This window comes from Pecten maximus, chromosome 6 (assembly GCF_902652985.1).
Source record: "Pecten maximus chromosome 6, xPecMax1.1, whole genome shotgun sequence".
NCBI classification, from domain to species: Eukaryota; Metazoa; Mollusca; class Bivalvia; order Pectinida; family Pectinidae; genus Pecten; species Pecten maximus.
In genome coordinates, this window is record NC_047020.1 from 28,366,741 (window position 1) to 28,438,829 (window position 72,089).

A 72,089-nucleotide genomic window follows, 5' to 3' on the forward strand; every position below is an offset into this window, starting at 1 on the left:
ATTTGTATCTTTCTACATTTCGCGGACTGTTGTGTATCAATACCATTAAGGTCATCGTTACTCTAGTTCGTTTTGCAATGCGCCAGTTATATCAATCGAAGGAGCAAACGTAATACAAGTTAGTTACAATCAATGGATTAGCCTGATTTGCGCTGTGCTTAGCTTATATAAGGATATGTATGATTTGGTCAGTTTTCTGTTGTTTTTACTGGAAAGACAGTTGTTCAGTAATAAGCGCTGTATTTAAACCATGTCTCTTGAAGCACGACTTAAACATAAATGTATTGTAACAAGAGGCCAAAGGCCACTCGGCTATCAGTTGGAAATAAGTTTTTTGTCATTTATTCGTTTAGTATGTTTGCAGGTAATAATCATTTATATAGCAGTTTTTAATTGTTTTTAATTTGGGCTGGATTTCAAAATTCTACATGTTATAGATATACCAGGAAAGCTGGCCCCCCGAAATATAGCCGCTATAATACACAGTATAATACGTAAAATATTTAATACATAATTGTTTGTATTAAAACATATATTTGACATAATTAGCATTAGTAAAATTTGGTCACTGTGACCTACTTCTTTGACTCTTGATTACTTTTTCAATTGCTTTTTTTCAACATAACAATGCATCATGGTTATGAATAAAGTTTCCATGAATATCAGCAAGTTTCGTCAAAAATCGGCCAATTGGGAAATTGACTTTCCACTCTACCCATTCATAACTCGAAATGATCTCTGACCTGACTTTAATTTCTTGTCATATCATGACCACCTAAACATGAAGGTATATATACATGAATACAAAAAATATAGATTATCGGCGATAGTCACCAGAGGGCCCAAATTGGCACGCATTCTTAGACCAAACATTTGTAAGTTGTTAAATGACATTATAACAAAATCAATAAGAAAGTCTTCTTCAACGATTAGAAATCAATTTGCCAGAGACCTACGAGGCCATTGGCCTCTTGCTTCTGCTCTCCGCTAAAGAGAGTTCTCTCCGAAAATTGTATTCATAAGCAGCCCAATAGAGAGAGACGTTACACTGTACTAAGGCATGTAATCCTGTCTATGTGTGTGTTATAATACTTATAGTTTTCGTTTGGACTGTAAGCATGTAAAAAAAATTAGCCTACATTCCCCATTATTATCTGTTATCAAAGAGAAAATAATGTCAAAAAATAATGTGTTATCTGAATGACTACAGTGTATAATCTGACCTGTACTCGAAAAATTGTTTTTATTGTTGATTACCATTCCACAAATCAGCCGATTCCTCAATATTATGATTATTGAGCGCATTGACACCTTTCTACATCAAATGAAACAAATTCTCCAACAAGCAAGGTTGTATGAGCAAACGGCTCGGAACATAATAAAGAGCATAACCTTTGACCTTTGAACCAGTAAAAAAATCCGGTGCAAGCCATTTTTGTAGGAAAAGGATAGTCTATATACATCTACATACATCTCAGTTTACTTTCATAATTTCAAACGCCTGTGGTATGTCATATTATGAATGTTGAACCGACTTAATACATCTGATATGCTTACCTCGACAGATACAAAATATGTACTTCTATATTGAGGTGCCGGTGTCTTTAGCTATAATGAAGGGTTCTTCTTCAGTCTTGCAATAGAAAAAAATACACAAAAATTAATGACGTCAATGATGACAATCGTGAGGTCATCGATATTATGCTCCGATAGTTGTGCGAGTGATCTGCATGAAGTGCTGGTTATTCGTCCCATGTCATTTAATCTATAGAGATAGGGTACACTTGTTCATCTTTATGTAGGAGCACTTCATTATGTGTCGTGGTATTTTAGTAATTATTTACATGTTAATTATTACTCAGTTTCATTTCACTAGGTCATAGCTTTTACTACGTAATATTAAAAACATAGGTGAGACATGTGTTGTTATGGAAGTGTGAATACATCTTTCCTTTATGTTCCTTTACGTTACCAGATATAAAATCATGTAAATAGATAATACTCTGCTTGCGGTGTCTCCTCTATACATATATTTGATGTTTCTGGTGGTTTGGATAAATAAATAAATGATGATGACAAGACAGACCTACTGTATGTTTTGACAAATGACCCTGACCGGGTTCCTTGACGCCAGGGATAAAGGGACTTAGTTTCAGTAGTTTCAGAGGTATTTGATGACACCCTAACTCATGCTTAGATGTACATGTATGTACGCTCCTGCTAATTCATATGGACATCTCATGGTATGTGGGTTTTTTTTGAAAATTATGTGATCTATAGATGTGATGATATTATCCTTGATCGATATTAATATTATTTGAAATAGGAATAGTATATAATGAAACAAATATTAGAATCTGTTCAGTTAGAAGCAGCCAGAATCATTACAGGACTCAGATCAGGAACATCACACAATAAATTATATGAAGAAATTAGCTGGGAATCTCTATCAGATAGAAGAAATAAACACAAACACATAATGATGTACAAAATAGTTCATGGACTATCACCACAATACTTGCAAGATATCCTTATTCCTTTTATTAACAACCAAAATGATAACCCGTATTCCCTAAGACAATCACGACTATTCAAACCTCCTCTATGCAGAACTAACTATTACTTTGACAGTTTCTTCCCCCAAATGTGCCGCACAACTAACGATGCTAATCCTGACCTCTTCAACTCTTCTTCTCTAGCAAACTTAATAATAATATTAATGCTGAATGCGAATCACTGCACATTTTCAAATTTGAAGGAAATAGAAAGGCTAATATCATTATTTGTCAGCTTAGAAATTCATGTAGCAATTTAAATTTTGATTTATTCAATGATCATTTATTAAACTCTCCCACCTGTGCCTGTGATATTGAAAATGAAACTGCTTCACATTATTTCTTTGATTGTCCTAGGTATAATGCTATGAGACATTCTCTGTTTACCTCAGTAGATAGTTATGCAAATCATAATCATTCTAACATTATCACTTTCTTACAAGGTTGCCCTGACTGTGATAAGTTTGTAAATATACAAATACTAAATGATGTTCAATTGTTCATTGGGAAATCGAGACGCTTTAATCTCTATATGCTTTAAATATATAAGCCATGATATTACATATTACATATCATATATTATTATATTATATTGTATTGTACTGTGTTATATTATTTATACCTTATATTTAAATGAATATGGAGTATGTATGATATATATAAGTATAATATAGTTATTTATACATTCTTTTTTTGTTAAAATGTATAAGTATACATGTCCTGAAAGATCGCTTCATCTTCATTGGTTACATGTGTCATCAGTTGAATATGCTAAGTCTTGTATATATGTGAAGTATAGCGTCTGCTAAACATTTTGAGTGATAGTAATTTTTCTGACAATTTATTATATAATATTTTACATTTATATATATTATTTTCGCTTAATTATTGACAGGCACGACCTGTGCATACATGCACATGGACTTTTGGTCAATGCCTGTCAATGAATTATTCTTATAGATAAAGTTCATATTAAATATTATCAAATATTATGTATACATGTATATATAAGCAAAATGTACGAATGATGTGTAAATGTTTATGTTTGAGTTATCTCCCTTAAATGTTAGTTTACATTCAATTTTTTCATTTCATAGTAAATTTATATATTAATTTTATATTTATACATTCCAATTGCCACCATAGGAGAAAATTTATATAGGCTTGGCCTGTTATTTAATCCTTTTGACAAATAACATCAAATGTCAATAAAATTTGTTGAAATGAAAAAAAAATATATATATATATACATATAATGAGAAATATCAAAATCGACCAGATTCGGGTATTGTTAAAGGCGACTCAGTAAAACTGAGGCTGCGAGTTGCGAGATATGTGCTTCCTTTAACACTAGAAAACGACAATATATATATATAAGTGTCTTTTAGGCCTGAAAATATTCGTTCAGATGAAGGATGTCACGTGAATAAAAGCTTTTAGATGTGTCATATCGCGGTCTACATCAACTGTATGATATCTCAAAAATCCCTGATGGAAAATAACGATATTGGAATGTACCGTGTACCTATAATTCAACGATGATCCTCCTTCCTGAAACGATTAAATGGAAATTTAGAGACGTGTGATATTAGCCGAATCGAAAATCACATCCCTAGAGGAGTAAGATATGACATGTTCTATAAGACACATGAAATCACCGGAAAAAACTTAATGATGTATTTATCTCTTTATATAAACTATAGGAGAAAACGCTAAAATTGCGATGATTAGTCCTTTGAAAATAGCGCCGTCTAGTTGACGTTCCGGTAACGTCACAAAGAGATGACGTCATGATTATGTTACCGATTCCCGCGCTTTTTACTCCACTGAGCATTTTTTCACTGCGTTTACACTAATTTTAACGCAGTCTGGAAACTGACAAAAAGGGTATTGTAATAATCAGAATAATAGAGACACTAGAAAATACATCTGTTCTTTATTAGATTCATCAGGTTATTATAAATATCATCTGGAATTGGATCATGGATCCATGACGACCGTTCGCTATTCAACGAGGGCACAATAAGATCGACATCTTTCCAAAGAATAACTTTTTTCTTCTAAATAAAGCTTCCGTGAGACCGCACTGCAGTACGAATTAGCACAGGTGAGAACTTACAGAAAGAACAATAAAACGTAAACCAACAATAAAACCATCAATAACGAAGACAGATTGAGGTCACCTAATTTACAAACGCTAAGAACTTATTACGAGGAATTATGATAGAAATGTACAAATTAATGTAAATTTGCTTTTATTTCATTTCAAGCATATTGATACAAAATGACGAAATAGGAACAAGTGTCACAGACGCTTAAGTCATCTTACTAAAGTTACTAAACTGTAACTTATAACTTCAGTACATGATAACACCACGATAACACAATTCATCCACCCACAAACACTCACTCGCACACGCGTTTACCAATAATTAATGGAAACAATACTAGTTTTGAAAGTAAAGAGTTTTTGGTGAAATATACGTACAAACTGACACATGGATACTATGAAACTGTACATCTTATGTTTTAATGCATTTTAATTTACATTACTTCCTATATAAATCATTAAATGATTAAGCAGTGTCGTGACTTGGCTACTCTCCTAGATAAAATGTTACGTTGAACATCTGAGGGAAATGGGTTGATATAAGCATAAACCTTGTTTCCAGATCCTTTTGCGAATTATGAACTGCTAATTTTGTATTTTTGTATGAAATGTCTTTGGACTAAATTAAATACTGTTTAAAATAAACCTTATTCATTTTACAACAGGAACAAATTATATAAACTTTTATTCATCATTGATCACTCTTGATGGCTCGGATGGACGCACGCGAGGGGTCATAGGGGTCTTTGTGTGGGATGAAACCCGAGTACGCGAGAGAACACCCACGTGGTCAGCAGCTGGTGACCCATATATTTCACGTCCGATCAGGGAATCGAACATCGGTGAAGGCAAGTGTGTTACCAGTGTGTGACCCAACCACCAATGAAATCATAACGCACGAACAATAAGCCACGGTCTCCAAACCGAAAATGAAAAACGTGATTTTAAGTCTATTTCTAAATCGTAGTGGTCATCCATTGTAGATTCAGGTCAAATGACGACATTACTTCACCGAGATTGGAATCGTTTGAATTAAGACCGGAAATGCACTATTGGAACAACTGAGGTATTATTGTACCATGGTCATCACTAAATTGTATCCATTTCCTGTCATGACGTCAGTTTTGAGCACTATGGTACAAAGAACGTCATATCCGGAAACACATGCGCATTTAGAGACAAACTGTGTCTTGTACTATTATATCATCTTTGGAATTTCATTGTTCTTTTATTGTAGCATGAACTTTTTTTAAAAGTCGATTGAAGACAAAAATATTGCGAATTGTGCCATTTCTGTGTAACGTGTTATCGCTACACTGCACCAAATGGTAAACTTTTACTATTCAAGGGACATAACTCGTTAAGTCGTGAATATCCAATGATTAATAATTACAAGACCACGTATTTGCCCATGAACCAATTTGACAGAAATCAAACAACTTTACAGGTACGTTGCGTTATAACAGAAAATAAAATGACGAGGTGTACGACAGGTTGATCAATCGGTGTACGGCAGGGTGATCAATCGGTGTACGACAAGTTGATCAATCGGTGTACAGCAGGGTGATCAATCGGTGTACAGCAAGGTGATCAATCGGTGTACGGCAGGGTGATCAATCGGTGTACGACAGGTTGATCAATCGGTGTACGACAGGTTGATCAATCGGTGTACGGCAGGGTGATCAATCGGTGTACGACAAGTTGATCAATCGGTGTACGACAAGTTGATCAATCGGTGTACGACAAGTTGATCAATCGGTGTACGGCAGGGTGATCAATCGGTGTACGACAGGGTGATCAATCGGTGTACGGCAGGGTGATCAATCGGTGTACAGCAGGGTGATCAATCGGTGTACGGCAGGGTGATCAATCGGTGTACGACAGGGTGATCAATCGGTGTACGACAGGTTGATCAATCGGTGTACGGCAGGGTGATCAATCGGTGTACAGCAGGATGATCAATCGGTGTACGACAAGTTGATCAATCGGTGTACGACAAGTTGATCAATCGGTGTACGGCAGGGTGATCAATCGGTGTAGGACAGGTTGATCAATCGGTGTACGACAAGTTGATCAATCGGTGTACGGCAGGGTGATCAATCGGTGTACGGCAGGGTGATCAATCGGTGTACGACAGGTTGATCAATCGGTGTACGACAGGTTGATCAATCGGTGTACGGCAGGGTGATCAATCGGTGTACGACAAGTTGATCAATCGGTGTACGGCAGGGTGATCAATCGGTGTACGACAGGGTGATCAATCGGTGTACGGCAGGGTGATCAATCGGTGTACAGCAGGGTGATCAATCGGTGTACGGCAGGGTGATCAATCGGTGTACGACAGGGTGATCAATCGGTGTACGACAGGTTGATCAATCGGTGTACGGCAGGGTGATCAATCGGTGTACAGCAGGATGATCAATCGGTGTACGACAAGTTGATCAATCGGTGTACGACAAGTTGATCAATCGGTGTACGGCAGGGTGATCAATCGGTGTAGGACAGGTTGATCAATCGGTGTACGACAAGTTGATCAATCGGTGTACGGCAGGGTGATCAATCGGTGTACGACAGGTTGATCAATCGGTGTACAGCAGGGTGATCAATCGGTGTACAGCAGGGTGATCAATCGGTGTACGGCAGGGTGATCAATCGGTGTACGACAAGTTGATCAATCGGTGTATGGCAGGGTGATCAATCGGTGTACAGCAGGATGATCAATCGGTGTACGACAAGTTGACCAATCGGTGTACGACAAGTTGATCAATCGGTGTACGGCAGGGTGATCAATCGGTGTAGGACAGGTTGATCAATCGGTGTACGACAAGTTGATCAATCGGTGTACGGCAGGGTGATCAATCGGTGTAGGACAGGTTGATCAATCGGTGTACGACAAGTTGATCAATCGGTGTACGGCAAATTGATCAATCGGTGTACGACATGTTGATCAATCGGTGTACGACAAGTTGATCAATCGGTGTACAGCAGGGTGATCAATCGGTGTACGACAGGTTGATCAATCGGTGTACGACAAGTTGATCAATCGGTGTACGACAGGTTGATCAATCGGTGTACGACAAGTTGATCAATCGGTGTACGGCAGGGTGATCAATCGGTGTACGACAGGTTGATCAATCGGTGTACAGCAGGGTGATCAATCGGTGTACAGCAGGGTGATCAATCGGTGTACGGCAGGGTGATCAATCGGTGTACGACAAGTTGATCAATCGGTGTACGACAAGTTGATCAATCGGTGTACAGCAGGGTGATCAATCGGTGTACGGCAGGTTGATCAATCGGTGTACGGCAGGGTGATCAATCGGTGTAGGACAGGTTGATCAATCGGTGTACAGCAGGGTGATCAATCGGTGTACAGCAGGGTGATCAATCGGTGTACAGCAGGGTGATCAATCGGTGTACAAGTTGATCAATCGGTGTACGCCAGGGTGATCAATCGGTGTACGACAGGGTGATCAATCGGTGTACGGTAGGGTGATCAATCGGTGTACGGCAGGGTGATCAATCGGTGTACGACAGGGTGATCAATCGGTGTACAGCAGGGTGATCAATCGGTGTACGACAAGTTGATCAATCGGTGTACGACAGGTTGATCAATCGGTGTACGACAGGGTGATCAATCGGTGTACAACAGGTTGATCAATCGGTGTACGGCAGGGTGATCAATCGGTGTACGACAGGTTGATCAACCGGTGTACAGCAGGGTGATCAATCGGTGTACAAGTTGATCAATCGGTGTACAGCAGGGTGATCAATCGGTGTACGGCAGGGTGATCAATCGGTGTACGACAAGTTGATCAATCGGTGTACGACAAGTTACCAACCTGACGCACATCTGGTCATTTTATTTTCTGTCATAACGCAAGGAATCTGTGGTAGTTAGAGAGGATAATTGTTCCCATTCTACTTTAATAAGATGAAAACTTCAACAAAACCTCATTCGAATAGAGTCCATTGTATTACCATCTAGTCGAATTCGTCTAGGCCAGCATACCACTTCTAATATATAATGGTGTGCGGATAATTCTTTGAAGTAACTGTTGTAGAATTATCAGTATACTGGTAAATCAAATCCTATACTAGAGTATGGCTCTGCTCTCAAAAGGAAATTTTACAATTTTTTTTTGAAACAATTAGGTACATCCTCATTCACTCGCACTTTCATTCGGTTGACGCCATTCACCACTTCCTTATTATCAAAATTATAACATGGACAGGACCCAAATCTATCGACCGATCAGATCACTTTAATGCGGCCATTTCTTATTGATGTTTTGCAAAGTAATGTGTTTTTGTTTTGTTTTTTGTTTTGTTTTTTGTTTTGCATTATTATATTTAAAAGTAGTATTCAACTGCCTCCTTAAAGCCGATGATAGAACACAAATCGTGGGCGAAGAAAATATCAAACATCACTGCTATGGACGAAGTGAAAAGAAGCATCCTTAGTTTATACTGAACGTTTTAACTTGACATTCACATAATATTCCTCATAACAGCCTGTCACTTCACGTCCAGTTTCCTTATAACGACCCAAATTGATTTTGACTTGGTTCGGATGTCCCCAAAACAATCGAAAACTATTGTTATATAATTTTCTGAGATTAATAATCCTTTTTCTGTCATCTTTAGTTGGGTTGACACCTTTGTGAAATTCAAAATATAACTGTCTAATATTTTTCAAAACTCCTGAGGGTATGAAACTGTCCATGGCCGACCATTCACTTCCTTCAATGTCCATTTTAACAATGTCAATAATTCTCTGAAAAAACAACATGGTAATATTATAATTATGGTAACGAGGGAATATTGCGGTGTATTTAATGTACTATCTTGTTTAGAGATGTAATATCAAAATCACGCCAAATCTCCTACATCACATACGGAAACTCGATGAAATTATCCACCATATTCAATAAAATGTTATTCTGAAACATAAACACATTTGTAACAGGTATCAGTCTATAATTATTCTGGGAGTCACAATCACGCAAGTTTAATCAATACGCTCTTACATTACACTCTTAACAATAAACTCCTATAACAAAGACACACAATCACAACTCCATACAACAAACAATCTTATCATACACGACTCCTAGACAAAACTAAGTCATCTTAAATCACAACATCCTTACAGTCACACAACTCCTTATACACGCAACACATCTATACATCACACACAGCATCTTACACACACACAGCCTCTAACAACACTCCTCTAACCACACCAACCTCCTATATCCATACAACGGCTCTATACATCACACACCTTAATATAAAACTCCAACCAACACGTCCTATACACCACATCACAACTTCCTATACACAACACGCTCCTTAGACATACACAACTCGCATACATCACACACAACCTCCTATACACCACACACAACCTCATATACACCACACACAGCCTCCTATACACCACACACAACCCCCTATACACCACACACAACCTCCTATACACCACACACAACCCCCTATACATCACACACAACCTCCTATACACCACACACAGCCCCTATACATCACACACAGCCCCCTATATATCACACACAACCTCCTATACATCACACACAACCCCCTATACATTACACACATCCTCCTATACATCACACACAGCCCCCTATACATCACACACAACCCCCTATACATCACACACAACCCCCTATACATCACACACAACCTCCTATACACCACACACAACCCCCTATACACCACACACAGCCCCCTATACATCACACACAACCTCCTATACATCACACACATCCCCCTATACATCACACACACAGCCCCTATACACCACACACAGCCCCCTATACATCACACCACAACCTCCTATACACCACACACAACCTCCTATACACACAACACAACATCGCCCTACCATCACACACAACCCCTATACATCACACACAACCCCCTATACACCACACACAACCTCCTATACATCACACACAACCTCCTATACATCACACACAACCTCCTATACATCACACACAACCTCCTATACACCACACACAACCTCCTATACACCACACACAACCTCCTATACACCACACACAACCTCCTATACATCACACACAACCCCCTATACATCACACACAACCCCCTATACATCACACACAGCCCCCTATACATCACACACAACCTCCTATACATCACACACAACCCCTATACACCACACACAACCTCCTATACATCACACACAACCTCCTATACACCACACACAACCTCCTATACACCACACACAACCTCCTATACATCACACACACACACCCTATACATCACACCAACCACCCCTATACCACCACCAACACAACCTCCTATACATCACACACACCAACCCCTATACACACACCCCAACAACACCAACCTCCTATTACACCACACACAACCTCCTATGACATCATCACACAACCGCTATCATCACACCCAACCTCCTATACAGTACATACACACACCTCCTATACCCACACACAACCTCCTATACATCAAACCACAACCTCCTATACTCACACCAAACCTCCTATACACCACCCCCCACCTCCTATACATCACACACAACCTCCTATACACCACACACCACCTCCTATACATCACAACACAACTCCTATAGCACCACACACAACCCCTCATACACCACACACAGCCCCCTATACACCCACACACAGTCCCCTATACATCACACACAACCTACTATAACATCACACACAGCCCCCCTATACATCACACACAGCCCCCTATACATCACACACAGTCCCCTATACATCACACACAACCTCCTATACACCACACACAGCCCCCTATACATCACACACAGTCCCCTATACATCACACACAACCTCCTATACATCACACACAACCTCCTATACATCACACACAAACCCCTTTACATCACACACAGCCTCCTATAATCATACACAGCCCCCTATACATCACACACAGCCCCCTATACATTACACACAGACCCCTATACATCACACACAGCCCCCTATACATCACACACATCCCCCTATACATCACACACAGCCCCCTATACATCACACACAACCTCCTATACATCACACACAGCCCCCTATACATCACACACAGCCCCCTATACATCGCACACAACCTCCTATACACCACACACAACCTCCTATACACCACACACAGACCCCTATACATCACACACAGTCCCATATACATCACACACAGCCCCCTATACATCACACACAGCCTCCTATACACCACACACAACCTCCTATACATCACACACAGTCTCCTATACATCACACACAGCCCCCTATACATCACACACAGCCCCCTATACATCACACACAGCCCCCTATACATCACACACAGCCCCCTATACATTACACACAGCCCCCTATACATCATACACAGCCCCCTATACATTACACGTACATACGTAACACTACACCATCTTACCTTGTCATGACCAAGAGAATGTATGATGGATTGAAGATTCATTCCTTTCCAGTGTCCATTCATTTTTCCATTTTTATCAGACAATCCCAAATTGTGAAAGGTGATCTTGTCCGATCGCTTATGATCATTTACTCCCATACTGTAATGTAAGAGGTACCGATCTTAATAATGATAAAACATATTAACCATATTCAGTCGATGAATAATTGGCACGTTTTGCAGAGAACAAAGAAATGTGGATTTCTTATAGTTTCATATCGTTTGGCATTTTTTCCATCCTTATAGCAGATCAAGATTCTTGTGTAGGTAAATAGACTAGCTATCGATTATTTCGAATCCAAGGTAAAGCTTGTTACGTGACCGAGTCAAAACTTGTGGACAAGTAAAGATTAGTAGTCGCTATGGCAGCAGTCTGGCTGTACCGATTATCGTTAATGGGGCATTGTACAGTTTAGTAGTCGCTAAGTCAACAGTCTGGCTGTACCGATTATCGTTAATGGGGCATTGTACAGTTTAACCTCTTTTGTGTGTAATACGAACAAAGACATAGCATACACGTGTAGATCACAAGTTTTTGTGTCTGTAATAGAATTTTACAGAAAAAAAACACTTCGTTTCGTAACCATTTAGTTGGAAAAGGATCCGTCCGGAATGCGAACCATTATCTCGACAACGTCGTATGTGATAGGTTTGGCATGTGTGGAAAAAGGGAACAAGAAAAAAAGGGGAGAGGGAAAAAAAAGAAAATATATAACAACAAAAAGTACAAGAGAAAGTACCAATTCCACTCTTATGAAATTGTACTGTGCTTGAGGGTCGAAGTAAAGGAGAGCAGCTGGCAGCTAGTGCTATATAGATATAAAATGGTAGGAGATAAGAAGAAAGTTTTTTGTGAAAATGTGCATTCCTGGATGTTTTACTGATGATTATCCTATATCATTTTAAGAAATGTCATTTACATTAAAAAGACTGTGGTTGTGTTAACGTTCTTCTGAAAGATACATAATTACTTTTTTAAAGATCACTTGAATTGGCATACTATCATTAAGTTTAATTATTAGATCTATTTATCCGTGATGTCCGCCATGTAACCACTGCGCAATTCCCTATGTATCAGATTCCAGTGAATAACTGTCCCAGTATATTTTAGTTCCGAAGTTTTTTAAAGTCGTGCATTCAATTTACTGCTTCTTTCTCACCATATATCAACTGATCTATATCACGACTAGATGTAGAAATGTATTGTTTGTCATCGATGTCGCTTCAACTGGGGTGTGTACGAGTTACCTCCCCTCGCACAAACCAGGCAGCAATCGTAATGTCTGACTTTAACTTTTTTCTAGAATTCATTTATCATGGGATTATCAGATGTCTTCAAACATGTAAAAGCATGAATCTTATTACTTAATTGCCAAAAATAAATAAATAAATAAATAAATAAATACTTTGCGGAAGGAGATAATTTGTTGTTAGGTTGTTTTGGAAAGAAACTATTCCGTCACATCCTGCGAGTGATAAAGGCCCTTTAGACATTTTGTGACTTTATAACTTACCTTGGATCAAAAGAGTGGACTTCGCATCCATAGTCAGACGAAATGGCGTCGTCAAATCCCCAGTCATTATTGATACTAAGATAAAAAAAAAAAAAGAAGACAAAATGCTCATTTAACAAGTACATTTAACACAAATCTTGTACTGTTAATGAACTTAAATCCAGGTATCGGCTGACAAGGTGTTTGTGAATGATGGAACACATGTTATAGTAGTTACAAACTACTGTAAACGCGGAAATATATGCGAGGGGGAAAGGCCATTCGGCCGCGAAAATGTCCGTCTCGCGTATTATTTTGTGATGTATGTGGTACATGTATTTATAACAGGTACAAAATAAAGATATTTAGACAAGTGAGGAAATTATACTAGAAGTGGTTTGGAACTATACTATCCCTAGAGATATGGCCTGTTGCTCAATATCAAATGTTTTGTTTCAATAAAATATTTTGTGCATGTTGTACATGTACCGTGCCTGACGTAAGTTGTTTTTATACACTCGAAATCCACTAAAGGTCAACACTATTTTGATATAAGATGTTGAAAATTTTAAGATGATTTATTTTCAATAAAAATAAACTGGACTAATAGAACATAAAACATAGAATATAAAATCAGATTTTTAGACACGACCAGGTATTCATGCTACTTTTTTAAGTATACTTTTAAAAGTGCAGGTATGTCCGATGTACCTGTATATTTCACACCTTGACATTTCCCCTCTGTACCCTACCTACCCGAAGGAGTAGACTAGACAGTTTTGTGATGGTCGATATTCTGTAGCGTTACACATGTTCCAGCCTCCGTCGCCCGTCTGGCCCACACGAACCACATCTCTGCAGTGTTCCTGTGATGAATGCATGTACCTGTCGATAATACAAGGTCGTTTCTCATATAGCAATATGTCCACAGCTTAGTTACATGGAAAGCCTCGACTCTTACCGTGGTATTTTATTGCACGGAATACATAAACTCGATTTAGCGTGATTAATATAAGTTGATATAACTTGTTTCGCAATGTTGTAAAATAAAAGTTGTAAAAATAAGTTTACAAATTTGATTTTTTTTTTAATTGTTTAGCTTTCATGTAAATATGAAATACATAATTTCGAATATTTGTTGTCAGCGAGTGATGTATACACAGACAGATATATAGGGCATGCAACGTGCGGAACCCGAACATCTTAAAACGTACGAAATATTCATAGTTCATGAATAATTAACAACATGTAATAAAGTGCCCCCTGTCGGACAGAGACAAGTGTCTAACATCTATAGCGCTTATAGATAGAATTTAATGAGCCCGTAAGGAATAGACGAGAGTCGTTTGAAGACAATACTTTATAAATTACGGACGTGTAAAGGCGCGTGTTTTGTTTATTTAACAACTTACGAATGGTAAAGCTCTCCTAAATGTGACAGAGACATTTGCTTTAGATCTTCAACTGGCTGGATAACAATAGGTGGGATAGTAGGTAGGTCCCGCATCTGTAGAGAAATACAATTAATGGAGAAATTAAGTCTTGATCCATATTAATGAGATTTGGGTAAACAATTATGGTGAGCACATTCAGAAACGTAGAAGGACATTCATCTCGAAGAAAACTTCTTTATTTGACACACTCACATTTAAGCGCATTTCCAAATTTCCAGATCAGAACATTCCTGAACTTGCGCGCCCATAGAAATAGTGTATAGAAAGTAGAGGATAAGCGCAGTCATAACTTAGCGCAATGCTCCCAACGTGCAAAGATCCAGACTATAAAGATAAACAGCATTTCCTACAGAGTTCATACCATTATCTAATGCGACCATAGCATCTCCTATAGAGAAATATCATTTACTATAGAGACCATAGCATTTACTATAGAGACCACAGCATTTACTATAGAGACCATAGCATTTACTATAGAGACCATAGCATTTACTATAGAGACTATATCATTTACTATAGCGACCATGTCATTTACTATAGCGACCATATCATTTACTATAGCGACCATATAATTTACTATAGAAACCATAGCATTTACTGTAGAGACCATATCATTTCCTATACCGACCATGTCATTTACTATAGCGACCATGTCATTTACTATAGCGACCATGTCATTTACTATAGCGACCATAGCATTTACTATAGAGACCATATAATTTACTATAGAAACCATAGCATTTACTATAGAAACCATAGCATTTACTATAAAGACCATAGCATTTACTATAGAAACCATAGCATTTACTATAAAGACCATAGCATTTACTATAGAGACCATAGCATCTCCTATAGAGAAATATCATTTCCGTTACCGACCATGTCATTTCCTATAGAGACAATATAATTTCATATAGCGACAATATCATTTACTATAGAGACCATATCATTTACTATAGAGACCATAGCATTTACTATAGAGACCATATCATTTACTATAGAGACCATAGCATTTACTATAGAGACCATATCATTTACTATAGAGACCATAGCATTTACTATAGAGATCATAGCATTTACTATAGAGACCATATCATTTACCATAGAGACCATAGCATTTACTAGAGACCATATCATTTACTATAGAGACCATATCATTTACTATAGAGACCATATCATTTACTATAGCGACCATATCATTTACTATAGAGACCATATCATTTACTATAGAGACCATATCATTTACTATAGAGACCATATCATTTACTATAGAGACTATATCATTTACTATAGAGACCATATCATTTACTGTAGAGACCATATCATTTACTATAGAGACCATATCATTTCATAGTGACCATAGTGTTTCCCCATAACCTCACCTATTCGCATCAGCTTAAAAATAAATACATATTTCAAAAATTGTGATATTCAGAGCAAATTCATCATTTTATATATTAATTAAACAGACAAGGACACAGACTGAAATATCTTAATCGTCAGTGTGTTCAGACCCAGGTTATATCTAAATCGTCATTGTGTTCAGATCGATATTATATCTAAATCGTAAGTGTGTTCAGATCGAAGTGATATCTAAATCACCAGTGTTGTCAGATCGAGGTTATATCTAAATCGTCAGTGTGTTCAGATCGAGGTTACATGTATATCTAAATCGTCACTGTGTTCAGATCGAGGTTATATCTAAATCGTAAGTGTATTCAAATCGAGGTTATATCTAAATCGCCAGTGTGTTCAGATCGAGGCTATATCTAAATCGTCAGTGTGTTCGGATCGAGGTTATATTTAAATCGTCAGTGTGTTCGGATCGAGGTTATATTTAAATCGTCAGTCTGTTCAGATCGAGGTGATATCTAAACAATTGATCAATGATTCTCTCTGAATAAGAATAAATATTTTGTACATGAAAATTAAATTAACAAGACGTTTAATAGCGATTTTCATTATATAAATATATCGACAATGTGTCAACCAGGATGATGATTTTGTCTTTGTTGACCGTTACATGCCTTTTGAACATGAAAACAAAGATACAGAAATCACTTCAAGCTTAACCTCGTTTATTTGTAATGTAATTCACAGGGAAAGCTTACTTTCAGGGAGAGCTTACTTACAGGGACAGCCTACTTACAGTGACAGCTTACTTACAGGGACAGCCTACTTACAGGAACAGTTTACTTACAGGGACAGTCTATTTACAGGGACAGTCTACTTACAGGGACAGCCTACTTACAGTGACAGCTTACTTACAGGGACAGATTACTTACAGTGACAGCTTACTTACAGGGACAGATTACTTACAGTGACAGCTTACTTACAGGGACAGCTTACTTACAGGGACAGCCTACTTACAGTGACAGCTTACTTACAGGAACAGTTTACTTACAGGGACAGCTTACTTATAGGGACAGCTTACTTACAGGGACAGATTACTTACAGTGACAGCTTACTTACAGGGACAGCCTACTTACAGGGACAGCCTACTTACAGTGACAGCTTACTTACAGGGACAGATTACTTACAGTGACAGCTTACTTACCGGGACAGCTTACTTACTGAGACAGCATACTTACCGGGACAGCTTACTTACAGGGACAGATTACTTACAGTGACAGCTTACTTACAGGGACAGCTTACTTACAGGGACAGCCTACTTACAGTGACAGCTTACTTACAGGGACAGCTTACTTACAGGGACAGCCTACTTACAGTGACAGCTTACTTACAGGAACAGTTTACTTACAGGGACAGCTTACTTATAGGGACAGCCTACTTACAGGGACAGCCTACTTACAGTGACAGCTTACTTACAGGGACAGATTACTTACAGTGACAGCTTACTTACCGGGACAGCTTACTTACAGGGACAGCATACTTACAGGGACAGCTTACTTATAGGGACAGCTTACTTACAGGGACAGCTTACTTACAGGGACAGCTTACTTACAGGGACAGCCTACTTACAGGGACAGCTTACTTACAGGGACAGCTTACTTACAGGGACAGCTTACTTACAGGGACAGCTTACTTACAGGGACAACTTACTTACAGGGACAGCTTACTTACAGGGACAGCTTACTTACAGGGACAGATTACTTACAGTGACAGCTTACTTACAGGGACAGATTACTTACAGTGACAGCCTACTTACAGTGACAGCTTACTTACAAGGACAGCTTACTTATAGGGACAGCTTATTTATAGGGACAGCTTATTTATAGGGACAGCTTACTTATAGGGACAGCTTACTTACAGGGACAGCTTACTTACAGGGACAGCTTATTTATAGGGACAGCTTACTTACAGGGACAGCTTACTTACAGAGACAGCATACTTACAGGGACAGCATACTTACAGGGACAGCATACTTACATGGACAGCTTACTTAATGAGACAGCATACTTACAGAGACAGCATTCTTACATGGACAGCTTACTTATAGGGACAGCTTATTTATAGGGACAGCTTACTTATAGGGACAGCTTACTTACAGGGACAGCTTACTTACAGGGACAGCTTACTTACAGGGACAGCTTATTTATAGGGACAGCTTACTTACAGGGACAGCTTACTTACAGGGACAGCTTACTTACAGGGACAGCTTACTTACAGGAACAGCTTACTTACAGGAACAGCTTACTTACATGGACAACTTACTTACATGGACAAATTACTTACAGGGACAACTTACTTACAGGGACAAATTACTTACATGGACAGCTTAACTACATGGACAGCTTACTTACACGGACAGCTTACTTACAGGGACAGCTTACTTACAGGGACAACTTACTTACAGGGACAGATTACTTACAGTGACAGCTTACTTACAGGGACAGCTTACTTACAGGGACAGCCTACTTACAGTGACAGCTTACTTACAGGAACAGTTTACTTACAGGGACAGCTTACTTATAGGGACAGCTTACTTACAGGGACAGATTACTTACAGTGACAGCTTACTTACAGGGACAGCCTACTTACAGGGACAGCCTACTTACAGTGACAGCTTACTTACAGGGACAGATTACTTACAGTGACAGCTTACTTACCGGGACAGCTTACTTACTGAGACAGCATACTTACCGGGACAGCTTACTTACAGGGACAGATTACTTACAGTGACAGCTTACTTACAGGGACAGCTTACTTACAGGGACAGCCTACTTACAGTGACAGCTTACTTACAGGGACAGCTTACTTACAGGGACAGCCTACTTACAGTGACAGCTTACTTACAGGAACAGTTTACTTACAGGGACAGCTTACTTATAGGGACAGCCTACTTACAGGGACAGCCTACTTACAGGGACAGCTTACTTACAGGGACAGATTACTTACAGTGACAGCTTACTTACAGGGACAGCTTACTTACAGGGACAGCATACTTACAGGGACAGCTTACTTATAGGGACAGCTTACTTACAGGGACAGCTTACTTACAGGGACAGCTTACTTACAGGGACAGCCTACTTACAGTGACAGCTTACTTACAGGAACAGTTTACTTACAGGGACAGCTTACTTACAGGGACAGCTTACTTACAGGGACAACTTACTTACAGGGACAGCTTACTTACAGGGACAGCTTACTTACAGGGACAGCTTACTTACAGTGACAGCTTACTTACAGGGACAGATTACTTACAGTGACAGCCTACTTACAGTGACAGCTTACTTACAAGGACAGCTTACTTATAGGGACAGCTTATTTATAGGGACAGCTTATTTATAGGGACAGCTTACTTATAGGGACAGCTTACTTACAGGGACAGCTTACTTACAGGGACAGCTTATTTATAGGGACAGCTTACTTACAGGGACAGCTTACTTACAGAGACAGCATACTTACAGGGACAGCATACTTACAAGGACAGCATACTTACATGGACAGCTTACTTAATGAGACAGCATACTTACAGAGACAGCATTCTTACATGGACAGCTTACTTATAGGGACAGCTTATTTATAGGGACAGCTTACTTATAGGGACAGCTTACTTACAGGGACAGCTTACTTACAGGGACAGCTTACTTACAGGGACAGCTTACTTACAGGGACAGCTTACTTACAGGGACAGCTTACTTACAGGGACAGCTTACTTACAGGGACAGCTTACTTACAGGGACAGCTTACTTACAGGAACAGCTTACTTACAGGAACAGCTTACTTACATGGACAACTTACTTACATGGACAAATTACTTACAGGGACAACTTACTTACAGGGACAAATTACTTACATGGACAGCTTAACTACATGGACAGCTTACTTACACGGACAGCTTACTTACAGGGACAGCTTACTTACAGGGACAACTTACTTACAGGGACAGCTTACTTACCGGGACAGCTTACTTACAGGGACAAATTACTTACATGGACAGCTTAACTACATGGACAGCTTACTTACACGGACAGCTTACTTACAGGGACAGCTTACTTACAGGGACAACTTACTTACAGGGACAGCTTACTTACCGGGACAGCTTACTTACAGGGACAGCTTACTTATAGGGACAGCTTACTTATAGGGACAGCTTACTTACAGAGACAGCTTACTTACAGGGACAGCTTACTTACAGGGACAGCTTACTTATAGGGACAGCATACTTATAGGGACAGCTTACTTACAGAGACAGCTTACTTACAGGGACAGCTTACTTACAGGAACAGCTTACTTACAGGGAAAGCTTACTTATAGGGACAGCTTACTTATAGGGACAGCTTACTTACAGGGACAGCTTACTTACAGGGACAGCATACTTATAGGGACAGCTTACTTACAGGGACAACTTACTTACAGGGACAGTTTATCGCATATTTTAATGATTATCCTAATGATTGGAGATTGAAGAAGACTATGTGGAACTGTTTTGATCACTGTCATGGTAACATCTGACACTATGTCACTTCTTTGTGAGATATGAACTTCCGAGAATCTGTTGCCAATTGGTACGCGTCCAGTTTGGATAGCATTTTTCCGGTTCCCATTTGGAAAAAGCAGTATTACTTTGATTTGACTTAAACTGCATAAGAATAGAAAAATAAATGTTGTATTACATAATCCATCCATGTGATGTGGAGTATCGAACATGTACATTGTTTGCCAACCGTTACAGTGTTGATATACCATTACAAAAAATCATCCTAAAAGTTTGTCATAAATAACGCTCGGATGGCCCAGCGGTACCACAGTCGCATTTCACCTAAGTCACGTGGGTTTTCCCGGGTACTCCCGGGATTTCCTCCCAACCAAAGTACCCTAACATCTTGGCCAACAGGCGTAATTAATATATGACGATATAACTTTTTTTTTCGCAATTGTTGTAAAATAGATAAAGTTTATATTTGTATGACAACCTACCATGTAGAGTGTATATCGACCTTTGGATATCCACTTTCTGAGATCAAAGTTGTAATAAAGTTGAGGGTTGAGGAGATAGTGGAAGGTACGGAAACCCTTGACCGTACAGGGCTTTGAGGACAGTGAGGTGTTGTATATGGTCTGACTGGCTGCTCTTGTCGTCTATACCGTGGAATGTAACAAATAGCTGCTGAACATTCCTCAACAGTTTCTTCTGTATCATCCAGGCTACCAATGTGTCCTCATTCCCGTTTAGAGAAATGGCCATGAAATAGATTTGCTGTTATAACATTATTATAATAGTTGTTTTTGGACATTTTGTTTAATAAAAATCATTGATTCAATATCAAAAATGGCATCATCTTTTAAAGAAAATCTCAACATAAAGATATTTGTGATATTTATGTATTGTACATGGTAAATGTTTTTTTTGAAATATTTGTATAAAATGGTATTCATTGTGACCAGAATACTATTTCTCAATTTATATAATATATTGTGGAGACGGCCTTAGTGATGTTTTAATGACTTGTGATTAATCCTTTATGCTTTTGAAGCAAATAAAATACGTTTTAATAAAATGCCTTCTATAAGCTTTAAACATGTTTTGCTTGTAAGCAGGGATTAATATTTCAAATAATAATTAGACTTTTGTCCTGTTTCTCTTACTCTGTTAGCGTTCTTTTCCGTCGTACGTTTTACAGCAGATTTCAATGGTTTTAAAGTTTCTTCTTTATCCATTCCTCTGGAAAAGCATAGTTCAAATCATTAACAAAATTATTTAGTTTAAACAGTATTTTAGTTTACAATTTCCATTGAACGATATATATACTGCATATCAATATAATTATACAAAAAGGAATCAGAACCAAGTGTGAAGACACTTATATAAATCTGACACCTATATATATAGGTTAACATTACATAACAGTATAGACATGATAAAACACCACGTCGTATCATTATGACAATAGAGTCTAAGGTGAAAACATCAGTTGGAATTGACCAAATAATCAAATACGTTGTAGTTAATAAAAAGGGAGATCAACGTGAATGTGGGATTGCCAGCTTCTATCTGGCTGTAGATATATATCTAGATATGGTATTGACCTAAAATGATACACGCACAAAACATGTACATGCTACGTTAGCAAGGAAAATCTGTTGGATTTTACCGTGAAATTTTGCAAAACAAGGAATACCCTCGTGTTATCCTCGATGGAAAGAAAAACATCTCTAGACACTTATCAACTCACAGTTAAAGTTATTGCCGTTTTGTAAGATTTAACAAATGCTAATCCTGACTATTACATATATTTCATCATCAAAAAGGTGTCGTCATGTTTCATTAGTTAGAAACGCCATAAAAGACGCCCATCATTGTTGTTTCAATATCCAATGGTAACACAGCATCACTATAGTCCCTAATAGGGGAACATTCTACACAGAGACAGTCACTCCCTAATAAGGTAGACATTCTACACAGAGACAGTCACTCCCTAATAATGTAGACATTCTACACAGAGACAATGGCTCCCTAATAAGGTAGACATTCTACACAGAGACAGTCACTCACTAATAAGGTAGACATTCTACACAGAGACAATGGCTCCCTAATAAGGTAGACATTCTACACAGAGACAGTCACTCCCTAATAAGGTAGACATTCTACACAGAGACAATGGCTCCCTAATAAGGTAGACATTCTACACAGAGACAGTGGCTCCCTAATAAGGTAGACATTCTACACAGAGACAGTCACTCCCTAATAAGGTAGACATTCTACACAGAGACAGTCACTCCCTAATAAGGTAGACGTTCTACACAGAGACAGTGGCTCCCTAATAAGGTAGACATTCTACAGAGACAGTCACTCCCTAATAAGGTAGACATTCTACACAGAGACAGTGGCTCCCTAATAAGGTAGACATTCTACACAGAGACAGTGGCTCCCTAATAAGGTAGACATTCTACACAGAGACAGTGGCTCCCTAATAAGGTAGACATTCTACACAGAGACAGTGGCTCCCTAATAAGGTAGACATTCTACACAGAGACAGTCGCTCCCTAATAAGGTAGACATTCTACACAGAGACAATGGCTCCCTAATAAGGTAGACATTCTACACAGAGACAGTGGCTCCCTAATAAGGTAGACATTCTACACAGAGACAGTGGCTCCCTAATAAGGTAGACATTCTACACAGAGACAGTGGCTCCCTAATAAGGTAGACATTCTACAGAGACAGTCACTCCCTAATAAGGTAGACATTCTACACAGAGACAGTCACTCCCTAATAAGGTAGACATTCTACACAGAGACAGTCGCTCCCTAATAAGGTAGACATTCTACACAGAGACAGTCACTCCCTAATAAGGTAGACATTCTACACAGAGACAGTCACTCCCTAATAAGGTAGACATTCTACACAGAGACAGTCACTCCCTAATAAGGTAGACATTCTACACAGAGACAGAGGCTCCCTAATAAGGTAGACATTCTACACAGAGACAGTCACTCCCTAATAAGGTAGACATTCTACACAGAGACAGTCACTCCCTAATAAGGTAGACATTCTACACAGAGACAGTCACTCCCTAATAAGGTAGACATTCTACACAGAGACAGTCACTCCCTAATAAGGTAGACATTCTACACAGAGACAGTCACCCCCTAATAAGGTAGACATTCTACACAGATAAGTTGCTCCCTAATAAGGTAGACATTCTACACAGAGACAGTGGCTCCCTAATAAGGTAGACATTCAACACGGAGACAGTGGCTCCCTAATAAGGTAGACATTCTACACAGAGACAGTGGCTCCCTAATAAGGTAGACATTCTACACAGAGACAGTCACTCCCTAATAAGGTAGACATTCTACACAGAGACAGTCACTCCCTAATAAGGTAGACATTCCACACAGAGACAGTCACTCCCTAATAAGGTAGACATTCTACACAGAGACAGTCACTCCCTAATAAGGTAGACATTCTACACAGAGACAATGGCTCCCTAATAAGGTAGACATTCTACACAGAGACAATGGCTCCCTAATAACGTAGACATTCTACACAGAGACAGTCACTCCCTAATAAGGTAGACATTCTACACAGAGACAGTGGCTCCCTAATAAGGTAGACATTCTACACAGAGACAGTCACTCCCTAATAAGGTAGACATTCTACACAGAGACAGTCACTCCCTAATAAGGTAGACATTCTACACAGAGACAGTGGCTCCCTAATAAGGTAGACATTCTACACAGAGACAATGCCTCCCTAATAAGGTAGACATTCTACACAGAGACAATGGCTCCCTAATAATGTAGACATTCTACACAGAGACAGTCACTCCCTAATAAGGTAGACATTCTACACAGAGACAGTCACTCCCTAATAAGGTAGACATTCTACACAGAGACAGTCACTCCCTAATAAGGTAGACATTCTACACAGAGACAGTGGCTCCCTAATAATGTAGACATTCTACACAGAGACAGTCGCTCCCTAATAAGGTAGACATTCTAAACAGAGACAGTGGCTCCCTAATAAGGTAGACATTCTACACAGAGACAGTGGCTCCCTAATAAGGTAGACATTCTACACAGAGACAGTGGCTCCCTAATAAGGTAGACATTCTACACAGAGACAGTGCCTCCCTAATAAGGTAGACATTCTACACAGAGAAAATGGCTCCCTAATAAGGTAGACATTCTAAACAGAGACAGTGGCTCCCTAATAAGGTAGACATTCTACACAGAGACAGTGGCTCCCTAATAAGGTAGACATTCTACACAGAGACAGTCGCTCCCTAATAAGGTAGACATTCTAAACAGAGACAGTGGCTCCCTAATAAGGTAGACATTCTACACAGAGACAATGGCTCCCTAATAATGTAGACATTCTACACAGAGACAGTCACTCCCTAATAAGGTAGACATTCTACACAGAGACACTCACTCCCTAATAAGGTAGACATTCTACACAGAGACAGTCACTCCCTAATAAGGTAGACATTCTACACAGAGACAGTCACTCCCTAATAAGGTAGACATTCTAAACAGAGACAGTGGCTCCCTAATAAGGTAGACATTCTACACAGAGACAGTCACTCCCTAATAAGGTAGACATTCTACACAGAGACAGTCACTCCCTAATAAGGTAGACATTCTACACAGAGACAGTCACTCCCTAATAAGATAGACATTCTACACAGAGACAGTGGCTCCCTAATAAGGTAGACATTCTACACAGAGACAGTGGCTCCCTAATAAGGTAGACATTCTATACAGAGACAGTCACTCCCTAATAAGGTAGACATTCTACACAGAGACAGTCACTCCCTAATCAGGTAGACATTCTACACAGAGACAGTCACTCCCTAATAAGGTAGACATTCTACACAGAGACAGTGGCTCCCTAATAAGGTAGACATTCTACACAGAGACAGTCACTCCCTAATAATGTAGACATTCCACACAGAGACAGTCACTCCCTAATAAGGTAGACATTCTACACAGAGACAGTGGCTCCCTAATAAGGTAGACATTCTACACAGAGACAGTCACTCCCTAATAAGGTAGACATTCTACACAGAGACAGTCGCTCCCTAATAAGGTAGACATTCTACACAGAGACAGTGTCTCCCTAATAAGGTAGACATTCTACACAGAGACAGTCACTCCCTAATAAGGTAGACATTCTACACAGAGACAGTCGCTCCCTAATAAGGTAGACATTCTACACAGAGACAGTCACTCCCTAATAAGGTAGACATTCTACACAGAGACAGTCACTCCCTAATAAGGTAGACATTCTACACAGAGACAGTCACTCCCTAATAAGGTAGACATTCTACACAGAGACAGTGGCTCCCTAATAAGGTAGACATTCTACACAGAGACAGTCGCTCCCTAATAAGGTTGCAGTAACTAACGGACAACATTCGTATCCAAGGTATTTACTTACCTTTTCAAAAATATATGTTTCCTGCATCCATAATCGATGTCCACTTCGTAGAAGAAAGACTTGCTTTCTGGCGTTTCACCATTTCTATTTTACGATACAAAAATAAAACCATGATATACTAAACTCTAATGTGGGATAGCACTCGAAGGATTTATCTGAGGAGACGTTAAATGTCAAAGCGTGAATGTCGGGATAGCATGTCGCTACTTCACACGGTATGATCATACAAAGCATTAATTGTGTCGTTAATGGGTCTTCTTTTTGTTTCCTAATTTGTTACGAAGATATATTAAAGAAACCAAAGTACCTGTATAAAAATTTTGGATTAAAAACATTCATTCTTGTCTCTCTTAGAATTTCTCTGACTTAAACATTCTTCTATCATCCTTTCATTCTTTCATTCTTACAATCGTCTGACTTACAACACAATATAGGATGGTACAATCGTTAGATTTACAACTTAATATAGACAACACGGTAGAAACCTTTTATTTACAACACAACAAAGGCGTCATGGTATAAATGTCTTACTTACAATACAACAAAGGCGTCACGGTATAAATGTCCTAGTTACAATACAACAAAGGCGTCACGGTATAAATGTCCTAGTTACAATACAACAGAGGCGTCACGGTATAAACGTCCTACTTACAATACAACAAATGCGTCACGGTATAAACGTCCTACTTACAATACAACAAATGCGTCACGGTATAAACGTCCTACTTACAATACAACAAAGGCGTCACGGTATAAACGTCCTACTTACAAAACAACAAATGCGTCACGGTATAAATGGCTGACATACAACAAAACAAAGGCGTCACGTATAAACGTCCTACTTACAACACAACAAAGGCGTCACGTAAAAACGTCCTACTTACAGCACAACAAAGGCGTCACGTATAAACGTCCTACTTACAACACAACAAAGGCGTCACGTATAAACGTCCTACTTACAACACAACAAAGGCGTCACGGCATAAATGTCCTACTTAATACACAACAATGGCGTCACGTATAAACGTCCTACTTACAACACAACAAAGGCGTCACGTATAAACGTCCTACTTAATACACAAGAATGGCGTCACGTATAAACGTCCTACTTACAACACAACAAAGGCGTCACGGCATAAATGTCCTACTTACAACGTCCTACTTACAATACAACAAAGGCGTCACGTATAAACGTCCTACTTACAACACAACAAAGCCGTCACGTATAAACGTCCTACTTACAACACAACAAAGCCGTCACGTATAAACGTCCTACTTACAACACAACGAAGGCGTCACTGTATAAATGGCTTACATACAACACAACAAAGGCGTCACGTATAAACGTCCTACTTACAACACAACAAAGGCGTCACCTATAAACGTCCTACTTACAATACAACAAAGGCGTCACGTATGAACGTCCTACTTACAACACAACAAAGGCGTCACGTATAAATGTCCTACTTACAACGTCCTACTTACAATACAACAAAGGCGTCACGGTATAACGTCTTACTTACAACACAACAAAGGCGTCACGTATAAACGTCCTACTTACAACACAACAAAGGCGTCACGTATAAACGTCCTACTTACAACACAACAAAGCCGTCACGTATAAACGTCCTACTTACAACACAACAAAGGCGTCACTGTATAAATGGCTTACATACAACACAACAAAGGCGTCACGTATAAACGTCCTACTTACAACACAACAAAGGCGTCACCTATAAACGTCCTACTTACAATACAACAAAGGTGTCACTCATGAACGTCCTACTGACAACACAGCAAAGGCGTCACGTATAAACGTCCTACTTACAACGTCCTACTTACAATACAACAAAGGCGTCACGTATAAATGTCCTACTTACAACGTCCTACTTACAATACAACAAAGGCGTCACGGTATAAATGTCTTACTTACAACACAACAAAGGCGTCACGGTATAAATGTCCGACTTACAACACAACAAAGGCGTCACGGTATAAAAGTCCTACTTACAATACAACAAAGGCGTCACGGTATAAACGTCCTACTTACAATACAACAAAGGCGTCACGGTATAAATGTCTTACTTACAACACAACAAAGGCGTCACGGTATAAACGTCCTACTTACAATACAACAAATGCGTCACGGTATAAACGTCCTACTTACAATACAACAAATGCGTCACGGTATAAACGTCCTACTTACAATACAACAAAGGCGTCACGGTATAAACGTCCTACTTACAAAACAACAAATGCGTCACGGTATAAATGGCTGACATACAACAAAACAAAGGCGTCACGTATAAACGTCCTACTTACAACACAACAAAGGCGTCACGTAAAAACGTCCTACTTACAGCACAACAAAGGCGTCACGTATAAACGTCCTACTTACAACACAACAAAGGCGTCACGTATAAACGTCCTACTTACAACACAACAAAGGCGTCACGGCATAAATGTCCTACTTAATACACAACAATGGCGTCACGTATAAACGTCCTACTTACAACACAACAAAGGCGTCACGTATAAACGTCCTACTTAATACACAAGAATGGCGTCACGTATAAACGTCCTACTTACAACACAACAAAGGCGTCACGGCATAAATGTCCTACTTACAACGTCCTACTTACAATACAACAAAGGCGTCACGTATAAACGTCCTACTTACAACACAACAAAGCCGTCACGTATAAACGTCCTACTTACAACACAACAAAGCCGTCACGTATAAACGTCCTACTTACAACACAACGAAGGCGTCACTGTATAAATGGCTTACATACAACACAACAAAGGCGTCACGTATAAACGTCCTACTTACAACACAACAAAGGCGTCACCTATAAACGTCCTACTTACAATACAACAAAGGCGTCACGTATGAACGTCCTACTTACAACACAACAAAGGCGTCACGTATAAATGTCCTACTTACAACGTCCTACTTACAATACAACAAAGGCGTCACGTATAAACGTCCTACTTACAACACAACAAAGGCGTCACGTATAAACGTCCTACTTACAACACAACAAAGCCGTCACGTATAAACGTCCTACTTACAACACAACAAAGGCGTCACTGTATAAATGGCTTACATACAACACAACAAAGGCGTCACGTATAAACGTCCTACTTACAACACAACAAAGGCGTCACCTATAAACGTCCTACTTGCAATACAACAAAGGTGTCACTCATGAACGTCCTACTGACAACACAGCAAAGGCGTCACGTATAAACGTCCTACTTACAACGTCCTACTTACAATACAACAAAGGCGTCACGTATAAATGTCCTACTTACAACGTCCTACTTACAATACAACAAAGGCGTCACGGTATAAATGTCTTACTTACAACACAACAAAGGCGTCACGGTATAAATGTCCGACTTACAACACAACAAAGGCGTCACGGTATAAAAGTCCTACTTACAATACAACAAAGGCGTCACGGTATAAACGTCCTACTTACAATACAACAAAGGCGTCACGGTATAAATGTCTTACTTACAACACAACAAAGGCGTCACGGTATAAATGTCCGACTTACAACACAACAAAGGCGTCACGGTATAAAAGTCCTACTTACAATACAACAAAGGCGTCACGGTATAAACGTCCTACTTACAATACAACAAAGGTGTCACGGTATAAATGTCCGACTTACAACACAACAAAAGCGTCACGGTATAAATGTCTTACATACAACTCAACAAAGTCGTCACGGTATAAATGTCTTACTTACAATACAACAAAGGCGTCACGGTATAAATGTCTCACTTACAACACAAGAAAGGCGTCACGGTATAAACGTCTTACTTACAACACAACAAAGGCGTTATGATACAAACGTCCTTCTTACAACACAACATAGACGTTATGATACACTCGTCCTACTTACAACACAACATAGGCGTTATGATACAATCGTCCTACTTACAACACAACATAGACGTTATGATACAATCGTCCTACTTGCAACACAACATAGGCGTTATGATACAATCGTCCTACTTACAACACAACAAAGGCGTCACAGTACATTCGTCCGACTAACAACACAACATAGGCGTTATGATACACTCGTCCTACTTACAACACAACAAAGGCGTCACAATACAAACGTCCTACTTACAACACAACATAGGCGTTATGAAACAATCGTCCTACTTACAACACAACATAGTCGTTATGATACAAACGTCCTACTTACAACACAACATAGACGTTATGATACAATCGTCCTACTTACAACACAACAAAGGCGTCACAATGCGGCGGATTGTCGCCTCTCTTTAAATCACAAGTATACCATCCATGTCCTACACCACCATATATTGTTTTCCTCGGACAATGTATCTGTAGATTCTCCATGTGTCTGAAATTAAAATAAGGAACGAGGGAAGAATATCAAACATGGCGTCCTACCCATCTTTAACAGTAACATACATTAACAAAGAGTTTTATATACGACTGAATCCAAATGATTTTTTTTTTAAACATTTCATATATACATATTAAAACCCTGTTATTTTAATGCACTCTGACTTACATCCAATATACTCATCACATGTATGTGATTTTATTCTAAAATGTTTATACAAAGCATTCAGAATTAATCTATATAGCTGGTTAATGGTATGCGTTCTTGTAACAAGCTAGCGACATAGAATGATTAATTTGCGAACCGTGTTTATCTTTAAATTGCGATATTGTAATTGTGTGGTGTCCTGCTTACCTCTGTTTTAATCTGTTCAAATCACCGACGCTCATCTGACTGAGGACTTCAGGGCCAGGGATGAACACCTATCAAAACAGAAAACCCTTAATATACAGAGTATACTTAACATAAACTATGAAGGTTCCATAGGCATTTCAACAAATGGGTACTTAAAGAATAAAATTGACAGCAACGCAAAATAGTTTAAGTTTCATAATTTACATAAAACAAAAACAAATATAGGCTTATTTTATATTCTCATCAATCCTCATTGAGATAGAAACATTCGTCATGTTTAATATTGATGTAATATTGTTCAGAATGAAGTGACCGGGTTGAACAGTCTTATAATCAAGCGAAACGACATTAGAATGTCAAGTATTATGATACTTTTCTGTCATGTACATCTCTATGGAATGTAATAGCTATTGAATTAGTGAGCTACGTCATCTCCACATCAAGGTTTTGACAGTTCCGTTCGACCTATGTAGGTTTCCTTGGTAGCCTCATTTGTATCACCATTTTAGACCGTCAGTTCCACTGTTGAGACCTTTAAGGACGCCACAGATGACGCGTTTGTTAATGTACTTATCACACTCTCTTGGTGTACGTCTTGTGACATTTAACAGGTTAATCAACTAAATCTTTTAACAAAGGATTCTAAGGAATAATAACAGTTTTTATATGGAAAAGATATTTACACTAGGTGGAGGCGAGGTGGCCTCGGGAGGCTTGCTGATCGGAGAAACATGGGGGACTCTTCTGACTAGATCCGGGATGTTCCGAAAGGATCGCCGATGGAAGGTTAACAATACACACACAGCAGCTCCAACAATCAAGCAAATGATCTTCTTCCGGACGACACCCTGCATGTCCTCCCAAAAGATCCTACACCAAAATAAATATTGACGCTGTTATTGAAAAGGATGAACGATGAAATTATTGCTCACAACCTGAAATAATTTCAACTGCATGACAATCTGACGTAGTTTGAACAGACAGGATGACATAGGTTTAACTAACAGTATATACAGCATGTAGTCAAATGATTTATGCCGCGTATCGCATGAGACACGCATTCTGCATACAAATGTCAAAATGTAAGAATGTGGTAGCCTAGCGTCGATGATAAATTAACAAACTCAATATTACAGAAACAGGAATGGAATAATAATATGGAAAAATGGTACTGGACACAGACACGACGTATAGGTATAGAGGAGGGGTACTGGACACGGACACGACGTATAGGTATAGAGGAGGGGTACTGGACACGGACACAACGTATAGGTATAGAGGAGGGGTACTGGACACGGACACGACGTATAGGTATAGAGGAGGGGTACTGGACACGGACAAGACGTATAGGTATAGAGGAGGGGTACTGGACACGGACACGACGTATAGGTATAGAGGAGGGGTACTGGACACGGACAAGACGTATAGGTATAGAGGAGGGGTACTGGACACGGACACGACGTGTAGGTATAGAGTAGGGGTACTGGACACGGACACGACGTATAGGTATAGAGGAGGGGTACTGGACACGGACACGACGTATAGGAACTGGTGAGGGGTACTGGACACGGACACGACGTATAGGTATAGAGGAGGGGTACTGGACACGGACACGACGTATAGGTATAGAGGAGGGGTACTGGACACGGACACGACGTATAGGTATAGAGGAGGGGTACTGGACACGGACACGACGTATAGGTACTGGTGAGGGGTACTGGACACGGACGCGACGTGTAGGTATAGAGGAGGGGTACTGGACACGGACACGACGTATAGGTATAGAGGAGGGGTACTGTACACGGACACGACGTATAGGTATAGAGGAGGGGTACTGGACACGGACGCGACGTGTAGGTATAGAGGAGGGGTACTGGACACGGACGCGACGTGTAGGTATAGAGGAGGGGTACTGGACACGGACACGACGTATAGGTATAGAGGTGGGGTACTAGACACGGACGCGACGTATAGGTATAGAGGTGGGGTACTAGACACGGACATGACGTATAGGTATAGAGGAGGGGTACTGGACACGGACACGACGTATAGGTATACAGGAGGGGTACTGGACACGGACACGACGTATAGGTATACAGGAGGGGTACTGGACACGGACACGACGTATAGGTATAGAGGAGGGGTACTGGACACGGACACGACGTGTAGGTATAGAGTAGGGGTACTGGACACGGACACGACGTATAGGTATAGAGGAGGGGTACTGGACACGGACACGACGTATAGGAACTGGTGAGGGGTACTGGACACGGACACGACGTATAGGTATAGAGGAGGGGTACTGGACACGGACACGACGTGTAGGTATAGAGTAGGGGTACTGGACACGGACACGTCGTATAGGTATAGAGGAGGGGTACTGGACACGGACACGACGTATAGGTATAGAGGAGGGGTACTGGACACGGACACGACGTATAGGTATAGAGGAGGGGTACGGGACACGGACACGACGTGTAGGTATAGAGGAGGGGTACTGGACACGGACACGACGTATAGGTATAGAGGAGGGGTACTGGACACGGACACAACGTATAGGTATAGAGGAGGGGTACTGGACACGGACACGACGTATAGGTACTGGTGAGGGGTACTGGACACGGACGCGACGTGTAGGTATAGAGGAGGGGTACTGGACACGGACACGACGTATAGGTATAGAGGAGGGGTACTGTACACGGACACGACGTATAGGTATAGAGGAGGGGTACTGGACACGGACGCGACGTGTAGGTATAGAGGAGGGGTACTGGACACGGACGCGACGTGTAGGTATAGAGGAGGGGTACTGGACACGGACACGACGTATAGGTATAGAGGTGGGGTACTAGACACGGACGCGACGTATAGGTATAGAGGTGGGGTACTAGACACGGACATGACGTATAGGTATAGAGGAGGGGTACTGGACACGGACACGACGTATAGGTATAGAGGAGGGGTACTGGACACGGACGCGACGTGTAGGTATAGAGGAGGGGTACTGGACACGGACACGACGTATAGGTATAGAGGAGGGGTACTGGACACGGACGCGACGTGTAGGTATAGAGGAGGGGTACTGGACACGGACGCGACGTATAGGTATAGAGGTGGGGTATTGGACACGGACACGACGTATAGGTACTGGTGAGGGGTACTGGACACGGACACGACGTGTAGGTATAGAGGAGGGGTACTGGACACAGACACGACGTATAGGTATAGAGGAGGGGTACTGGACACGGACACGACATATAGGTACTGGTGAGGGGTACTGGACACGGACACGACGTGTAGGTATAGAGGAGGGGTACTGGACACAGACACGACGTATAGGTATAGAGGAAGAACGATACCGAGATATCTCAGTCAGAATTACGATTCCGTTATGACGACAGTGAAGCTATCCAAGCGTAAGCTTATTTAAGAAGTTTTGTTTTTCTCAAGAAATGTCTGTTACGTCTCCCAGGGAGATTTATCACATTAAAATATGTCACATAAATCATCAAATAATTGTCCTAGAATAACTTAGCTATTTCTTTTAATTTAGAAAGATTGTACAAAATACACACAATATGTCAACACCTGTCTAAAGGATGTGAAAGCCATAATAAAAATGAATCAAACATCCTAAATCAATTGTTTGTCTTTCTATGACTCGTCAGTGATGTTAGGGACATCACACAGCTGTTTGTCCTTCTAGGACTCGTCAGTGATGTTAGGGACATCATACAGCTGTTTGTCCTTCTAGGACTCGTCAGTGATGTTAGGGACATCATACAGCTGTGTGTCCTTCTAGGACTCGTCAGTGATGTTAGGGACATCATACAGCTGTTTGTCCTTATAGTACTCGTCAGTGATGTTAGGGACATCATACAGCTGTGTGTCCTTCTAGGACTCGTCAGTGATGTTAGGGACATCATACAGCTGTGTGTCCTTCTAGGACTCGTCAGTGATGTTAGGGACACCATACAGCTGTTTGTCCTTCTAGGACTCCTCAGTGATGTTAGGGACATCATACAGCTGTTTGTCCTTCTAGGACTCGTCAGTGATGTTAGGGACATCATCCAGCTGTTTGGTCCTTCTAGGACTCGTCAGTGATGTTAGGGACATCATACAGCTGTTTGTCCTTCTAGGACTCGTCAGTGATGTTAGGGACATCATCCAGCTGTTTGTCCTTCTAGGACTCGTCAGTGATGTTAGGGACATCATACAGCTGTTTGTCCTTCTAGGACTCCTCAGTGATGTTAGGGACATCATACAGCTGTGTGTCCTTCTAGGACTCGTCAGTGATGTTAGGGACATCATACAGCTGTTCGTCCTTCTATGACGCGTCAGTGATGTTAGGGACATCATACAGCTGTTTGTCCTTCTAGGACTCGTCAGTGATGTTAGGGACATCATACAGCTGTTTGTCCTTCTAGGACTCGTCGGTGATGTTAGGGACATCATACAGCTGTGTGTCCTTCTAGGACTCGTCAGTGATGTTAGGGACATCATACAGCTGTTTGTCCTTCTAGGACTCGTCAGTGATGTTAGTGACATCATACCGCTGTTTGTCCTTCTAGGACTCGTCAGTGATGTTAGGGACATCATACAGCTGTTTGTCCTTCTAGGACTCGTCAGTGATGTTAGGGACATCATACAACTGTTTGTCCTTCTAGGACTCGTCAGTGATGTTAGGGACATCATCCAGCTGTTTGTCCTTCTAATACTCGTCAGTGATGTTCGGGACATCATACAGCTGTTTGTCCTTCTAATACTCGTCAGTCATGCTCGGGACATCATCCAGCTGTTTGTCCTTCTAATACTCATCAGTGATGGTAGGGACATCACACAGCTATTTCGTCCTTCTAGGACTTGTAAGTGACGGTAGGGATATCACACATGCAGTTGTTTCGTCCTTCTAGGACTCCCCAGTGATGTTAGGACATCATACAGCTGTTTATCCTTCTAGGACTCCTCGGTGATTTCAGGAACATCGTACAACTGTTTGGTCGTTGTAGGACTCGTCAGTGATGTTAGGAAATCATACAGCTGTTTGTCCTTCTATGATCCTCAGTGATACTAAGGACATTAAACAGCTGTTTGTCCTTCTAGGACGCGTCAGTACTGGTAATGTTGATGAAAGAAGCGACCAAAACAGAAGTCGAAAGGTGAAATACTGGATGTGGAGCTGCAAAACATCCATAATTCAATAGATTCGATAATTTTCAATATATAGAGGATTTCTAACTTTGTCTTCAGTAGTACCAAATATGTTTCACAAGTGTGGCCAATATTTTTTATTTTTCACGAATGCGTTGCACGAGTGAAAAATATCAAAATATTAGCCACACGAGTGCAATATATTTGGTATTGCTGAAGATAAAGCTAGGTATTCCCGGTTATTACATTTTATAGCAAAATATACCGAGGCAGCTCAATCTCTCCGGATTTGATTGTGGTCCCCTCTCACAGCTCATAAATGTTCTCAAATCGTGACGTAGTGAGTTCTATCTTGCATTATGACGTCATATACCATGATGGAGAGCTATAGACAAATCAATAAAATAATTTAAGGAAATAATAGATACGCCAGCTTCCATTGTCCATGGTATCTAATACCGCAGTCGGTCTATTCGACTTTCCTTCTGTTATCAACATCTCGGCCGCGGTGGCAGATTGGTTAAAGTGTCTGGAGTTCGAGTCTTGCGTGGGGCAGTTGCCAGCTACTGACCATAGGCCGGTGGTTTTTTCTCCGGATACTCCGACTTTTCTCCAACCCCAAATCCTGGCACGTCCTTAGATGCCCCTGGCTGTTAATACGACGTTAAACAAAACAAACCAAAACTAAACCAAACCAAATCCACATCTCAGTGATAGCTGACGAGTCCTAACCTATCCGTGTTCTGAGATACAAAAAGCAGATAGAAAGTGGACAGGTTGTATGGTAAAGCCTTGGAGATTTCATTTCACTACCCGCCTCTCATTGTTTGTTATATCGATTTGGTCTTGATTCAAATGACGGATATGGACAGATTTTACCTTACACTTGTTCCATGGTTTTTATCTTATTTTTTTTATCTGCGTTGAAGTTCAAGATACCTCATGTTAAGTTATACGTTTTTGTCAAATACAAAGAAAAATAAACTGAAACAAACTTTTCAATTTCCAATCTGAAACACCTTCTGCCACACATTGTAAAAATATATAAAAAAAAATTAGTTCCATTAAATAAATACATAAGTAAAAGGAGAGGACATAAAATTAACTATATGTAAGCAGAGGGGGGGCGGGCAGCGACATTTTTTTAATTTAAGCGGTTCCCCTTGAAAATGTTTTTGGTGTTCGTAAATTTTTCGATATCCTCATCGGACAGTAAGCAATCAAACATGTAATGTATACACTCTCCTCATCATATACACACTCGATCATTCCTCATTAATTAGCGTTTAATTAATTCTAATTAAGTGTATTTAAAGATATATTTATATTGTTTACATCATTTATGAACCCTAGTCTCTAGTATATCCTAATGTAGCAACATTTATCTTACTTTTATATTTGTCTTTCTTCCAGCCATTCTACTTTGCTTTTCTTTCATTATAATCACTACACGTATACTGTGTCGCTATCACAATCTCTGTAATATATATTTGTGGACAGGACTTTTATAAGTTGTTAAAAACTTGTGCCCAATCCAATTGTATCAAAAAAATAATTAAAAAAAAACATGTTCGTTCAAATACAAATACGTCAGGGCCTTTTCCCTAACGTACCAATCATTAGGCGACTGACTTAGGAATTTATAACTAAGGGTTTTTCTCTGTTTAGTTTTTTCATGGTCTAATGAACTTGATAAATTATCATCCTCGTTTCACTTTAAGATTAAATGTACCTGCTACAAAATGTACCTTATCTTTAGTGTTGGAGTTCAACATACCTTCTTCTTTACCTATATAGCCTAAAATGGTTTATATACATGTCTCTAGAAACACTTCTACTTATATACCATACGCATACACAACTAATACGCCTTGGGCATCTTTGCGTCATGAACTTGTCAAGAAAATAATACATTGATGTATTCCAAGGTGTCTGATCACTGTCGGCAGCACGCTTTGTATTATATACTAAAATGGTTAGTTTAGGTCCTGTTCTCTGTATATATAATGATATTTCTAAGATGTTTCATCAATGTAGGTCGCACGCTTTGTATAACCTTATATTCAGTACGACCCCCTCATTCACCGTTCCACATGAATTATACTGCGTCTTGTAAGACAACACGATGTTTTCCTTAATCTTTTGGATACAAACACCACTAACGCGGCCACGCAGGCTTTATCGATATCTGGTACTTCCTTAAAACAATACAACTCGAAATAAAATTCAACACCAATACACATTTTGTTTTACCTACTTGCTTACTGGCGCAGAATTTCTCTACTCAACGTCGTCCCAACAGGTCGTTCAGGGTACTAACTCGTAGTCGTGACGTCACTCATTAACCTCCGGGACCAGTGATTTACGAGTTGATGACTTGTGGGCGTGGCTTACCATTGTCTGTCTACATCATGCCTTGTCAATGACATACAATGTATCAGTGAATACAATGGATATTTACATAATCAAATTGTATTGTTGTCTCACCAGTGTTATAAGTATATCAGTAATATTAAAAATATGGTAACGTATGTACTTCCATCATGGTTTGTTTGTTTGCTGGGTTTATCGCCACGTGAACAGCCAGTTATTTTGAGGCGAGGTCACCTGGTAGTAGTTGGTAACTACCTCACTAAAACAGACAGGAACGTCGCATGCCATTCAGAGCTATGACACGAAAGTGTCTTGCCAAAGAACACAACTACGACAGCACAGTTTCCGTTTCTCAACTTCCCGAAAAACACAAACCGACATACATGTAGGTAGGAAGAGTGGAATTAAGCACCTCGGATCTAGTCTACCTCCATGATGAAAATCCTTACTAAACAGGATACATAATACAGGCTCCAATGGCTATTACAATATATTCATGTTTTCACAATTTCTAATTGGCTAAAATAGGGTCACGTGATTCCTGATTTAGAGTCATTTTGACCGACAGTGCAAAAAAAAACCTGGTAACAATGCTGATTTACTTAAGAAATAATTAACGATGATTCATGTATTATTGCAGGATATACAACGAGGACGAGGATATTTTGTAATTAAATTAATAACGAAGGCCGCAGGCCTGAGTTATTAATTAAAATTGCAAAATATCCGAGTCCGAGTTGTATATCCTGCAACAATACACGAGTCAAACTTGATTATTTCTATTCTACCATGTACTGTTTAGTTCTGAGATCGACCTCTTTCTAATAGAAAAACAGCAAAGAAACCCCGGGAAAACCTTGTAAATTATTTCTTGAGTATTGCATTATTTGTTGATGAAATATACAGGCAATACAGTACTACGATCAAGAGCATCTATCATATGGCATTGATTTTGAAAAAAAAAAAAAAAAAAAAGGATAAAAAAAAAGAAAAAAAAGGGGGGGGCCTCCGTAGGATTCGAACTCGCGTCGTGATAAAAATATATTGAAAGACTAACCCATTAGCCCACTCGGCTATAGTAAACTTTCATGAAACGGGTGAATATTAGATATTTAAAATTGTAACAGCCGTGACTCACGAGCGTGTATTATTGGCACGAGCGTGGGTTATTGGAAAATAATACATGGTTTTTAACCAATCAAAACTGGCGTTACATAGCAAACATGGTAGAATGGGTGTTTCTAAAAATAATAATCATGAATGGCTCCCTTTGATATTAGCAGTGTATAACTGTCACGCTAGCATGTATATTTGGATATTAGTTGTGTAGTTTTTTGGTAAATATATTATTTTTAACTTAAGCCGGGGTAAGTATCCTTAAACGTAATAGGTACTCTTGGGCGGAAATGCGTCACGGGTAAGTGTGCACGAGCTGGGTTGTTTACAAGGAAAGACATTGTTCCTTTGTTCTGTGTACCCGGTATGGATTTATCGACATTTAACGGCATGTGAACCAGGCACAGACTACAGACTGTGGTAAGTGTACATTATACTTCATTTATGTTCTATTTTAGTGGGTATTATTGTATTGTACCTGATTATTACCAAGTCAAACAATCTAGGTATCTGTGCGCTCCAGTCAGCCGTGACCATTGTTTATCGATTAGGCAGTAATGATTTGTATTTTGATGCTATTTCATGCTAGATTTCATATATTTTGTGTGTATCAGTGTTATACATTACTATATGAATATATTTGATTGTTGTATATGAAATTATTAAGTATATATTGTGGATTTCACACAATTATAAATATATGGAAGCTCAGTTCCACTGTCATAGTGTAAAGTATAGTGTGTTCGCGCGCGGGTGGAAAATGTATGGAAGCCTTGGAGTGTAACTTTGAGTAGTGTGCGAGTTTATAGAATTTGATGTATACTGTGGAGCCGCACATTATTATTTTGTATCTAAAAGATAATCTAGTAGTTTATTATGTAATTATACACCTTAGTTGTATTTATAAAGGGTTATTTGATTATTATTCTGTACTTAGAATAAACTTTGTGGAAGTATGAAAATGTGAGTGATGTGGTTAAATATAGGCATTAATTAATTATTGTAGCTTCACATGACGGGAGTTGAAGCCGTGCGGATTAGTCAGGACCGGGCAGGATGATCCCTCTTATACCATCTCAGCATCAGGACCGACCAGGAACGTGTGTTCAACTTGTTCCATCAGGGTCAAGGTCAGCAAGGGTCTACTGAGGGCTTTTCCATGCGGGAAAAGGTTGGCGACTTCCAAGTGAGCATCACTGGCTTTTGAGGAAATGTAAACCCTAGTGATTGCTGTTGTCTATTAGACACTAGTGACATATCCTCTTGGACATGTGAGCTCTGGATTGAGCTATATATATATATATAATATATATTTCAGTATTTGTATCAATACCCACTGGCTCTGGATTGAGCTGTTTCATACAATATTGGAAAGACTGTTGGCTCTGGATTGAGCTGTTACATACATTATTGGAAAGACTGTTTGGCTCTGGAATTGAGTGTTTGTTTCATCGTGTTGTGATGCTACATAGACATTCTTAGAATACTTTGTTGAGAGTGTGTGAGATAGTGAGAGTGTATGGTTGTATTGTTAATATATACGTTATACATATTGTTTTGCATTGTAAATAAACATAATCATATTTGTGTAATCAATTTGTTCAGTCTTCCTTACCCGTAAAAACAACCGACGCTTGGTCCACGTTAACAATAACAACTTACAAGCTTTTGAAACATGACAGGCAATGGCTTTGATTGTTAGAATATTCAATTATCGTATTGAATGTATTTCTATGGGTTAGTTTACTTTACTTGAATGTGTGGTACAGTTTGTATTTAAAATCTATCATTAATTATATACAAATGCTTCACAAATCAGTCTCTATCACATGTACAAGTGTTACACAAATCAGTCTATATCATTACATGTACAAGTGTTACACAAATCAGTCTCTATCACATGTACAAGTGTTACACAAATCAGTGTCTATCACATGTACAATTGTTACACAAATCAGTCTTTATCACATGTACAAGTGTTACACAAATCAGTGTCTATCATTATATGTACAAGTGTTACATAAATCAGTGTCTATCAGTATATGTACAAGTGTTACACAAATCAGTCTCTATCACATGTACAATTGTTACACAAATCAGTCTTTATCACATGTACAAGTGTTACACAAATCAGTCTCTATCACATGTACAAGTGTTACACAAATCAGTGTCTATCACATGTACAAGTGTTACACAAATCAGTCACTATCACATGTACAAGTGTTACACAAATCAGTCTCTATCACATGTACAAGTGTTACACAAATCAGTGTCTATCACATGTACAAGTGTTACACAAATCAGTATCTATCATTACATGTACAAGTGTTACACAAATCAGTCTTTATCATTACATGTACAAGTGTTACACAAATCAGTCTCAATCACATGTACAAGTGTTACACAAATCAGTCTCTATCATCACATGTACAAGTGTTACACAAATCAGTGTCTATCATCACATGTACAAGTGTTACACAAATCAGTATCTATCATTACATGTACAAGTGTTACACAAATCAGTCTTTATCATTACATGTACAAGTGTTACACAAATCAGTCTCAATCACATGTACAAGTGTTACACAAATCAGTCTCTATCACATGTACAAGTGTTACACAAATCAGTCTCTATCATCACATGTACAAGTGTTACACAAATCAGTGTCTATCATCACATGTACAAGTGTTACACAAATCAGTCTCTATCATCACATGTACAAGTGTTACACAAATCAGTCTTTATCATTACACGTACAAGTGTTACATAAATCAGTCTCTATCACATGTACAAGTGTTACACAAATAAGTATCTATCATTACATGTACAAGTGTTACACAAATCAGTCTCAATCACATGTACAAGTGTTACACAAATCAGTCTCTATCATTACATGTACAAGTGTTACACAAATCAGTCTTTATCATTACACGTACAAGTGTTACATAAATCAGTCTCTATCACATGTACAAGTGTTACACAAATAAGTATCTATCATCACATGTACAAGTGTTACACAAATCAGTCTCTATCACATGTACAAGTGTTACACAAATCAATCTCTATCACATGTACAAGTGTTACACAAATCAGTGTCTATCATTACATGTACAAGTGTTACACAAATCAGTGTCTATCACATGTACAAGTGTTACACAAATCAGTGTCTATCATTACATGTACAAGTGTTACACAAATCAGTGTCTATCATTACATGTACAAGTGTTACACAAATCAGTCTCAATCACATGTACAAGTGTTACACAAATCAGTGTCTATCATTACATGTACAAGTGTTACACAAATCAGTCTCTATCACATGTACAATTGTTACACAAATCAGTGTCTATCATTACATGTACAAGTGTTACACAAATCAGTCTTTATCATTACATGTACAAGTGTTACACAAATCAGTCTCTATCACATGTACAAGTGTTACACTAATAAGTATCTATCATTACATGTACAAGTGTTACACAAATCAGTGTCTATCATTACATGTACAAGTGTTACAGAAATCAGTCTCTATCATTACATGTACAAGTGTTACACAAATCAGTCTCTATCACATGTACAAGTGTTACACAAATCAGTGTCTATCATTATATGTACAAATGTTACACAAATCAGTGTCTATCATTACATGTACAAGTGTTACACAAATCAGTCTCTATCACATGTACAAGTGTTACACAAATCAGTCTTTATCACATGTACAAGTGTTACACAAATCAGTCTCTATCACATGTACAAGTGTTACACAAATCAGTCTCTATCACATGTACAAGTGTTACACAAATCAGTGTCTATTGGTACATGTACAAGTGTTACACAAATCAATCTCTATCACATGTACAAGTGTTACACAAATCAGTCTTTATCACATGTACAAGTGTTACACAAATCAGTGTCTGTCATTATATGTACAAATGTTACACAAATCAGTGTCTATCATGATATGTACAAGTATTACACAAATCAATCTCTATCACATGCACAAGTGTTACACAAATCAGTGTCTATCATTACATGTACAAGTATTACTCAAATCAATCTTAATCACATGTTCAAGTGTTACACAAATCAGTGTCTATCACATGCACAAGTGTTACACAAATCAGTGTCTATCATTACATGTACAAGTATTACTCAAATCAATCTTAATCACATGTACAAGTGTTACACAAATCAGTGTCTATTGGTACATGTACAAGTGTTACACAAATCAGTCACTATCACATGTTCAAGTGTTACACAAATCAGTCTCTATCACATGTACAAGTGTTACACAAATCAGTCTCTATCATTACATGTACAAGTGTTACACAAATCAGTGTCTATCATTACATGTACAAATGTTACACAAATCAGTGTCTATCATTACATGTACAAGTGTTACACAAATCAGTCTCTATCACATGTACAAGTGTTACACAAATCAGTGTCTATCATTACATGTACAAGTATTACTCAAATCAATCTTAATCACATGTACAAGTGTTACACAAATCAGTGTCTATTGGTACATGTACAAGTGTTACACAAATCAGTCACTATCACATGTTCAAGTGTTACACAAATCAGTGTCTATCACATGTACAAGTGTTACACAAATCAGTGTCTATCACATGTAGAAGTGTTACACAAATCAGTCTCTATCACATGTACAAGTGTTACACAAATCAGTCTCTATCATTACATGTACAAATGTTACACAAATCAGTGTCTATCATTACATGTACAAGTGTTACACAAATCAGTCTCTATCACATGTACAAGTGTTACACAAATCAGTCTCTATCACATGTACAAGTGTTACACAAATCAGTGTCTATCATTACATGTACAAGTATTACACAAATCAGTCACTATCACATGTACAAGTGTTACACAAATCAGTGTCTATTGGTACATGTACAAGTATTACACAAATCAGTCACTATCACATGTACAAGTGTTACACAAATCAGTGTCTATCATTATATGTACAAATGTTACACAAATCAGTGTCTATTGGTACATGTACAAGTGTTACACAAACCAGTCACTATCACATGTTCAAGTGTTACACAAATCAGTGTCTATCACATGTACAAGTGTTACACAAATCAGTGTCTATTGGTACATGTACAAGTGTTACACAAATCAATCTCTATCACATGTACAAGTGTTACACAAATCAATCTTAATCACATGTTCAAGTGTTACACAAATCAGTGTCTATTGGTACATGTACAAGTGTTATACAAATCAGTGTCTATCACATATACAAGTGTTACACAAATCAGTCTCTATCACATGTACAAGTGTTACACAAATCAGTGTCTATCACATGTACAAGTGTTACACAAATCAGTGTCTATCACATGTACAAGTGTTACACAAATCAGTCACTATCATTACATGTACAAGTGTTACACAAATAAGTCACTATCACCTGTACAAGTGTTACACAAATCAGTCTCTATCATTACATATACAAGTATTACACAAATCAGTGTCTATCACATGTACAAGTGTTACACAAATCAGTGTCTATCACATGTACAAGTGTTACACAAATCAGTCTCTATCATCACATGTACAAGTGTTACACAAATCAGTCTCTATCATTACATGTACAAGTGTTACACAAATCAGTCTCTATCACATGTACAAGTGTTACACAAATCAGTCTCTATCACATGTACAAGTGTTACACAAATCAGTCTCTATCACATGTACAAGTGTTACACAAATCAGTCTCTATCATCACATGTACAAGTGTTACACAAATCAGTCTCTATCACATGTACAAGTGTTACACTAATCAGTCTCTATCATTACATGTACAAGTGTTACACAAATCAGTCTCTATCACATATACAAGTGTTACACAAATCAGTGTCTATCACATATACAAGTGTTACACAAATCAGTGTCTATCATGATATGTACAAGTATTACACAAATCAGTCTCTATCACATGTTCAAGTGTTACACAAATCAGTGTCTATCACATGTACAAGTGTTACACAAATCAGTCTCTATCATTACATGTACAAGTATTACACAAATCAATCTCTATCATTCCATGTACAAGTGTTACACAAATCAGTGTCTATTGGTGCATGTACAAGTGTTACACAAATCAGTGTCTATCACATGTACAAGTGTTACACAAATCAGTGTCTATCACATGTACAAGTGTTACACAAATCAGTGTCTATCACATGTACAAGTGTTACACAAATCAGTCACTATCACATGTACAAGTGTTACACAAATCAGTCTCTATCATCACATGTACAAGTATTACACAAATCAGTTTCTATCACATGCACAAGTGTTACACAAATCTGTCTCTATCACATGCACAAGTGTTACACAAATCTGTCTCTACCATTACATGTACAAGTGTTACACAAATCAGTCTTTATCATTACATGTACAAGTGTTACACAAATCAGTCTCAATCATATGTACAAGTGTTACACAAATCAGTCTCTATCATCACATGTACAAGTGTTATACAAATCAGTCTCTATCATTACATGTACAAGTGTTACACAAATCAGTGTCTATCATTACATGTACAAGTGTTACACAAATCAGTGTCTATCATTACATGTACAAGTGTTACATAAATCAGTGTCTATTGGTACATGTACAAGTGTTACACAAATCAGTCTCTATCACATGTACAAGTGTTGCACAAATCAGTCTCTATCACATGTACAAGTGTTACACAAATCAGTGTCTATCATTACATGTACAAGTGTTACACAAATCAGTGTCTATCATTACATGTACAAGTGTTGCACAAATCAGTCTCTATCACATGTACAAGTGTTACACAAATCAGTCTCTATCACATGTACAAGTGTTACACAAATCAGTGTCTATCATTACATGTACAAGTGTTACACAAATCAGTGTCTATCATTACATGTACAAGTGTTACACAAATCAGTGTCTATCATTACATGTACAAGTGTTACATAAATCAGTGTCTATTGGTACATGTACAAGTGTTGCACAAATCAGTCTCTATCACATGTACAAGTGTTACACAAATCAGTCTCTATCACATGTACAAGTGTTACACAAATCAGTGTCTATCATTACATGTACAAGTGTTACACAAATGAGTGTCTATTGGTACATGTACCAGTGTTACACAAATCAGTGTCTATCATTACATGTACAAGTGTTACACAAATCAGTGTCTATCATTACATGTACAAGTGTTACACAAATCAGTCTCTATCACATGTACAAGTGTTACACAAATCAGTCTCTATCACATGTACAAGTATTACACAAATCAGTTTCTATCATTACATGTACAAGTGTTACACAAATCAGTCTCTATCACATGTACAAGTGTTACACAAATCAATCTCTATCACATGTACAAGTGTTACACAAATCAATCTCTATCACATGTACAAGTGTTACACAAATCAATCTCTATCACATGTACAAGTGTTACACAAATCAGTCTCTATCACATGTACAAGTGTTACACAAATCAGTCTCTATCATCACATGTACAAGTGTTACACAAATCAGTGTCTATCATTACATATACAAGTATTACACAAATCAGTGTCTATCACATGTACAAGTGTTACACAAATCAGTCTCTATCACATGTACAAGTATTACACAAATCAGTTTCTATCACATGCACAAGTGTTACACAAATCTGTCTCTATCACATGTACAAGTGTTACACAAATCAGTCTTATCATTACATGTACAAGTGTTACACTAATATAATCTTCACCCTATGGGGCGGAGAGCGGGGAATCTCAATCTGGGGATAAAAATTCTTAAGTTGCCAAACACGAGGCTTGCCGAGCTTAATCATCTTACCCGGAGAGTGGAGATTACCCTGTCTCACTTCCATGAGGGTGAATGATTATTTTTTTCTTACCCTGTTTACCCTCTTATATTTACATTCTGTGTTGCATTTGCCTATATGTCGTTAGTAAACCAAATTGTATTCATGAGACTGTATACTACAATTTACAGTGATTCGGTCAGAGTAGGAATACAGCCCCAGGTGTTGCTGGTCAAAACAATGGCCGCCAGTTACTTTCAGCCTGGAGAGATTTCGAATGCTAGCATTTATAATCCACAACACGAAAAATAAAGCAACTTCACAAGTTATGAGAGTAATGTTTTATAATCAAAACAAAATGTAGCCAACACAAAATAACTAAAGCGCCGTTTTTGATCTAAGAATTATCAAATTGTCAATGTCGCCACACTCACAGGGGCTCGTTTCCGAATTTTCAGAAATGTAAGACACGACATCACTAAAAGTCCAGTATTTATAAAATAAAATAAAATAAAATAAAAATCTTGTGAAAAGTCGGGAGCATCGACATGGTTTCCGGTTATGTATGTAAATCAGATTTTAGTTTTTTGGTTATTCACTGATGTTAAAGGCCTACCTTACAAAATCGAGCCCGTGTGAAGTTGAAAGTCGTCTGCTAAGATGCGACTGGTAAACCTAGACATGAATCTGTTTCGAACGAAATATCTTTGGAATTGTTTTCACCTACTGTCAAGACGACTTTCATTTAGAATTTAAGAACTGATATTCTTCTGAAAATAACGTAAATCCAGTCGATAGAAACTTAAGTATTTCCGAGGAATTGAGTCTGTCCTGTGCAATACCCGTTCAAAGCCGCATCACTTCTAAATGTTAATCGTATAGCATTGCGCCGAAAAACGGCTTGGATTTTAAACAATCAGAAATTATGCAATTGTGAATAATTTGACGATATCTACAAACGTATATGAAATAGAAAATAAAGCCAAATTTGTGCAAAACCATTGTATGTGTTTGCTATTAATTACGGCATGAGTGACTATATTAATCCTTCTGGAAGATCGGCTGTTCCGGTATTTGAACCTGATGACGTCAGTGATAGGGGAAGCGGCAAATTTAAACGTGTCTTAAGCTACAGTTAATAACAAAAATATGAATGTAAATATAAGCATTGAACTGTTACCAAATGGTAGTATACAGTCGATATGAATACAATTTGGGTGACAGATAAATAGAATGTCGCCCGTTAGGGCGACATGAAATATTTATCTGTCACCCAAATTGTACTACCATTTGGTAACAGTTCAATGCTTAAATGTATCTGCTATTGACGTTACATCAATGCAAGGAACTGTTGACGTGACGTGATTGAATTGCCGACGTGACGGCATTGTACTGCTGGCGTGACGTCATGGTATTGTTGACGTGACGAAATACAATTGTTGAGAACGTGAGAACGTTGTCTTTTCCCTAGGGTGAGATAAGAAATTCTCCCATACTTAACAGGGTTATCCGGCGGTTGCTAGGGGAAAGATAAATCTATCTTACACAGGGTTGGTAAGGAGAGCCGGCACGCGCTATATGACGCTGCTCACAATAACGTAACGTCGTCATTTTACGTTGAGTAACCAAGTTGTAAATGATGACGTCATACATTTTGACACATTCCAAGGAACAATGAAGACGGCGCGATGAAGAACTTTCATAAACTTACGTTTTGCGGAACAGACCCATGATTGATTATTTTCCTCACATGCATCCAACCAAACGTAAGTTTTTATGAAAGTTTTTCATCGCGCAATCTTCAATGCTCCTTTAAATGTGCGTCAAAATTTATGGCTGACAAAAAACTATAATCTTAATCTAATGAATACATTGGGAAGATCATTTGCCATTTTCTCTCCTCTTGGGCAGCACAAAATAGTCAGCTGTACCAAGAAGACATAGTCATGGATTATACTACTCAAGAAAGGTCCATTTACAGTGCTCCCAGTACTTTGATTTGATTACTGAGCAAAGGAGGCACTCCAGCATGTCAGATATGTGGCGTAAATGTGTACAATATTGTGTAGAACATGTAATCTCGTATCGTGCGTTTGACAATGATTGAAATGTCTCGCAAACTCGTCAATTTGATTCTTTCATCCCCCATTAATTCAGCGGCTGGTTATATATGAGAAGCTTTCGATGATCTTTACTTTGTCTTTCCAGGCATGTTCCGTCGGGCATGGTATGGGAGATAACTCAAGTTATTTTCGATATATTGTATAATACATGTACGTTCCGAATATTGAGTGGATATGATACTGTACAGAGTCTGAGGTCGCCCTTTGAGACTTATGGAACACAAACCTGGTCATCACACCATGTGACGTCATGAATGAGAGATGTGTCGTAGTCTTGTTTGAGACGATGGGATTTGAGATTTTGTCGTCGCCCTTTGAGACTTAGCGATTTTGTCCACCATGTCCTTTAAAGACTCGGTAGTTGAGAATTTACGTGACCCTTACCACAACGCTGAAGGAAACGGCTTACATGTACCACTAGACTAAAGACAACCACCTACATGTACCACTAGACTAAAGAGAACCACCTACATGTACCACTAGACTAAAGGGAACCACCTACATGTACCACTAGACTAAAGGGAACCACCTACATGTACCACTAGACTAAAGAGAACCACCTACATGTACCACTAGACTAAAGAGAACCACCTACATGTACCACTAGACTAAAGGGAACCACCTACATGTACCACTAGACTAAAGGGAACCACCCGGTACACTAGACCTAAAGGGAACCACCTACCCTAGACTAAAGAGAACCACCTACATGTACCACTAGACTAAAGAGAACCACCTACATGTACCACTAGACTAAAGGGAACCACCTACATGTACCACTAGACTAAAGGGAACCACCTACATGTACCACTAGACTAAAGAGAACCACCTACATGTACCACTAGACTAAAGGGGACCACCTACATGTACCACTAGACTAAAGGGAACCACCTACATGTACCACTAGACTAAAGAGAACCACCTACATGTACCACTAGACTAAAGAGAACCACCTACATGTACCACTAGACTAAAGGGAACCACCTACATGTACCACTAGACTAAAGGGAACCACCTACATGTACCACTAGACTAAAGAGAACCACCTACATGTACCACTAGACTAAAGGGGACCACCTACATGTACCACTAGACTAAAGGGAACCACCTACATGTACCACTAGACTAAAGAGAACCACCTACATGTACCACTAGACTAAAGGGGACCACCTACATGTACCACTAGACTAAATGGAACCACCTGCATGTACCACTAGACTAAAGAGAACCACCTACATGTACCACTAGACTATATGGAACCACCTACATGTACCACTAGACTAAAGGGAACCACCTACATGTGCCACTAGACTAAAGGGAACCACCTACATGTACAACTAGACTAAAGGGAACCACCTACATGTATCACTAGACTAAAGGTAACCACCTACATGTACCACTAGACTAAAGAGAGCCACCTACATGTACCACTAGACTAAAGAGAACCACCAACATGTACCACTAGACTAAAGAGAGCCACCTACATGTACCACTAGACTAAAGAGAGCCACCTACATGTACCACTAGACTAAAGACAACCACCTACATGTACCACTAGACTAAAGACAACCACCTACATGTACCACTAGACTAAAGACAACCACCAACATGTATCACTAGACTAAATGGAACCACCTACATGTACCACTAGACTAAAGACAACCACCTACATGTACCACTAGACTAAAGATAACCACCTACATGTACCACTAGACTAAAGGGAACCACCTACATGTACCACTAGACTAAAGAGAATCACCTACATGTACCACTAGACTAAAGGGAACCACCTACATGTACCACTAGACTAAAGGGAACCACCTACATGTACCACTAGACTAAAGAGAACCACCTACATGTACCACTAGACTAAAGGGGACCACCTACATGTACCACTAGACTAAAGAGAACCACCAACATGTACCACTAGACTAAAGACAACCACCTACATGTACCACTAGACTAAAGAGAGCCACCTACATGTACCACTAGACTAAAGGGAACCACCTACATGTACCACTAGACTAAAGAGAACCACCTACATGTACCACTAGACTAAAGGGAACCACCTACATGTACCACTAGACTAAAGGGAACCACCTACATGTGCCACTAGACTAAAGGGAACCACCTACATGTACCACTAGACTAAAGGGAACCACCTACATGTACCACTAGACTAAAGAGAACCACCTACATGTACCACTAGACTAAAGAGAACCACCGAAATGTACCACTAGACTAAAGGGAACCACCTACATGTACCACTAGACTAAAGAGAACCACCAACATGTACCACTAAACTAAAGGGAACCACCTACATGTACCACTAGAACTAAATGAATTTGCTTTAGTTGAGTGAGACGTGCTTACTTCAGCGCAGCAAAAAAAATTGTCGTCATATCTCCTAGATTGTTCGTGGACACTACCTTTTTTCCATTGTTGGATTTACTGATATAGAAAATAATTTTATTTTTATTATTTTTATATTGCGATCGTAACCTACACTAAATGGTTCTGGTGGAATGATTTTTTATAATAATTCTTAAAAGTCCATTAAAAACTGATGTTTACAAAGAGTTTTGTCTGTCTGCATTAGACATATTGTTTGTATGTTATGCTAATAGAAAATTACCGTTTTTATGTAAAACAAAAATATTAACATCAATTTACTTAAATATAGAACTTTGAAACTGTCACTAACAACAATCACAGGGGCATGAGAATCAGCTGTATGACGTACGTTTGGACCTATTTTATGCAGTTATATGTTTACATCAATATATCCTATGTTAGCAGAATTAAAATGTTTGTCGTAGCTTTGAAAAGGTATTCACAGTGAGGAATGAAACATAACTCTCGTCACTGGTCCTCAAGTCTCTGTGACAACAGACACGATACGTTAACACAATTTTAAATGATGTTATGCTTTTTATTTGAAAACTGAAGTAAGGCATCACTAGAATGAGACTAATTGACATCTGACCCGGCGAACTACGAGTAAACGTAGATTGTGTCATGTGAAAGCTGTCCGCTAAGCTTACCACACACTGTACATCTCGCCGAGGGGCAAATACTGCTGGTTCAAATATGATTAAACCACTGGTTTTTTGTTTTTGGTTTTGGTTTTTATCTCAAGCACGAGAACTTTCTGGGGACTCTTCTTAAAACCCCTATCGTATAGGTACAATCCCATATCTAGGACGCTACGTTAACGATGGGAATGAGCTTCCAGTATGTAATACGCATAATTTCCAACCAAAAATCAGATATTTTGAAGAGGAATTTATTTTTCTGAATAAAAGAAGTATGGCGCATATTGGCCTGTTTCGACCTTACGGTGACCGTTTTCAAAATTAAAAAAATGAATGTTAAAAACTGGGTTTTTGAATACAAACCTTAAATCTATAACATATAAATATTCTTATTTGCGAAAAATCTGTTTGTTCATTACAATGGATATGTCATTAAAGTTGCATCATCGGGCTATTTGCAACTTTCGAGGGGACATAGAGCGCATCAGAAGACCAACTATTACAATGTCTAATTTTATTCTATGTACCAAAAGACAACTAAAATTATATTCTTAAAAAGTGGTCCTCCGATGCGCTGGTATCGAAAAGTTGAAAAAACGTAGTTGATAAAATATTTCAATTTAGCATTAACTAGACTGATTATAACTGATAACATAAACAGTACATTCCCATTAGTCCGCATGACTCATAGGGTATAACCATCGCTTAGCAACCCAAAAGTTTGGAGTTCGAATCACCAAGATGTATCTTTTTCATATTTTGTTATGTTTCTTAATACCATTTAATTTTTCTTGACCGTATTTTAAAGATATTTGCAACATTACATGCATATTTTATATAAAATATTTAGTATAAAGATAAAAATGTTGAGTTGAAAATTCTCACTTAAATACCTCACTAACAACATACAGGAGGCCCGTCGCATGCCATCTAGAGCAATTAGAGTAAAGTGTCTTGCCCATGGACACAAGCACGACAGCACAGACCAACAAGTTTCTCGGTTTCCCGTAAAATACGAATATATGAATAATGAAACGTTTGATATGTGATGAAACCTCAAAGAATCTTCAATTCACCTGGGTTTTCCTCCAAGACATCCATACAGGGAATATTGACGTTTTTATTTCAAATGTAGCCGTTTTTAGCGCTAAAACCATAGGTTTTACCACTTTTTGTCAGCGCTTTTGAGAGATGGTCACGCAACGCCCTTTTTAACAATTGCTGGCAAGCTGTAAAAATTCACAGATTGTAAATACCAAGTAGACATCGTGTAGGCATATTAATTATATCTTTATCCAATACGCACATATATATGCCTGTTCACTCATATATACATAAAAATGTACATGCATATGTATACAACACTTGTATACATATATACCCTCCCACATATTCATATGTATTATATACATGTATATAACAATTAATTTACTATTGACATCATAAACAATATCATATCATAGATTTGTACTGGAATCGCCCATAGAGACAGATCAACTACTTATAAAGTAGTCTACCATGTTTGCTTTGCAACGGCAGTTTTGATTGGTTTAAAACCATGTATTATTTTCCAATAATACACGCCTGCGGCCTTCGTTATTAATTTAATTGCAAAATATCCTCGTCCTCGTTGTATATCCTGCAACAATACACGAGTCATCGTTAATTATTTCTGAAATAAAACATATGTGTGAGAAACATGATATCATTATAGACAATTATTGGTTATTAAGCCCTACTAATCTTCTCTTCCTTGCGAACTTAAGATATTTAGCAAGATTTGAGATATCCTTTCTTATTTGTTGTTAACAGCTCTATTAATTTGAACATGCTAGGATTTCTAATATAATGAGGTTTAATGTATTTCTTTCGTAATAAATCAAAATAAGGACACTTTAGATGAAATGGAATTCATCTTCAATATCTTGCAACATACAAAGTGAGCACAACCTACGGTTTCTTTCTATATTATGATATCTCCCAGTTTCAATACGTAACTCATGAGAAGACAAACGAATTCTACTAATTTCTTTTAAGCTCAAAGTATCGAGTGGCTTCGTTAAATATTCTTGCATGCAAAAATTATTACAAAGAAATCTATACAAGCTACATTTCGGCGAAGAATATATTTTTTCAAAACACTCTTGACGAAAGATGTCAATTATCCTTTCTTTATAAACAGGATATATATGTTTGTCCACATGGTATAACTCCCATATATACCCTAATCCCAATCTATATAGCTCATTCTTAATACCAATTATCCAGATATCGTTATTTTTTACCATTTCTCTGTAACATGCTTGTAAAATACAATTTTCTGTGTTTTTAAATTTTAGTCAGTATTTTATTATTCTACATTTACGTGTAATATATAAAGGATATCTACCAAGTTCGAAATACACCATACAATTAGGGGTACTTTTACGAACATTTAGTAATATTTTGCAAAAACATAGATGAATTTTTTCTACTTCGGGTGCTTTCCTTGTTCGGCTATTTTTCGTTGAGTTTTACTGAATTTACCATTATAATTAAGCAAAAACCTAGATATATTTGCTAAGAAACAGTATATTTCAATTGACTTAAGAATATTGGGACTGAACTGCAGCCATTCTCTCACAAAAATCGGCAAAATCTCTCTCTCTCTCTCTCTCTCTCTCTCTCTCTCTCTCTCTCTCTCTCTCTCTCTTTCTTCAAACGAAACTTATAAACCTGAATTTTTATAATAAAGACGGAGACGTATACTTATATACATATTGTGACTGTAATTACTGTATGTTTAAAATGTCCTGAGTATAAAAGAAACACAGATACATTAAATAAATTCTTGAAACTCTGTCGTTTATCTTCACCGGAAATCGTTTTAATATTGATCCGAAATTTACATTATATATTTAGATTGGAATGTAACAACTTTTTAATCATATCTGCACCGTGTAAATTTTGAATTTTTTTTTATGGTCTTATTCTAATTATTATATTAATTGCACAAGTACATATGTTTTAATGCAAAAGAAGTGTAACTAGATCTAGCTCAGTAGAGTTTTCTAATCCGATACAAAACGATAAATTATACTGTATCTTTAAACTTTCAGTCAAAGATAATTTACATCTAGTTAAAGTTATTATAAAGACAGTCTTAGGAAATTCTGGATTTATCTCGCAAGTGAAAAATGGAGGTCTATAGGTTAACACCACCCAACCCCACCCCTCCCCTCCTCTCCCCTCCCCTCCCCTCCTCACCCCTGCTGATACAGGTGTGACACCCTTTGATTACCTGGACAGTTCAGGTATAGCCTCAGGAAATCTTTCAATACACTGGCCGGTTAGAGATACACATGTCAACTTATAAATCTGCCCAGGTGTGAGAAATTAATCTTCATATATGGAAGAAATTACTTCATAACTGTGAATGTATTATGTGACTTAAAGAGTAGGATGGAGTAATTTGTATAATTGAAATATGTTGAAAGTCGTATTGCCCAGTAAATCTATATAACACACGCTATAATAGCAACAAAAATTAAATAAACTTTTCATACAGAAATTGAATCTGAGTAGTCAATCATATATAGTTCATAATCTTACTTACCAAGGTAAAGAAATAATACAAACTGGTAATTGCGTTGCCTTTGTATAATTTATATGAAATACCACACAAAACTGCAAATCACCATTCTACTGTGCCACGCACTCACTATTTCTTGCATATTATGTAATATGTATAACCATGAATAATATATTAAATCATTATCTTTTATTCTTATTTTGTATTATACAAGTTCATGTGGAATGTGCATAATGAGGATGTTGGAATTATAAAAACGTGTAAAAAAGTTATGGTGTAACATATGTATATCAAAATAAGATGTTCTTAAAATTTAAATGATTTCAATACAGCAACCTTTGTGTTGATTATTGAATAATATACAGTTTATTCCAGTGTCTTTAATATTTTAATTTATGTCTTAATAATAATGCTATTTCAACAATATGTAGAACTATTGAATTGATATTCAACTCAGACGGGAATCGGGCAGTGAATCACGAACGATTAAAAAATAAACCCCAAATTTTTTTCATAAGAAACAGTTGTGCAATGGAGAACATATATTTGAGTCCATTCTCTGAAATTAATACCAATTAAGACACCATTTTTAGCCCACCATCTGATTTTTAGCCCACCATCTCATATGTAGCAGTCAGAAAACAACATTGCCGACAGGCAGCCATCTTGGATTTTGATAATTGATGTTTGTTATCGCTATTTCTCAGAAAGTACTAAAGGGATCTTTCTGAAGTTTTATATGTAGGTTGTCCTTGGTTTCTAGTTATGCATAATTTATGTTTTGGCCAATCGGAAAACAACATGACCGACAAGCAGCCATCTTAGATTTTGACAATTGAAGTTTGTTATCGCTATTTCTCAGAGAGTACAGAAGGGATCCTCCTGAAATTTCATATGTAGGTTCCTCTTAGTCCCTCGTATTGCATTTAGGGACCAATCTGAAAACAACATGGCCGACAGACAGCCATTATCGCTAAATCTCAAATTTCATATAAACCAAACCAATTTGTTTGAAAAGTACTGGAGGGATGTTTCTCAATTTACACAGATTAGTGAGAGGAAGAGAAAATAGAAAGAAGATCAATCTGACATGAAATCTATAAAGATCATTCAATGGTGGACGCCAAGATCCCACTGGGATATCTTGTTTAACTCCGTTTCGGTAATTCTAAGTCCGTTTCGGCAAATACCTCAAATCCACTAAACACCGTTGCCAGCTCCCGGTACTCTTCCTCATAACTCCGTCCCCATTTTTTTCGCAATTTCATGGCATTGACATAGAAAACAGATATAAATATTATGGAGGCATCGACCAAGCCATATATATGTGATCTTGGGTTGCCATTAATACATGTGTGCAAGTAGAATTTTAGGTTGTTTGGGAGTATGTGTAGTCCGAGAGATTTCCATCAAACTTAGTAACATGTTGACATGCCTTAACAGTTCGGCCATGTTCGATTGCCACTTTTGCAATCGGTGGATTTGTGGCCTGTTTATTGATAAGATATACCACCTACCCTTTCCATGCAATGACTGAATCAGAATATGGCGGGTTTCCTTAAACTTAGTAGAGTCCGACCAAATTCTTCATTCTTTAAGATTTAATTAATCTGATAGCGTTGAGAGTCGGAATAGTCTTTTCACTAAATCTTCTCAATACAATGACCAGGGTAAAACTCTTCATAATGTTGCAGTGTCCGTCTGACATTCATTTTTACCTTGACACTGCTTCACAAAATCAAAAGGCCCTAAATTAGTTACATTTGACTGGTGCGTTCATGTAATAGAAGTCAACAACATGTGTTGGTATAAGTTAACATCAACCATATTCAATGAAACAACTGTGTTAACACTTTCAAACGGCTTCTGGCTAACTGAAATGAATACAATGGACATGTAAGTTTGGTCAGGTCCAAACGTGTTATCTGTCAAATTACGGAAATGAACCAATTGAAGAACTGAATATCGACTTGCTCAAAAATAAGGGAAATCCTGTTTGTCATACAATTCCAACAGGAAAAAAACGTGTAAAATATTGTCAACTGATAAAATTGCACAAGGGTTTTAGCGCTACAGTACTTTCAGTACTTTGATTGTAATATAAAGGCGATAGGAAAGAAACACATGGACAATGAAGTAGCGTTGTAGTCTTGTTAGCGTGCAAAATAGTAGCTTCACTCCGGGACGTCTTTTACGATCCGAAAATTCTGCTCTGTGCGATGGCAGTTCAGCTATTAACACTAATAACTAATTACGCTGAACATGTATTATTTCAGTTACATCAACAGTCTTAAAATACAAGATTACTGAAAACAAGTATCCGGTAACAGAATGGGTTAAGGTCAATTTGCTGATGATATACGAGTGATAATTTCTATACGTCCCAGAATTCAGTATTGCACATTACGTCAAATCGCTTATGCAGTCAGGAAACATGTTTCAAAGCAACGAAGTAAAATTGAAACATGTTAAAACTAATGTGTGAAGGTGTGATTGTTATGTCAGTGAAATATTTAGCAAACAAAAGTGGGTTGTCAAATGACATCACATAATCATCTTAACACGCATGACACTCAAGTTTCCAAGCTGACACGGATATCATGTAATGCATTTTAGCATCATATGTGTAATCATATCGGTACGCCTACAATATACGACCTCGCCAAAAATAATAACGACCAATCATATCTGTTTACCTACAAATGAATTCCAATCAATATCGACAAATCATATATGTTTACATGCAAATGCCCTCCAATAAATATCGACCAATCATATCTGTTTATCTGCAAATACCCTCCAATAAATATCAACCAATCAAAAAAAATTGTATACCTGCAACACATTTCGACCAGTCATATTTGGTGTAGTTGCAATTAATGTCCAAACAATTATCGACCAATCAGATCCCGTTTATCCATACTAATCCAAGCAAACATCATATCACCGTGTACAGTACCTACCGATATCTAGCGCTGTGTGAATATGACAATAAAATAAATACTCACAATACTTTTGCATTTGTCCCTGTGCCAACTTAGTCCCGATTAAGATGTGCGTGGTGTCGTTTGTGACGTCACAGAAAAGCCAACCTATATTATGAATCTCTTACCATTGTACCATTATTCGGTGTCACTAAATTAATTATCTTATGCACGTGCTCAAGAGATAATTGATAGCTTGGTAAGCACCGGCGGATACGTTTTATTATGTACATGTAGTGTACAGTGTACAAACAATACATTTTTTTCTTTTAAATATTAAAGACAAATTAAGAATTTGCTAGAATTGTAACAATAATATATACTAAAGTAATCGCAATTAATAACATTCGTTATTTATGTGTTTCGATTAAAACACATTTAGAAGAAATGTGACAATCTCACTTCTCTGCTTTGCTAGAATTGTAACAATGATATATGTCCACATTTAATAACATTTTCTGTGGCAAATAAACCTCAATAACAATAAAAATGTTGATGTGAGACTCCACCTTAATTACAGGGATAAAAATACTAATTAATTGTCTGTATCAACAACAGGGTAAACAATTTAAGTGGTCACAATTTACTGTCATGGCGAGTCGGTCACGTGGATCCGGCACTAGATACATTTCTGTCTGTCTTGTGGTTGTCATATAAAATCTTGTAAACGATAATAAGATGTCCGGGTTAAAAACAGTCCGACAAGTCTGGGGACCGACACGTGGACAACAAATGCTATCATATTTATCATGTTGTATACTTTATGTACTTTCACGTGTATGTTCATTTGGTAGTTATGCACATTGTGTACTTTTACGTGAAGTATGTACGTTCGCACATGAGATGCTTTAAGTTTCGTTTTTTTGTTTTTGCATTTACAGTGAGTTACGTAGTTCACGTGAATGTGTTTGTGTACGTATGTTTTCAATCTTCACTGTTTCTATATCGATGACCTAAGTGTAACCTACTATGTTTATTTCTCAACAACCCCAAAAAACTATTCTCTTACATCAAAACCACCAGAAATGAAAATACTGACATCACATCCCTTCGCAAAGACGGACATCTCACTACAGACCCAACCATAAAAGCAAACATCCTCAATCATGAATTTCAAGCCGCATTCACAACAGAACAGAACAACAATATACCAGACAAAGGACCATCGCCACACCCCTACCATGCCACAAAGCCACATTACACGCAACGGAGTAGACAAATAACTAGGAAACATAAATCCCCACAAAGCGACAGGACCTGACCAAATACACGGCAAAATTCTTAAACAGCTCAAAGACCACATAGCACCCATACTCACAAAAATCTTCAACACTTCACTCAGCACAGGGACACTACCACACGACTGGAAACACGCAAATGTAAACCCAATATACAAGAAAGGAGACAAACACAACCCCACTAACTACCGCCCAATCTCACTCACCTGCATCGCATGCAAAATCATGGAACACATCATCACAAGCGCAACAATGAAACATCTAGAGGACAATAACATACTCTACAACCTCCAACACGGCTTCCGCTCCTCAAGATCATGCGAAACACAACTCGCCACATTCATACACTACCTAACACTAAATAACAATAAAAAAAAAAACAGACAGACATTGTCATAATGGACTTTGCCAAAGCATTTGACAAAGTCCCACACAAACGCCTCCAGTACAAGCTCAAATACTACGGAATTACAGGGAACACACTCATATGGATTACAGACTTTCCAACACACCGCACCCAAACAGTATTACTTGAAGGGAAACAATCGGACAAAGTCCAAGTCACTTCAGGAGTACCTCAAGGAACCTGCTTGGGCCCCATACTCTTCCTCATATACATCAACGACCTACCAGACTACATCAAACACAGCACTCTCAGACTCTTTGCCGACGATAGCATCATCTACAAGACAATCCACAACATAGACGACGCACACAAATTACAACAAGACATAAACGCAGCAGGACAGTGGGAACAAGACTGGCTCATGAAATTTCACCCAAACAAATGCAATAGCATATCCACTTCAAACAAACGCACCAAAATAACATACAACTACAAACTGCCCGACCACACACTGCAACAAGTCGACGTCAGCAAATATCTAGGGACTCACATTACAGAAAAATTTCAAATGTGATACACACATCAACAACATCACTGCAAACGCCAACAGATCACTAGGCTTCCTAAAACGCAACCTGAAAATAAACTCACAACATATAAAAGAACACGCATACAATGCCCTAGTGAGACCCAAACTGGAATACTGCTCTTCCATATGGGACCCGCACAACACAAACCAAATCAACCAGATAGAAAAAATACAACGCAGAGCAGCACGATACGTACAAAACAGATACCACAACACAAGTTCAGTACAAGACATGATGGACAAACTCAACTGGCCCACACTTCAAGCACGCAGACTCAAGACCAGACTTATACTATTATACAAAATCATTCACCATCATGTCGCAATAGACCCACACGGCATCATGCACCCAGCAGACCCTAGGACAAGGCAAACACACCCCTACACCTTCAGACATCTATCTGCCACCAATGACACATACAAATACTCCTTTTTCCCACACACAATAACACAATGGAACCTCCTCCCGGTGGCAGCAGTACAATGCACTACACTAGAGATCTTCAAGGCACATATACACAATGCAGCCCTTGATGATATCAAACACACACCGTAAACACACCCTCATTTTTTATCTTATAGTTTCCACTAAAAAAAATTAATAAAAAAATTAATAAAAAAAAAACCCCTCTCACTGTACCCAAATCCCCTCACTTTTTTTTTTTTTCTTTTAACAGCATCCAACCATCAAGTGACCGTAATCGTCATTTTTGACGGAGGTCTCACCAATAAAGAAGAAGACTTCAATGTAGAACGTGACCCAGTTCGCCGCGCAAGGATATAGGTATGTTAATAAACAAACGCCGTAATGCTAAGACAACTGTGAAATTGTTACAAGTAAAGACATTTTACGATTTTGGTATAAATTATTGAAATTCGGGATCTTTTGTGGACGGAGATATTGTATTTAAAGATTATCACACTCTTTTTAGTGGTTGTCTTGAGAACAATTTTCTCATCGTCAGCTTGTGGATGAGATCGAGGGGCCACCGCAGGTGAATCATCAACCCTGAGTTATAATATTAGGATATACTTATGAAGTTACTCACCTGTAAACAAACGTTACATCAATGAACAATGATGTTATACCACTAACAGTACAAGTGAGTATAAGTACAGGTGAGTATAAGTACAGGTGAGTATAAGTACAGGTGAGTATCAGTACAGGTGAGTATCAGTACAGGTCTGTATCATTAAGTATTTGTGTAGTATAGTATTGTTTTGAACGATAACACGTATGACTCAAGGTAATACAAAACTTGAACCAGAACTTGAACTCTTCTATAATGATTCCATTAAGGCAACAAACCCGTTATGCAACAAACTGATATAAAATAATGACTTACCGTTAAACTGACGTTTACCCTTGGCCATTCAAAACTGGTGTTAACTGACCAAGTTCCACCCTATCGGTGTATAGACCCAGAACATTGATAGTAGCATTGTGTTAATATACCAAAGTCGCTCTGGCATGAAAGGATTATAGAATGAACGTCTTAATTACAAAGGAAATAGTCTGTCAGTTTTTTACAACTTATAGACGACTTCTCCCATAATGTATCAATAATACAAACTATTCTTAAACATTTTAAGTATATTGTCGATGCATTATGCCTCATAGATTATTGATAAATATTCATCTAAACATTCGTGTGTGTATTGTGTGTGACAAGGGAGGGTTAAAAAGTTTGTCGTAGCTTTGAAAAGGTATTCACAGTGAGGAATGAAACATAACTGTCGTCACTGGTCCTCAAGTCTCTGTGACAACAGACACGATACGTTAACACAATTTTAAATGATGTTATGCTTTTTATTTGAAAACTGAAGTAACGCATCACTAGAATGAGACTAATTGACGTCTGACCCGGCGAACTACGAGTAAACGTAGATTGTGTCATGTGAAAGCTGTCCGCTAAGCTTACCACGCACTGTACATCTCGCCGAGGGGCAAATACTGCTGGTTCAAATGTGATTAAACCATTCTATTAAACCATTCTAAACCGTCTATAGGTTAACACCCCACCCCCACCCCCTCCTCTCCTCATCCCTGCTGATACAGGTGTGACACCCTTTGGTTACCTGGACAGTTCAGGTATAGCATCAGGAAATCTTTCAATACACTGGCCGGTTAGAGATACACATGTCAACTTATAAATCGTCCCAGGTGTGGGAAATTAATCTTCATATATGGTAGAAATTACTTCATAACTGTGAATGTATTATGTGACTTAAAGAGTAGGATGGAGTAATTTGTATAATTGAAATATGTTGAAAGTCGTATTGCCCAGTAAATCTATATAACACACGCTATAATAGCAACAAAAATTAAATAAACATTTCATACAGAAATTTAATCTGAGTAGTCAATCATTTATAGTTCATAATCTTACTTATCAAGGTAAAGTAATAATACAAACTGATAATTGCGTTGCCTTTGTATAATTTATATGAAATACCACACAAAACTGCAAATCACCATTCTACTGTGCCACGCACTCACTATTTCTTGCATATTATGTAATATGTATAACCATGGATAATATATTGAATCATTATCTTTTATTCTTATTTTGTATTATACAAGTTCATGTGGAATTTGCATAATGAGGATGTTGGAATTATAAAACGTGTAAAAAAGTTATGGTGTAACATATGTATATCAAAATAAGATGTTCTTAAAATTTAAATGATTTCAATACAGCAACCTTTGTGTTGATTATTGAATAATATACAGTTTATTCGAGTGTCTTTAATATTTCAATTTATGTCTTAATAATTATGCTATTTCAACAATATGTAGAACTATTGAATTGATATTCAACTCAGACGGGAATCGGGCAGTGAATCACGAACGATTAAAAAATAAACCCCAATTTTTTTTCATAAGAAACAGTTGTGCAATGGAGAACATATATTTGAGTCCATTCTCTGAAATTAATACCAATTAAGACCCCATTTTTAGCCCACCATCTCATTTTTAGCCCACCATCTCATATGTAGCAGTCAGAAAACAACATGGCCGACAGGCAGCCATCTTGGATTTTGATAATTGATTTTTGTTATCGCTATTTCTCAGAAAGTACTAAAGGGATCTTTCTGAAGTTTTATATGTAGGTTGTCCTTGGTCCCTAGTTATGCATAATTTATGTTGGGGCCAATAGGGAAACAACATGACCGACAAGCAGCCATCTTAGATTTTGACAATTGAAGTTTGTTATCGCTATTTCTCAGAGAGTACAGAAGGGATCCTCCTGAAATTTCATATGTAGGTTCCTCTTAGTCCCTCGTATTGCATTTTGGGACCAATCTGAAAACAACATGGCCGACAGACAGTCATTATCGCTAAATCTCAAATTTCATATAAACCAAACCAATTTGTTTGAAAAGTACTGGAGGGATGTTTCTCAATTTACACAGATTAGTGAGAGGAAGAGAAAATAGAAAGAAGATCAATCTGACATGGAATCTATAAAGATCATTCAATGGTGGACGCCAAGATCCCACTGGGATCTCTTGTTTATCTCCGTTTCGGTAATTCTAAGTCCGTTTCGGCAAATACCTCAAATCCACTAAACACCGATGCCAGCTCCCGGTACTCTTCCTCATAACTCCGTCCCCATTTTTTTCGCAATTTCATGGCATTGACATAGAAAACAGATATAAATATTATGGAGGCATCGACCAAGCCATATATATGTGATCTTGGGTTGCCATTAATACATGTGTGCAAGTAGAATTTTAGGTTGTTTGGGAGTATGTGTAGTCCGAGAGATTTCCATCAAACTTAGTAACAGGTTGACATGCCTTAACAGTTCGGCCATGTTCGATTGCCACTTTTGCAATCGTTGGATTTGTGGCCCGCTTATTGATAAGATATACCATCTACCCTTTCCATGCAATGATTGAATCAGAATATGGCGGGTTTCCTTAAACTTAGTAGAGTCCGACCAAATTCTTCATTCTTTAAGATTTAATTAATGTGACAGCGTTGAGAGTCGGAATAGTCTTTTCACTAAATCTTCTCAATACAATGACCAGGGTAAAACACTTCATAATGTTGCAGTGTCCGTCTGACATTCATTTTTACCTTGACACTGCTTCACAAAATCAAAAGGCCCTAAATTAGTTACATTTGACTTGTGCGTTCATGTAATAGAAGTCAACAACATGTGTTGGAATAAGTTAACATCAACCATATTCAATGAAACAACTGTTTTAACACTTTCAAACGGCTTCTGGCTAACTGAAATGAATACAACGGACATGTAAGTTTGGTCAGGTCCAAACGTGTTATCTGTCAAATTACGGTAATGAACCAATTGAAGAGCTGAATATCGACTTGCTCAAAAATAAGGGAAATCGTGTTTGTCATACAATTCCAACAGGAAAAAAAACGTGTAAAATATTGTCAACTGATAAAATTGCACAAGAGTTTTAGCGCTACAGTACTTAAAGTACTTTGATTGTAATATAAAGGCGATAGGAAAGAAACACATGGACAATGAAGTAGCGTTGTATTCTTGTTGTTAGCGTGCAAAATAGTAGCTTCACTCCGGGACGTCTTTTACGATCCGAAAATTATGTTCTGTGCGATGGCAGTTCAGCTATTAACACTAATAACTAATTACGCTGAACATGTATTATTTCAGTTACATCAACAGTCTTAAAATACAAGATTACTGAAAACAAGTATCCGGTAACAGAATGGGTTAAGGTCAATTTGCTGATGATATACGAGTGATAATTTCTATACGTCCCAGAATTCAGTATTGCACATTACGTCAAATCGCTTATGCAGTCAGGAAACATGTTTCAAAGCAACGAAGTAAAATTGAAACATGTTAAAACTAATGTGTGAAGGTGTGATTGTTATGCCAGTGAAATATTTAGCAAACAAAAGTAGATTGTCAAATGACATCACATAATCATCTTAACACGCATGACACTCAAGTTTCCAAGCTGACACGGATACCATGTAATGTATTTTAGCACCATATGTGTAATCATATCGGTACGCCTACAATATACCAACTCGCCAAAAATAATAACGACCAATCATATTTGTTTACCTACAAATGCATTCCAATCAATATCGACCAATCATATCTGTTTACATAAAATGCCCTCCAATAAATATCGACCAATCATATCTGTTTACCTATAAATGCCCTCCAATAAATATCGACCAATCATATCTGTTTACCTATAAATAAATGCCCCCCATTAAATATCGACAAATCATATCTGTTTACATACAAATGCCCTCCAAAAATATCGACCAATCATATCTGTTTATCTGCAAATACCCTCCAATAAATATCAACCAATCAAAAAAATTTGTATACCTGCAACAAATTTCGACCAGTCATATTTGGTGTAGTTGCAATTACTGTCCAAACAATTATCGTCCAATCAGATCCCGTTTATCCATACTAATCCAAGCAAACATCATATCACCATGTACAGTACCTACCGATATCTAGCGCTGTGTAAATATGACAATAAAATAAATACTCACAATACTTTTGCATTTGTCCCTGTGCCCTCTTAGTCCTGATTAAAATGTACATGGTGTCGCTTGTGACGTCACAGAAAAGCCGACCTATATTATGAAGCTCTTACCATTGTACCATTATTCGGTATCACTAAATTAATTATCGTATGCACGTGCTCAAGAGATAATTGATAGCTTGGTAAGCACCGGCGGATACGTTTTATTATGTACATGTAGTGTACAGTGTACAAACAATACATTTTTCTTTTTAGATATTAAAGACAAATTAAGAATTTGCTAGAATTGTAACAATAATATATACTAAAGTAATTGTTATTAATAACATTCGTTATTTATGTGTTTCGATTAAAACACATTTAGAAGAAATGTGACAATCTCACTTCTCTGCTTTGCTAGAATTGTAACAATGATATATGTCCACATTTAATAACATTTTCTGTGGTAAATAAACGTCAATAACAATAAAAATGTTGATGAGAGACTCCACCTTAATTACAGGGATAAAAATACTAATTAATTGTCTGTATCAACAACAGGGTAAACAATTTAAGTGGTCACAATTTACTGTCATGGCGAGTCAGTCACGTGGATCCGGCACTAGATACATTTCTGTCTGTCTTGGCGTTGTCATATAAAATCTTGTAAACGATAATAAGATGTCCGGGTAAAAACAGTTCGACAAGTCTGGGGAACGACACGTGGACAACAAATGCTATCATATTTATCATGTTGTATACTTTATGTACTTTCACGTGTATGTTCATTTGGTAGTTATGCACATTGTGTACTTTTACGTGAAGTATGTACGTTCACACATGAGATGCTTTTAGTTTCGTTTTTTGTTTTTGCATTTACAGTGCGTTACGTAGTTCACGTGAATGTGTTTGTGTACGTATGTTTTCAATCTTCACTGTTTCTATATCGATGACCTAAGTGTAACCTACTATGTTTATTTCTCAATAACTTCCAATGTAGAACGTGACCCAGTTCGCCGCGCAAGGATATAGGTATGTTGATAAACAAACGCCATAATGCTAAGACAACTGTGAAATTGTTACAAGTAATGACATTTTACGATTTTGGTGTAAATTATTGAAATTCGGGAACTTTTGTGGACGGAGATATTGTATTAATAGATTATCACACTCTTTTCAGTGGTTGTCGTGAGAACGATTTTCTCATCGTCAGCTTGTGGATGAGATCGAGGGGCCACCGCAGGTGAATCATCAATCCTGAGTTATAATAATAGGATATACTTCTGAAGTTACTCACCTGTAAACAAACGTTACATATGTAAAAGAATTAAATCTTAAAGCAGTTATATCTGTATATACATCAGTATATTGGTAGCATGTATATATTACAGGAAGTAGGCTCTCATACGGGCACTTCAATCTAGGGTATACCAAAGTTAGGGAGTAAAACCCTTTTTCATTGGATCAAGACAGGTACCTTTTTGTGTAGGAGTTGGGTTTCCCTGGGTTGGGGTATAAAAGGCAGTGTCCCTTACAGTTAGAGTAGAGTCGAAGGCTTCCATGTAGCCGTGACTTCACCTCCCCTCCCTTAAAAGCCTCCATTCGGCTGCTCCCCTCCTCCCTGAGGCTACTCTACAGGGTGAGTATTAGGTCCCACCCTAGGCTAACAGTAGTGTATACACCTGTAGTGGCTGGGGCAAACGCAGTGATAAGGTATGCGTGGGGTGTGTAGGGGCTAGCGCTAGCTGCAGGTACCTAGCTAGACTGGCGAGGGAAGCTGGGGAGGTCATTAATCAAATCTATACATAGGCAGGCAGGGCTTGTTAGGGGACACTACACTGTATAATAGGTATATCTGGACTATACAAATTGCTGTAGCATGTTATATACAAATGTACCCAAATAAATATACATTATATATTTACATGGCCTTTTAGTCTGTCATTGATTCCGTATGTTATTATAAAAATAACCAATTAAGGTACCAACAGAACCCTGGATCCCCCGAACCTGGGTTGTGACAGTGTGCACACGTGTGGGGGAAATCCCTTACGCGTGTGACGGAAACGACGTTCTTTTACACTGGTGCCGTGACCAGGATCCAGGGAAATCTATTGGGTATTCGTTTCTTTGGTAAGTTTATTTTTCTAAGAGCATTTACCTCATTGTTTTTTTATTAACTTTGATTTTTGAATCATGACAGATAGATTAATTGGCCTTACGGGTCCCAGTTCGTTTGGAAGTTATGTTGATAAGCGCCCATTCACACTGGCAACAGCATTTCCCCTAACAAACACGACATCATCTGTTGTCACCACAATGTCAACTAGAACTACAATGTCCCAGGGTAGGGGTGATATTTGGCATTCTCACAGGAGAGTTCCCTTACAAGGTTTCGGGGAAAACTGTAACTTAAACCCCTTTGCTGAAACATTTGAGGTTAGGGACAACAGTTATGAAGCACTAGGAATAGGGGCCAGGCCTAAGTTGAGTAACCCTCTGTCAAATGAAGGTAATTTTAGAGAAATACCTACAAAGTCAGTTAATTTTGAGGCTGTGGAACATGGCAATCGGGGTACATTTGATAATGACCTACATATGCAGGATGTCTTTGGTGTAGTTGACACCCCGTTACAAGGACAGGAATCGGTAGGGTTTGAGTGGGGTCCTATCATGCCGAGCGCTATCCAGACTAGTACACCAAAGGTTGTAGATAACCCGATAGGAAATGGCAATACCGGAAAGGTAGATGAATTTCATAAACTTCCGGATAGGCTTCCGTCAGTAGGAAATGTAACGCAGCCATTCTCTCGACATAGAAAACAAAAAGACCCTCAGACCTATGATGGGTCGACAGACTTCAATGATTACATCATACATTTTGAGCAGGTTTCTAACTGGAACCATTGGGGTAACTATGAGAAAGCCCAGCAGCTAGCCATGAGTCTTAGAGGGGCGGCACAGAAAATTCTAGCTGACCTGACCATGTCCCAGTTAGGCAATTACGCGCAAATTAAAGATATTTTAGCGGAAAGGTTCGCGCCTCCCGGGAGAGAAAATGCCTATAGGTGTCAGCTGAAAAACAGATCTTACAAAGAGAAAGAAAGCATAAACTCATATGGATTAGAATTGAGACGGCTTGCTGCGCTGTCATTTCCGGATATGTCTCCGAAGGCTCGCGAAGTAAACATCATAGATCAGTTCATCCATGGGCTCCGAAGCCACGAAATGAAAAAGCATGTTCAGTTCAAACATCCAACTACTCTTGAGGCAGCTATAACGCTGGCTATTGAATTCGAGGCTTTTGAAAACGAACAGGCTTTGACCATCAAAAAGCCAAAAGCGTACGTTGACTCGATTGAACAAGCACCGGTTTTAGGTGTAAAACACGAGGCAAATAACATGCAAGATTTAGCTCAGTTGCTTTTGGACGGATTAAAGGACATCAAGGAAGAATTTCAGAAAGCAAATAGAGGCAGAAATTCCTCTGGCTTTAACCGACAAGGTCGTGGCCGTGGAAATGATAGGAATCGCGGGAACAGGCCTATGAATGGGACTTGTTTCAACTGTGGTGAGTCGGGACATTATGCGAGGGAGTGTCCAAATCCGAGACGGATAGAAAATAGACAAGAAGCGACCGAACAAAAAAACTAGAAGTGGTTGGACTCGTGCCCGAAAGTTCAACCACGCCTGACGCTTGTTTATTAGATAATTTTGATGTAGTGTCTAAAGGGCTTACCGAGATCAGGCTTAATTCAATTAAGGCCGGTTGTTTATTCCTTGATGCAATGATAGGGGATAGGAGTTGTAGATACTTAGTTGATTCTGGGTCAGTGGTCACAATCGTTACGGATGATTTTTACTTCTCACTTCCGGAAAGCCAAAGGCCAGAACTAAAGAGTAGCAACATCCTACTGTATTCTGCGTCTGGTGATACTCTGAAGGTGGCGGGGAAGGCTAGGTTTAGTTTTAAGGTGGGCAAAGTGGTATATAAGCATGAGGCTATAGTGGCGCACCTAGACCAGTTGTCGGGGATTATAGGGGTAGATTTCCTCTCTGAGCATGGTGGAGTTTTGGACTTCGTGGATAATGCTCTAAAGTTAGAAGGACAACGGGTAAACCTGGCGGTGGATGGGTACAATGAATGTGCCCACGTGAGACTTAGCGAGGCAGTCTCTATTCCAGCTAGTTCAGAGGTTCACATTCGTGGATATTTAGATAGGCCTGTGGCCACCCCCGAGGGATTGGTGGAACCCAGTAAGTTTCTAGCGAATCAAGGATTGAGTATGGCAAGGACATTGGTTGCAACAGAAGGCAAAGAGACATGTTTCTCTGTCCTTAATCTTGGTAGGCAGGACATTAGGTTACACCAGAATACTGTTATTGGGGAATTCCAAGGAGTTGTCAAGGTATGTGAGGTGAGCGATAGTTGTAGTGAGCACTCAGAGTTACCTCCTCATTTGGTTCCATTAATTGATAAGCTTTCCCCAGAGTTGTCAGGAGTTGAGAAACAAGATGTCACCGAGTTAGTTATTGAGTTTCAGGATATCTTTTTAAGTCCACATGGAGGGTTTGGACAGACAGATTTGATAGAACATACCATAGACACATGTGATCAGGCGCCAATAAAAATTCCTGCCAGGCGTGTTTCGCCAGCACAGAAGGAAATCGTGGAGTCTGAACTAGACAAGATGTTGAAAGATGATATCATTCAGCCCAGTTCTTCCCCCTGGTCAGCCCCTGTTGTATTGTGTACCAAGAAAGATGGTAGTGTTAGGTTTTGTATTGACTATCGGCGGCTTAATGCGGCGACGAAAAAGGACGCCTTTCCTTTGCCGAAAATAGATGACGCATTAGACGCAATGGGAGGGTCACGTTGGTTCTCTACTTTAGATCTTGCTAGTGGATATTGGCAATGTAAAATGGACCCAAGACACAAAGAAAAGACGGCTTTTAGCACACATAAAGGTCTCTTCGAGTTCAATGTCCTTCCCTTTGGGCTTTGTAATGCCCCCGCGACATTCTCACGCT

General features: G+C 38.4%; 2 protein-coding genes and 1 long non-coding RNA gene across 3 annotated transcripts; 2 read left to right on the forward strand and 1 right to left on the reverse strand.

Moving 5' to 3' along the window:
- Positions 1-4,471: 4,471 nt before the first annotated feature.
- On the reverse strand, positions 4,472-32,064 carry LOC117330128. Its single transcript, XM_033888346.1, has 10 exons — positions 31,894-32,064; positions 31,211-31,278; positions 26,457-26,540; positions 22,157-22,232; positions 21,488-21,649; positions 15,062-15,156; positions 14,406-14,534; positions 13,671-13,745; positions 12,118-12,256; positions 4,472-9,442 (listed from the first exon to the last, which is right to left on the reverse strand). Exons 1-10 carry the CDS (start codon positions 32,062-32,064, stop codon positions 9,131-9,133), a joined length of 1,311 nt encoding a protein of 436 aa, XP_033744237.1. The 3' UTR covers positions 4,472-9,130.
- Positions 32,065-40,032: 7,968 nt separating this feature from the next.
- On the forward strand, positions 40,033-41,442 carry LOC117329446. Its single transcript, XR_004533201.1, has 2 exons — positions 40,033-40,270; positions 40,857-41,442. It is a non-coding gene; the product is annotated as an uncharacterized LOC117329446 (long non-coding RNA).
- Positions 41,443-69,395: 27,953 nt separating this feature from the next.
- LOC117330129 (paraneoplastic antigen Ma3-like) lies at positions 69,396-70,712 on the forward strand. Its single transcript, XM_033888347.1, has one exon. It carries the CDS (start codon positions 69,396-69,398, stop codon positions 70,710-70,712), a length of 1,317 nt encoding a protein of 438 aa, XP_033744238.1.
- Positions 70,713-72,089: the final 1,377 nt, after the last annotated feature.

Excerpts from the sequence above, each read along its gene's own strand:
- LOC117330128 (XM_033888346.1), bottom strand. The coding sequence starts at position 32,064 with ATGCAGGGTGTCGTCCGGAAGAAGATCATTTGCTTGATTGTTGGAGCT. Across the intron at positions 26,541-31,210 it reads TTGAACAGATTAAAACAGAG|AAATGGTGAAACGCCAGAAA; the intron begins GTAAGCAGGACA and ends ATCGTAAAATAG. Across the intron at positions 21,650-22,156 it reads CGGAAAAGAACGCTAACAGA|ACGACAAGAGCAGCCAGTCA; the intron begins GTAAGAGAAACA and ends TCCACGGTATAG.
- LOC117330129 (XM_033888347.1), top strand. The coding sequence starts at position 69,396 with ATGTCCCAGGGTAGGGGTGATATTTGGCATTCTCACAGGAGAGTTCCC.